Raw genomic sequence first — 72,089 nt, forward strand, 5'->3', positions numbered from 1 at the left:
GAAACACGCATTACAGACTGATAAAGGACTGCTAAGATATGCCGCATCTAAAGAACACATTTCATGTGAGAGTTTGTGGAGAGAGAGACAGATACGCAAGGAAACAAATAAGGAAATTAGTACTTTGGTGCAGATCAGCTGGCACAGAACCGTTATTACGTGTCAGCTGTCGTTGATATGATAGCTTTTTTAGCTGTCAGCCAACTCCCTCTCAGAGGCAGAGTTGGGTGTCGTTACTTTTATAAAATCATTCATAATCACACTGACAGACAAGAGTTTCCGCAGCAGGTTTATATGTAGGCTACGTAATCTGCGCGTCCACATCTCCACATGCAGTTCTGCATAAACATGGCTGAGTCAGCGATAACTTTCGAGGGGTGCAGGTATGCCCATTATTTTGAGTTCGTCTGAAGAATAGACAGAAATGTGACGGTGAGGTGCAAACTGTGTCCAGGCCAGAAGCTGTGAGTCACGCCCCTCAAGTGTGCATTCCAAGAGGTAGGAAGACTCTGCTGATTGCGTGAAGTGCAAAACGCTTCCCAGCCGAAAAACATTTTAAATAGCGCATTTCAAATCAGAATAACTGAGTGTGCATCCAGACTCGGTGAGGACACTATCGATACTGACTCAGCAATCACTGTAAGTTATATTCTTGTTTAAATAGACTTCTCTGTTTCATTTATTCTACTCTGTATAATTGTTCTGTAGTTATTGTAGCTAAAACGGCGATTTCTGAGAGATTTTAAAATCTCAGATCTGCTCAAGTCCAGCAGCTGTAACTCAGGTCTCAGTGAGTCACGCCCCTCAAGTGTGCATTCCAAGAGGTAGGAAGACTCTGCTGATTGCGTGAAGTGCAAAACGCTTCCCAGCCGAAAAACATTTTAAATAGCGCATTTCAAATCAGAATAACTGAGTGTGCATCCAGACTCGGTGAGGACACTATCGATACTGACTCAGCAATCACTGTAAGTTATATTCTTGTTTAAATAGACTTCTCTGTTTCATTTATTCTACTCTGTATAATTGTTCTGTAGTTATTGTAGCTAAAACGGCGATTTCTGAGAGATTTTAAAATCTCAGATCTGCTCAAGTCCAGCAGGTGTAACTCAGGTCTCAGTGAGTCACGCCCCTCAAGTGTGCATTCCAAGAGGTAGGAAGACTCTGCTGATTGCGTGAAGTGCAAAACGCTTCCCAGCCGAAAAACATTTTAAATAGCGCATTTCAAATCAGAATAACTGAGTGTGCATCCAGACTCGGTGAGGACACTATCGATACTGACTCAGCAATCACTGTAAGTTATATTCTTGTTTAAATAGACTTCTCTGTTTCATTTATTCTACTCTGTATAATTGTTCTGTAGTTATTGTAGCTAAAACGGCGATTTCTGAGAGATTTTAAAATCTCAGATCTGCTCAAGTCCAGCAGCTGTAACTCAGGTCTCAGTGAGTCACGCCCCTCAAGTGTGCATTCCAAGAGGTAGGAAGACTCTGCTGATTGCGTGAAGTGCAAAACGCTTCCCAGCCGAAAAACATTTTAAATAGCGCATTTCAAATCAGAATAACTGAGTGTGCATCCAGACTCGGTGAGGACACTATCGATACTGACTCAGCAATCACTGTAAGTTATATTCTTGTTTAAATAGACTTCTCTGTTTCATTTATTCTACTCTGTATAATTGTTCTGTAGTTATTGTAGCTAAAACGGCGATTTCTGAGAGATTTTAAAATCTCAGATCTGCTCAAGTCCAGCAGCTGTAACTCAGGTCTCAGTGAGTCACGCCCCTCAAGTGTGCATTCCAAGAGGTAGGAAGAGTCTGCTGTCGCCCATCAGCAGAAAATAGTTAACTAATTACAGCGGCGTGCCCCCAAAGCTGTGAGAACTGAGCAATCAGGTATCCATCTTAGGTTGCGTTTTCCTGGAGCGTCAGCTTCAGCGTCAGCCAGACGAAGACTGACAAAGACATTAAGAGTCCTGTGGGAGTCACGTGGGAGGCAAAGAGGAGGCAAATCCTACTCTGATTGCGCCAAGTATCGCTGGTGTTATTTAGTTTTATTCAATTCTCTTGGGTTCTCTAGCCCCTCATGCTATAATCATGTGTATTTTCTGCATTCCTGTTCATGTGTCTTCTCGCAATTATCACTGGCCCCGTGTTTCTCCTAATCGATTTCACCGGCCTGCTCTCGTCTATCCCACATGCTCCACTGAGATCCAACATCTCGTTTCAGGGGGCCTGTGGAACTGCCAGTCAGCTGTCCCTAAGGCTGACTTCATCTCTGGCTACGCTTCCCTGCAGTCTCTGGATTTCCTTGCTCTCACGGAGACCTGGATCACTCCATCCAACACATCCACCCCAGCAGCTCTCTCCACAGCATATTCCTTCTCCCATACACCCAGACCCTCTGGCAGAGGAGGTGGCACTGGTCTCCTGCTCTCTCCCAAATGGAGCTTTTCCCTCTTCAAGCTACCTAATTTCACTCCTTCTACCTTTGAATTCCATGCCGTAACAGTAACCCATCCTATACAATTAACCATTGTTGTTCTCTACCGTCCACCAGGCGCCTTGGGGGACTTCTTGGAGGAATTAGATAATCTCCTCTCACACATCCCTGAAACTGGCCCTCCCGCTGTACTTCTCGGAGATTTCAACCTCCAGACAGGGAAGATATCTGAACTAACATCTCTGTTAACCACCTTTGCTTTCTCACTGTCTCCATCCCCACCAACTCATAAAGCTGGCAATGTCCTTGATCTCATATTCTCAAGGAACTGCTCTACTTCTAACCTCTCTGTAAACCCGCTCCACACATCCGATCACTTCTTCATTTCATTCTCTCTACCCCTTTCCAAACATAACAACCTAATCTCTTCTAACTCTGCTCCTGTCCGCCGTAACCTCCGTTCCCTCTCCCCCTCTACCTTTGCCTCATCGGTGCTCTCAGCCCTCCCTTCCTCTGACTCGTTCCAACTCCTGCCTCCAAACGCTGCTGCAAAAACTCTCCTCTCTACTCTCTCATCCTCTCTGGACTCTCTCTGTCCTCTCACATCGCGGCCGGCTCGTCAGTCCCCTCCTGCTCCCTGGCTAAATGACGCACTGCGTGCTAATAGAACCATCCTTCGGGCAGCAGAGCGGAAATGGTGGAAATCCAAACACCATGACGACCTCCTAACCTATCAGGCTCTCCTCTCCTCTTTCTCTGCTTCCATCTCTCAGGCAAAAAGCACTTTCTTTCAAGATAAGATCCAATCTTCCTATTCCAATCCCCAAAAACTATTTTCTATCTTCTCCACCCTCTTTGACCCCCCCAAAGCACCTCCTCCCTCCTCCCTTCTGTCAAGCGACTTTGTTAACCACTTTGAAAAAAAGGTTGATGATATTCGCTCTTCTTTTTCTGACTCACCTTTACTCACCGCTGGGTCACCAGACCCTCCCTTCACCCACACACTGACCTCCTTCTCCCCTCTCTCTCCAAGTGAGGTTCTTACCCTCGTTACCTCTGCCCGTCCTACCACCTGTTCTCTGGACCCTATCCCCTCAAACCTCCTTCAGACTATCGCTCCTGATATTCTACCATTTCTCACCCATTTCATCAACACTTCTCTAACTTCTGGTCACTTTCCAAACAGTCTCAAGGAGGCAAGAGTAAACCCTCTCCTTAAGAAACCCACTCTCAATCCGTCTGATGTTATTAACTACAGGCCCGTCTCTCTCCTCCCGTTCCTGTCTAAAACACTTGAACGCGCTGTCTTTAAACAACTCTCCTGTTATCTCCATCAGAACAACCTTCTGGATCCGCACCAGTCTGGTTTCAAGGCAGGTCACTCAACAGAAACTGCTCTCCTTGCTGTCTCTGACGAACTGCACACTGCTAAAGCAGCCTCCCTCTCCTCTGTCATCATCCTTCTGGACCTGTCTGCTGCATTCGACACGGTGAACCATCGGATCCTCCTTCGCACTCTCCAAGAACTTGGAGTTTCAGGCACTGCACTTTCCCTCCTCACCTCATACCTCAACGACCGCACCTACAGGGTTACTTGGAGAGGGTCCGAGTCCGACCCTTGTCAATTAACTACAGGGGTCCCTCAGGGCTCGGTTCTTGGTCCCCTCCTCTTCTCCCTGTACACAAACTCGCTCGGGTCTGTCATTAGCCCGCATGGTTTTTCATACCACTGCTACGCTGACGACACCCAACTAATTCTGTCCTTTCCCCGCTCAGAGACCCAGGTCGTCGCACGCATCTCTGCTTGCCTAGCAGACATCTCTCGGTGGATGTCTGCTCATCACCTCAAGCTCAACCTTGACAAGACTGAACTGCTCTTCCTTCCGGGAAAAGATTGTCCCACTCTTGACCTAACAATCAACATCGGCACCTCTGTTGTTTCCCCGACTCAGACTGCAAGGAATCTGGGTGTGGTCCTAGATAACAAATTGTCCTTCACTGCAAACATCGCTGCTACAACCCGCTGCTGCAGATACACGCTTTACAACATCAGGAGGATACGTCCCCAGCTGACCCAGACATCAGCGCAGATTCTGGTCCAGGCTCTCGTCATCTCACGCTTAGACTACTGCAACTCCCTCCTGGCTGGTCTACCTGCATGTGCCATCCGACCTCTGCAGCTCATCCAGAATGCAGCGGCTCGTCTGGTCTTCAACCTTCCCAAATTCTCCCACACCACACCGCTCCTCCGCTCCCTTCACTGGCTTCCAGTAACTGCTAGAATCCACTTCAAGACACTGGTACTTGCGTACCATGCTGTGAATGGATCTGGCCCTTCCTACATCCAGGACATGGTTAAACCGTACACCCCAGCACGTGCACTCCGCTCTGCATCAGCCAAACAGCTCGCTGCACCCGCACTGCGAGGGGGACCCAAGTTCCCGTCAGCAAAAACACGTGGGTTTGCTATCCTGGCTCCAAAATGGTGGAATGAGCTCCCCATTGAAATCAGGACAGCAGATAGCTTACACATCTTCCGACGCAAACTGAAAACTCATCTCTTTGGACTCCACTTCGAGCGATAGAATTACTAACAAAGCACTTATATACTAATAAAGGGCTGGCTTTCTAAATGCCAGTTGAGTAGCACTTGAAATGTTTGGCTCTATGAAACCTGATGGACTTATATGATTCTGTTTTCTTAAAGGTTGTATCTTCCTGGTCGAATGCACTTATTGTAAGTCGCTTTGGATAAAAGCGTCAGCTAAATGCAATGTAATGTAATGTAATGTAATCCACTGCTGCAGGGACGTGCACAGATACAGGCTAATGCAGTGGCGGGCCGTGCATTTCACACCTAGGCCTTCAGTGATGTCCTACACAGTCCTACCTGAATTATTCCACCTCTTAATACCATCATTATGACGCCATGGCTCTAGAAACTATACATTTAGACAGAAACGCAGTATAACCGGGCGTTGCATCACCTTAACATAGTCAAGTACAACAGAGTTATATTAATATTTCCGAAGCATTTATAATCAATATATTGTAGTGCCGAGGATATGGAGTCAGAGGCGGTGCAAGGAAGGTGCAGAAATAGTAATTTATTAACAAGCTGCAAGGGACATGTTGTCGGGTCGCAGCCCGGGTCGACAAGAGAGAGAGCCAAGAGGGCACACACTATATATAGGTAACCCATAACATGTCCGTGTGGGAACAATAACCGCAACTGTAGTTCCTAGTTTGAATTGTGTCCCAGTGGTTAAATAGGTGGTCACCACACAAGCCCCCCCAGAATTCAAACAGGGCAAAATAAATCCTCGCGCCCGTGGAGGAAGCACCATAGGGGCCTACGAGGGTGTGGTCGCAGGTGAGGACCGGGCCATGAAACGGGCCACGAAAGGGGGCCGCAGGAGCGGGTAGGGGTCCTAACGAGGGCACCCCCACCGGGGGCGGGCCGCAGCAGGAGCTGAGGCGTCCCCGGAAAGCAGGAGAGCAACCCGGCCGCAGGCAGACGTGCCGCGGCAACGGGCATGAAGTCCTCAGCAGGCGCCGAGGCGTCCCCGGGAAGCAGGAGAGCAACCCGGCCGCAGGCAGACGTGCCACGGCGGCGGGCATGAAGTCCTCAGCAGGTGCTGAGGCGTCCCCGGGAAGCAGGAGAGCAACCCGGCCGCAGGCAGACGTGCCGCAGGCAGACGTGCCGCGGCGGCGGGCATGAAGTCCTCAGCAGGCGCTGAGGCGTCCCCGGGAAGCAGGAGAGCAACCCGGCCGCAGGCAGACGTGCCACGGCGGCGGGCATGAAGTCCTCAGCAGGCGCTGAGGCGTCCCCGGGAAGCAGGAGAGGAACCCGGCCGCAGGCAGACGTGCCGCGGCGGCGGGCATGAAATCCCCGGGAAGCAGGACAGGCCAGACAGGGTCCCGGAGCGTGCCACCCATGGGTCGATGGAGCATGGGCGACGTCCGGAACTGTTAAGGCGAGACGGGGTCCAGGAGTGCACCACCCAGGCATCGATGAAAACCTGAGTGGCGTCTGGAACCACCGTCGATGTGGTGAAAAAGGTGAGAGTGTCCACATGAGGTCAACCGGCTGGTCGAACCTCCTCTCCGGCACCAGAAAACTCAGAAGGGCCGATAGCCGTTAGCACTAGCCGTTAGCACTAGCCGTTAGCACTAGCCGTTAGCCGCTAGCTAGCAGCCTTGGGTAGCTGCTAGCCGTCGTTAGCCCCACGTGGTTAGCAGCCGGGATGTGCAGTCGCACGCCCCGAAGAACAAACCCACGAGGTAGCAATGGGGTTGCTGGTCGACCCAGCAGGTCGTGCATCGTCCCCCTGTTGTATAGAAAGCCGATGCGGGAACGGCGAGCAACGTCCCCAGCCTTCTGCGGAGCGCGCACCGAGCCTCAGTGCCGGTTGCAGCCATGGACGTCTCCAATCAAACCCCGGCATTTCGAGAAAGGAAAACGGGTTCCTTTTGCCGTGTTCGGCTCCGTCCAGGAAACTTCCCAAGACGTATCGGGGTCACCAGTGTAGTGCCGAGGATATGGAGTCAGAGGCGGTGCAAGGAAGGTGCAGAAATAGTAATTTATTAACAAGCTGCAAGGGACATGTTGTCGGGTCGCAGCCCGGGTCGACAAGAGAGAGAGCCAAGAGGGCACACACTATATATAGGTAACCCATAACATGTCCGTGTGGGAACAATAACCGCAAATGTAGTTCCTAGTTTGAATTGTGTCCCAGTGGTTAAATAGGTGGTCACCACAATATCCGCATTTACAATTAAGAGTGTTAAACTACCAGCTTTAAGATCGCTTGGATACGGTCAAAACTTAAAAATAAAAGGGGCTTTTAAGGCATTAGTCTACAAAGTTTTATTAAGTCCACCAAACCAAGTTTGTTCACTAAACAGCGCATTGTCGCACCCAAAGCAGTTTCATTTAAGAAACGTGACGATAAAGACACAAACTATTCACTGAAAATAAAAGAAAACAAACAAATAATTTGCATTTTTTCATGAGGATATATTTGCGACAGTGGTGAAAGTGTATTCCTAGCACTGAATGTCCACTTTGATAAAGGTTTAACCAAAACAATTCAACAAGTCTCCTTGAGTACTTTTACTGCACAGCTGAGCCAGTGCGCCACACACATCTCTATATCTCTTGCAGAAGCATCAAACATTTATTTTTTATATATTTGTCATTTTAATTACATATATATTAATTCGTTAATATTGATTTAATATTAACGACATAAAATGACAAAAATATATTAAAATAAAATAAAAAATAAAATGCTTTGTACTCACCAAAACAACTGATTATTTGAATACAAAATCCATCCTCCTTTCTTTCCTCAAGAAGACTTCAATGACTCTGTTGTACAGTTTATCTGTGCGTTTCAGTTCCACCAATAAGTCATTTTCTATAGACATGAAGGCTAATGATGAAAGCCTAGTCTGTCCAGTAGAATTTCTGGCATAAGTTTTAATTCGCTTTAAGGCCGAGAATGACCGCTCGACAGAAGCAGTGGACACAGGGATAGTCACTGCCACACATGCCAATGTGTAGAGCTGCCCCATGCTCTCACTCAGATTTTTCTGCTTAAGGAAATCAAGGAGATCAATGGGACTTTTCCCTTCAAAATCAGTCATGGCATACATTACAGTCAGTTCTGTTTTTAGCCGGGACAGATCGAACAGTGTTCCGTGACTCTGTGTTAATTTGGCTAAGGCTGTATGCGGGAAGGTCTGGTAGGTCTGAAAGTGCTGGGGGTCCAGGAGGGAGAGAAACATTAATTTTTCGTGGTCTTGAAACCTACTCCGTATCTGGCAAAGAATGTTGTCCAGAATATTGCTGTGGAGTTGTTGGTAGTATGCGCGAAGGTCTCCTTGTGCTGTACGTGGGCCTCTGCGTGCGCTCGGACCACTTGAGATGCGCGCTGTGTCCTCGTAGATCTGACGAAACTGGCACCTCTCTCGCTCAATTGTGTCACAAAACTCGTTCACCCTTGTCAGACAGAATTGTACATCCAATGTTTGTTTCTGTAGTATTCCAAAGAGCACATCTGAATGCTTAAAAATCCCATTGAATGTTTCAAGCAAAAAACAAAACTCAAAATCATCCAGACGTGCATTAAATCCATCAGCGCTAAGCATAGTATCCCCATCATACTCCTCATGATGTTCCAGTATGTGGTCAAACACCTCCTTTAGGGAAACTCTCTTCTCAAAGACTGCATTGACCAATCTCGATGTATATTGCCACCGCGTTGGTGCAACATTAGGAAGACGACGCTTGCAAATGTCATCCAGCAGTTGCGTGCGCTTAGGGGATCTGGAGAAAAATGCTGCAAGGCCATTGAGGCTGGCAAAAAAGACCTTGCATTCTTTAAGCTTTGAGGCCCCTTGAGTCAGTACTAAATTTAGTCGATGTGCATAGCAGTGAATGAATAAGGCCATAGGTGCCCTCTCCTTAACTTTAGCCTGCACCCCGTTTAGTCCAGATGCCATGACCGCTGCGCCATCATAACACTGTGCCACAACTTTATCCAGACTACATTCATATTCCTCCATGAAACGGAAAATAAGAGCGGCAATGTCATCAGCTCGCTTGCCGCTTGTAACATCTTCAAATCTGACAAACCGCTCCTTGACACCTGTGTCCGTCACATAACGCAGGACAAGTGCCAGTTGTGCTACATTACCCACGTCTGTCGTTTCGTCCACCATAACAGCGACAAAGGGTGCTTTTTTAATCTCCATTTTGATCTCTTCTCCCATCACAGCAATAGCATAAATCAGGTCGTTTTGTATTTTGCCTGACGTCCCAGTAAACACTTTGTTTGTGGACAGGTGGTAATGCAAGTCTGTGTTGTTCTCAGCAAGCAAAGAAAGAAGCTCCACGTAGTTTCCTCTGTTTCTGGACTTGGCGCTTTCATCGTGTCCCCTAAATGAAAGTTCCTGTTTACCCAAAAACAGGACACAATCAATCAGTCTTTTCAATATTTCCCTATTTTTGTTCACCCTTTCGTTGTGGAGCTCCGTTTCCCGGGGCACTTGTTCGTTGAGCTGTAGATCCACTCGGGTGTCCCCAAAGGTTTTCAAAAGCACCATTGCTTGTAAGTGCCCAGCCGTGCTTTGGTGTCTCGTTGCTGCCTTGGTTAGACAACTCAAGTTTGCAAATCCAGTGTGGCTCCAAACACCAAATCGATCAGTTGCAAATAGCAGGCATTCCCAGCAGTACAATTTGCAGTGCCTCTCGGAGGCTGTGAGCCAGGGGTACCGCTCGTAGTTAGTGATTTGAAAGTGGCGGACAAACCCTTTCCCCCGCTGTGATAGGCTCGCTAGCGTCGGGGTTGGCCGTTCTCTTCTCACGATGTCTAGCTTTTCTTGAAAAGTTCGTCTTGAAAATGGCGTTGTAATTATATCTGCGACCAAATCGATCTCTTCTCCTCCTTCAGCCATTGTGGGTTGAAAAAAAACAGCTTGTAGAAATCTACACAAATTAGCTCGTTCAAATTCAAGTTCAGTTTGCTAGCTCTACATAGCTCTGCCTCTCAATAGTGCGTATCCAATCAAAAGACGTGCACGTGCTAACGTCATCGTACGCCTGCTAGCTGGCCCGTTGTCGCCAACTCAAAATCTGATTGGTTAACGCCACAGTTTTGTTTCCGTTCACTTTAATCTACAGGCGCCCGCACTGTTGATTCTGAAGGCCTAAGGGCAGATTTCTTGGACCCTGGCAACACATTATGGCTGAAATATGATTGGATAAAAGCTCTAACATAAAGGCCAACCCTCCAAATCTCGTTCTGAGGCTGGAAGCAGCGCAACCAAGAGGAAAGCTATGAAATGAAGAGAATAGACTACAGGGAATAATTTAATACATATTTGTGGAAAAAATATATCAAAATTTAATTTATATTCTGATGATGTTTAGGCCAGCAGAGAAGGCCTTGCTGGCCCTGATGGCCCACCACTGGGCTAATGTTGCCCGGGCAACGGCCCGTTTGGCCTTTTTGGCTGACCTGCCCCTCTGGAGAGAGCGAAAGTTTCTTTTTCTTTTTTCTGTTGTGGCCGAATCAACATGATAAATCCACAATTAGTATTGTAGCGTCTCGCTGCTGGAAACACACTTTGTCAGCGCCGTCATCTGCCAGTGCGTTAAGAACACCTCAGTGTCGGATTTTGGAAACTTGATTTTGAGTTGTCTCATGGCAGTTAGGGTATAAGGGACAAACCAGGGGACTTTACTTCCTCTTGATACCGTCGGTTATTTACAAAAACAAAACACCCAAATATAGCCTACTTCTTGTTATTGTGCTTCTGTCTTTCTGTGTCTTTTCATCTGTAAACTCCATCAACGGGGCCGCTCGCTCTCTTTTCTTGATCGCTCTCTCACGGGTGAACACAGGGGCGGAGCTTCCTACAGGCAATATAGGCAGTTGCCCAGAGCGCCCCCCAGAGGGGGGCGCCAAAAATTGCAAAAAAAAAAAAAAAAAATTATTATTTTTTTTTTTTTTGCTTGGCGCAGTTTTGGCGCCCCCCCTCTATATCTGCAACCATTATTCTTACATAAAAAAAAAAATTCTAACATAAGGGAAAATGAGCCAAAAATCTAAAACGGTCGGTCGGTCTAAGAGCCTCGGCTTTAGGTGTTCACAGTCAGAACATGCTAGAGCGCTGTGCATTGATGGGTATCGGTCAAGTGTTTATAAAATTGAGCGTTGAGGAAAGAAAGACTAACGTTAGAGAACTATGAAGAGGCAAAAGCCATCTGGGGCGCAGTATAAAAACAGAAGAAAAGAAGAAGAAGAGAAACGTGCCAAGGTGAAAGGTATGCAATTTTGATTGTATTGTCAACATTAGCGAATGGATCATGTAATCTTGCTAGTTAGCCAAGCCAACGTTAGCTAGCCAGCGTTTGTTATTGCCATTCAGTCGAAACTGTCATAAGGCTATTTTCTTTGTGTCATGAAATAGAAATATTAGTAATAATAACAATGTTAGTTTTGGTGTAGCGAGCTAGCCAGTGTGGTGGAATGTTAGTTAGTTGGTAACGTTAGCTAACGTTAAGTTTACCTCAGAAAGCACATTGACTATCCGAGTCAAACATTTGCCAAATTCAACCCTGTCATAATGTGCGCTAACGTTAGCTAACTAGCTCAGTGGTTCTCAACTCCAGTCCTGTTGAATGTTTTCGTTCCAACCCAGAACTAACACACCTGATTCAACTGTTCTAATAAGATAGGCATAGCTCTTGATTAGTTGAATCAGACCTGTCAGGCTGTCCTAATGCTTACTAACTAAATAATAGCTACATTTAACAAATGGAAATTATTCAATGTTGATAATACACATTTTGTTATATCATTTTAGATTCACTTTTAAAATATCTGGGACCATCTGCTGCATCAGTTGACAAGGAACCGCCATGCACCTCAGCTGTGCCGGCTTCCTCAGGTGAGTGCAATGTGTCAATAGATGTTCCTGATGATAAATAATTGAATGTGAAATCCAGTCAATATATTTGCTCTTGTGTGTTCTTTCTATATTTATAGACCTAGAACCACATGAAGGAACGTCAGAACAGCAAGCTGCTCATCCTGATGAGATGACCACTGATTCCACCCTGCCACTGACCACTGTGTCTGTTTGTTCTGGTGAGTACAATATGTCAATAGATGTTCCTGATGTGATGATAAATAATTGAATGTAAAAATGACTGTCGTGCCATTTCTAATCCAGCCAATATATTTGCTCTTGTGTGTTCTCTATATATGTATAGGCCCAGAACCACTGCAAGGAACGTCAGAACAGCCTGCTGCATCTCATCCTGATTGCACCACAGATTCCACCCATACACTCTTCTCAGGTGTGTGCCTGATGAATGTAAAGATGTTTAGCTATAAACCTAATTGTCCTCATGCTTTCAAATAATTGCTTTCTGTTTTTATTTACATTTTACACACTGTCCCAACCTTTTTGGAATTGGGGTTGTGTGTGTGTGTGTGTGTGTGTGTGTGTGTGTGTGTGTGTGTGTGTGTGTGTGTGTGTGTGTGTGTGTGTGTGTGTGTGTGTGTGTGTGTGTGTGTGTGTGTGTGTGTGTGTGTGTGTGTGTGTGTGTGTGTGTGTGTGTGTGTGTGTGTGTGTGTGTGTGTGTGTGTGTGTGTGTGTGTGTGTGTGTGTGTGTGTGAAGATATTGTGAATATGAGGTGAGAAAATGTGCTTCACATGCCTTCCAGATGCAGCAAAGACAGACGATCCACTACCAACCGATCCTGCTGACTGCCCTTCACATCTCACAGACACAATGAGGACAGAGTTTGTTCGGAGAGGACCATATCAGATAACACCTGATTTCATTTTCCCAAGGAGAGATGATGGAAGAAGTTGCCACCACCAGTACTTCAGCAGGACCTTAGTAAATGGAGAAAGGATCAAAAGAAGTTGGGTGACATATTCAAAAAAGAAGAACAGTCTTTTTTGTTTTTGTTGTCAACTTTTATCTCCAAAACAAATTCATTTAACAAATGCAGGACTGTCGGATTGGAAAAATGCAAGTGCTGCTTTGACCAGCCATGAAAATAGTCCGGAACACCTGAACAATTTGGCGTCATGGAAAGAATTGGCAGTTCGATTAAAACAAGGTACAACAATAGACAAACAAGAGCAGGCCCTCCTTGAGGCAGAGAAGAGTCGGTGGAGAGCAGTGCTGACACGACTGGTTGCTATTGTACAGTCTCTGGCAGGGCGAAATATGGCATTGAGAGGAAAGACAGAAATACTCCACTCTCCTTCAAATGGAAACTTTTTGAAAGAGGTTGAGCTTTTGGCGCAGTTTGACCCAGTGATGAAAGACCACATCCACAAGATTAAAAGTCAAACATCCCACCACAGCTACTTGGGCAAAACCATTCAGAATGAGTTGATTGAATGCATCAGTGGAAAGATTATATCAACAATAGTGCAAGAAATAAAGAAATGCAAGTACTTTTCCCTCATTTTAGATTGCACCCCGGATGTTAGCCACACTGAACAGCTGTCAGTAGTCATCAGAATTGTGACACTGGAAGAAGACCCCCAGATTAAAGAGCACTTCATGGGATTCCTAGTAGCAGAGGAGTCCACTGGTGAAAGTTTGTCCGCCCTGATTTTGAAGAGGCTGGAGGAGTTGCAGATTGCCTTTGATGACTGCAGAGGACAGTCATATGACAACGGCGCAAATATGAGAGGGAAGAACAAGGGAGTACAGGCCAGGCTACTGCAGTTGAACCCAAGAGCTTTGTTTGTGCCTTGTGGGGCACATACACTCAATTTGGTCATTGCTGATGCTGCCAAAAGCTCCAAAGATGCCATATCATTTTTTGGCATTGTGCAGAAGCTATACTGCCTGTTTTCTGCCTCTACACAGAGATGGTCCATCCTCAAGAAACACGTCAACCTTTCACTCAAAATGTGGTCAGAAACCAGATGGGAGAGCAGAGTGAAAGCTGTGGAGCCTCTGCGATATGAAGCCGCAGCTGTGAGAGAGGCACTGCTTGAGGTGAGAAACCAGGCCAAAGACCCAATCATCAGGATTGAAGCCCAGTCTCTGGCAGAAGAAGTGGGGTCATTCCGCTTTTCACTGTGCACAGTGGTCTGGTATGACATGTTAAGTCAAATTCAGCAGGTGAGCAAAGTCCTGCAGTCCCAAACAATGCAAGTGGATGTAGCAGTAAGTCTACTGAAAAAGACTGAAAAAGCTCTCAAATCCTACAGAGCCACAGGCTTTGTGGCTTCACAAACATCAGCCAAGGACATGTGTGAAGACATGAATGTGGATGCAGTCCTTGTGCAAAAGCGGCTGAAGTCAACAAAGAGGCACTTCTCATATGAGTCTCCTGATGAGCCATTGAGGAATGCCTTGCAAAATCTGGAGGGAACGTTCTTTAACGTGGTGGTAGATGCTGCAGTGTCAGCACAAAAGGAGAGGTTTACCACTCTTGAACATGTGCAAGACAAGTTTGGCATTCTGTACAACTTCCCAGACCTGCCACACTAAGAGCTGATGAAGCAAGCAGAGGCACTTGCACACACCTTAAGCCATGGAGGGCAATCTGATTTGGATGGGAAGGAGCTGGCTCAGGAGTTGGAAAATGTACCTGACTTGCCATCAAAGAGCATGACAACTCTTGAGTTGTTGAAATTCATACACACAAAGCAGCTCACCGAAATATATCCCAACTTGTGTATTGCTCTGCGGATCAGTGCAACGCTACCAGTAACAGTAGCTTCAGCCGAGAGGAGTTTTTCCAAATTAAAACTCTTGAAAACATACCTGAGGTCCACCATGGCTCAAGAACGCCTCAGTGGTCTGGCTGTAATCAGTATTAACCATGAGGTTGGTGGTCAGATTTCATATGATGATGTGATTGATGACTTTGCAGCGAGGAAGGCCAGAAGGATTGCACTGTAAATGGAAACCAGTAGGAGCTAATATGTAGGCCAACCTTGTGTGATGATAGGGAGTGGAATGTAAATAGTTCTTGAGACAAAGTGAATTTGTAATTTTTATGTATTTGTTTGTTTATTTAGCATATTATATTTTGATTATTTGACATGTGTAACATATTTTACAATACATAATTTTCTTTTAAAGCAAATGTGCACGTTATTTTATTGTTTGTTATTGTTATTATTATTATTGTTTATTAGCTAAGTTGTTTGTTTTAATTCTTTAGTGTGCACTTTACATTTCTTCTTAATTTTCTTTGAAAGCACATTTGCACATTCTTTTATTGTTTGTTATTGACATTATTATTGTTTGTTAGCTAAGTTGTTTATTTGTTTTAATTCTTTAGTGTGCACTTTACATTTATTCTTAGCTCTTGTTCTTGCTTGTAATAAATAAAGCTGCAGTACTTTACTGTATAACTGTTAAGATGTTTTGATATTTGTTTTTGGGGGGGCGCAGTGGTGAAGCTCGCCTAGGGCACCAAATGTGCTAGGTCCGCCCCTGGGTGAACAGTTCAATATCCCGCTTCATTGTAGGATTTTTGTCATGTCTCTACCACTTTAGTTTGACCATCTCTGTTACTAAGTTATGGAATACTAAATAAATAAGTAATTAGCCTAGATACCTTACCGTTACTGCGCTCATAAAGAATGATAAGAATAATGCGTCTTGAACTGGTTTAATTAATTAGTGTCTTTACGTTTCACAGACTGTTAGCTTGTTGTGGTAGGCTGGTAGCCTATTTTATTAAAGAGCATATCAAAAGAAAGACTTGTCTTCCTTAATGCAATAGTAATTGGGGGTGCAAGTGGAGTCTCGCAGAGGCAAAACTGTGGCGCGCATACACGGTGCGCCACAGTCTGCGTGATCTGCCTGTAGGGAGGGGCGGGCCGGCCCTGCGAGTAAAGTAACGAGTTACTTTATGTAGAGAGTAACGAAGAAGTGTAATATATATATATATATATGTTTTAGTAACGACCCCATCTCTGCTCAGAGGTGACCACGATTCACTCCACAGCATGTCCGAGTCAGGCAGTGGGCTCTTCCTATCGCTGTTTGAGTATACGCTGCACAAAGATGCAGAGTTGGCCAAAATAATGTTCTAAGTTAGCTCGGCTGAGCAGAAGGCACCTGAAGTGCATAGACAAAGAAACCATGCCCAAGGCGGGCTAAGCAGTTCATCGTCTCCGTCTCTACTATTTATCTCAGAGTGCAACGATGAGGAAGCTGCCATCCTTAACCAGTGTGCCTTGCTCGTGATTCACCAGTGTTTGTGCTGCCACGCACACAATGTTTCAAAAGTGGTTTCTATGTTGCCCTTTATTTGTGTATTTATTTGCGATAAGTGTGCGTCTTTACGCAATGCTGTTGGCCTTGCTGTTTGATATATACACAAGTTATTGAGCCGTTTCCGCTCTACATCCTGAACTCCTCCCTTCGATGCAATGCACTTCCGTTTTGGCGGACTGGGTTTGTTTTGCTAGCTAGCTCCGTTGTGCCGACAAAGCACTGATATCGCAGAGACAAAGAGGATATAACAATTACAACATGAAGAAAAGTGGTTCGGGAACTACGTGTGCGGTAGTTGGTTGCAATCACTCGAGAAAGCACCTGAACGAGTGGTTAGATAGAGAGTGCTACGACCACAAACCAGCACCCAGCACCCAGCCATGTTGTTCATTAAATACAGATAAACACAACAAATACTGCATGCATTGTATTTTTTAATATTATATATGAATATTTTCATAGTGATGTAATTGTGTGGGCTGCTTTTATATTTTAATTTGTAATACCTGTTAGGATTAAACATGTGATCTTTCTTGTTGAAGCCATTTCTTTAGTTTCCTCTCAACAATTAATTCATTCAGTGTTATTTATGTACAGTATGAGCTTAATATGAATGATGAACTGTGTTAAAAGAAATTGTAGCACTCTAAGGAACATATGAAATGCAATAATGCAATAACAGTGCAATAATGAAATTAAATTACATCAAACTTTATTTTCACTCAAACAATACAGGCACATATGATATATTGCACAGCATAAAGAGATCATGTAAATTGTGCATTATGTAAACAACAGACAACTGTTGGCTCCTGTGGGCATGACCTAAATAAGGCAGTTTATTTTGGTTTTATGCTGGGCCACGTCGTCATGTTATCCTCCCAGTTTTGCACTGAATTCGGGTGGGGGAGAGTAACGCCATCTCCAGTCAAAGAAGTAGAATCGTGTTCCCAAGCTAGCATCACTGTTAGCATCGAAATCGCTGTGTTTACACCAGTGCCCGTCTGACTATTTACATCGGTTTACACCGACAGACGCTGTGCAAAAGACTTCCGGCGGAAATGAAGTGCATTTGTGTAGTGTCATGGCGCTACCCGTGTTTTGGCGCGTAAACTTGTCTATATTGTGCCGCAGGCCCGCAGCACATGACGGTTTTGTGTGCCCTCCCATGAAAATCATATGCCCTCCCTTTAGATTTGTTCTGGCGCCGGGTCTGTGTATCATAGATGCTGTTGTGACTAGCGAGGAGTGGTCCTGAACAACGAGTGATGGCAGTGCTCCGGAGCACCGTTCGAGACTTTTTTTAAACTTTCGATCATCGTCAGTAAGTAACGTACCAAAAGTAAAAGTAGTGAGTATCACTATTAATGTTGCAGCTAGTGAAATTGTGTGTGACATCCTAATATATTCTTGTATATTCTTCATTGTTAGGTATTGTGCCGCAGACATATGGACCTGCACTGCTTTCCACTTATTTTGGACTCTGTTTTGTTTTAGATTTTTTCACTTTAACCTGTTCTACACCGCACCACTGATACCGCAACCCAGTCTCACGGCATTTCGTGTTCACCAACACGATTTTTTATCTATTGATTCGTGTTCACCAACACGATTTTCCCCTTTTTTTCGTGTTGCACAGCACGATTTTAAAAGCAATGTATTTCTATAGGTAGTCTTTCCCCTTTTTTTTCGTGTTGCACAGCACGATTTTAAAAGCAATGTATTTCTGTTGGTAGTCTCACGGCATTACGTGTTATAGGAAGACCGGAAGCTGTGTGGTTCATAAAAACATGTTCTTACTCAATATCAAGCCACGATTATTGCTTTTATTTAAAATCGTATCATTTCGGACTTTTGTTGCTGTCTGTGAGGAAAATAAATGGGGCTCATTTTTCCTTCTAATTTGTTATTCTTTTCAAAATAACACACTTTTATTTAGTCAACAATAACACACAATTATCCTTGTTTTTATTATTTGTTTAATTCTATAATCTCGGGCTTTTTTGCCGTCCTTCAGGAACTGAATTTCAAAATAAAAATAACCGGAAACAGACGTAGGCCTATAAGGGACATTTCGAGCATCATCGAGTTTAGGATGGCCGAAGACACTACACTACCCATAATCCCCAGCTATCGTTTAGGACTACAGTCCCCGTGATTAAACTTCAAGTCGGGATTGGATGTTGGAGTGGCAGTGCGCCAAGGTTACGGAATCGAAACTGGATCGAACGCCGCCCCCCCCCAACAATTAGAAGTTGCCAGTATTAAACACCAATTATTAACCAATTAAAATGAACTAAAATTAAAATTAAACATCTGTCTGACACAGTTTAAACGCATTTCAAGTGGAAGAATTGTTTGTGTCTCCTCTTCGTGTCTCGGGAAGCTGGAAGCTGTATTATTTTCAAAAAATCAAAAAATATATTTTTTAACCATACTTTACACAACATTGAGTCAAACTTATCCTTGTTTTAATCCTTGTTTTATTTATGTTAAATTGTTGTTGTCGGTTAATTTTCCATTTTATTTATTTTGGTTTAAGATATTACTTTTTATTTATTATTATCATGTTAGATGTTTAATCTTTTCTGCATTTTATAAGGCAATATATACTTTTTAGTTTTTGTCCGTAAGCTACTTAGGTTATTAAAGAGTTATCGTGTCAAAATATAGGAAATGTATTAATATTTGATTGTATAATCGGTACAGGAAATTACATCATTCAGAGCAACACCTATTGGCCAAAGACGCTGCCACCGGCATTGCGATCCATCCTCTGACAAAGTAAGTTGGGTCACTAAAGTCTGATACATGTTTTGCTTAGATTTAATAATTGGGGCTTTTTTTTAAGCCTTTACTCGCATGGTTCATCATACATACTGAACTGTTCTAAGTCTGAGAAATGCTTTCGCCATAATCAGCAAAGCAACATTAATGTGAAATGATTCTTGCGGGCGGCTAGCTAGCTAGCTCACGTTCAACATAAGCTTAAACTAGTTTAGCTACATTTATATCAGCTCATAAGTGGTGTGTGAAAAATATTTGTCTTAATTACGGCTACATACGTCGGTGTTAAAGTGTGAGTTATAAGTTATCTTAATCGCTTTTGTTTTACACATGACAGTACTAACGCTGGCCGACATTTTAATATATGTTTGGGGGGGAGGGGCATAGTCCACGGCCATGTGCTTGTTACGCGTATGAAACAGGAAACACGTAAATGAACTCAGTCTGTCTAAAGTAGTTAAACCGTCACAATGTGCATTAAAAAAGCTAGTTTCACTACATAATTCACTTTTTCTGTTCTCTCCTGCAGCTCCCGTACCCACACCACAAACCCATACACTGATCTACACCATCATAAAACCAACGGCACTTTTAAGAGCCAAACTCAACCTATCTCCCTATCTAGCTCTCTTATATCTATCATCTATTTCTTTATTCACCCTTATATCTATGCTGTGTACTTCTCTACTTTCCTGTGTGTGTCAGTCTGTCTGTTTCTTTGTAATCCCGTGTTAATCATGCCAGGTGGGTGTACAAAAAAGACATGTCCCTTCTGTCAGAACATTTTATTTTGTGCACAGAAGATCTGTGGACATTGCTTTAAGGAGCTGCCAAAAAAGCCGCGCCTTGAGAAGGAGCTCAAGAGGTTTGATGAGAAGCGAGGGGGTTGGGTGTCAGGGCGGAAGAAGAACCACAACATTGCTTCCATCAAGGATGAAGCCATTGTCTTGGTATGTACACTTCAGGGCTCGAGCTTAAGGACGTCCCGTCGTCCCGGGGCCGAAAAAATAGGGTCGGGGAGGATAAAAAAAAAATCTGGGACGAATTTGGGACGAGAGTTAAAATTAAAATACCCTGCTAACTCTACTACGAACGGCGATGAAAATTAAACTGACTGCACGTTTTATGTAGCACAGTTATTACATTTCCTTGTCAACATAAACACACACGCACAAAGCATTTAGCAACCCGCGAAATACACACACACACACACACACACACACACACACACACACACACACACACACACACACACACACACACACACACACACACACACACACACACAGTACGTAGCTACAGCTGTGCCGCTGGCTGTCAGCCACCCGCACAGCTGGCTGTGATGCCTCGAGCTCAAACATACTCAGAACGTAGCAAGACCCGCGAATTCCTGGCCCGCGAATTCGCGGGTCTAGCTACATACTGAGTGTGTGTATTTCGTGGGTTGAATGATGTACAAGGACTGACAATGGTATCACGTGGAGGAATTCAGCAATTTTTTACCGTTACATCGAGAAAACGCACAGCAGAACCAGACCCTGGAGCACCGGCCTCTGACCTAAGGACAGCCACAGCTGTAACGGGGAATTCAACCCAAGTCAATGAGGTAAGCTTGCTCGTATTAATGTTAAAGTTACCAGTTAGCTAACTAACGTTAGACTGATGTATTGTTAACACTAGCTAACCAGTCAGCAGCCGTTTTACAGTCAGTGAGATGACGATAGCGTTACCTTAACTATGAGCAGTCAAAACTCTGCAACAGCTCAGATCATGTTACTAACTTTAACCACTTATGTATTGAATTACTCCTCTTCATCCCATATGGGATAATAAGGCTGAGTTGAGAACTCTCCATCGCATTTAGTGCTTAGCAATACACAAGTTATTGAGCCGTTTCCGACTGCGGTCAAGTGAGCCTACGCTACGTTTCTGTTGGTCAAGTGAGCCGTCCCAAAATTGAAAGTTCGCCCGTATTACGAGTTTTACGGTAAAAATGAAGTCGGCGAGTCTTTACTGGCGTGTAACATCTTCCGGTTTTCAGAATAAGACGAGTTTTTTTTTTACGGTATATATATTGTAGTGATCCCAGGAAATTTCGGAGACAGATGTATTCCCGCCATTGTTTATTAAAGACAACACACATCAACAGGGACACATGTGTCTCTCTCTTATGGACGTCCATGAACTAGCAAGCAGCAGACTGCGGTTACATAACTTCCGGTCTTAGACCGGAAGTCCGCTGCAATAAATTAAAATAGAACTGTCAGTATGATCAAATCCTAATTTTGAGACATTAGTTTACATGATCTTTGAACATTGAGCTAAAAAACAAATATTTCTTTCTCATATTATAAATCAGATTGTCTTGTAATCTAGGCGAAACACTGCTCAAATAGGACATTTTGGATAGCTTTTATTATGAAATTAAACATCAGATTGTTATGAAATTTCATGAGTAGCTCACTGAGGTGGTCTACTATAACACTGAATAAAAGAAGTTCTGTGGAAGCAAAGATTTTAGGAAAAATTGCAATTTGAAATCAGGATTAACACTGTTCAAATTCCACTTTTTACATAGCTTTTATTCTGAAATTCCACATCAGATTGACATGAAATTTCATGAGTAGCTATCTGAGGTGGTCTACTATCACACTGAATCGAAGAACTTCTGTGGAAGCAAAGATTTGTGGAAATATTGCAATTTGAAATCAGGAGGAACACTGTTCAAATTCCACATTTTACATAGCTTTTATTCTGAACTTCCAAATCAGATTGTTATGAAATTTTATGAGCAGCTATCTGAGGTGGTCTACTATCACACTGAATTGAAGAACTTCTGTGGAAGCAAAGATTTTTGGATATATTGCAATTTGAAATCAGGAGCAACACTGTTCAAATTCCACTTTTTGGATTGGTTTTATTCTGAAATTCCACATCAGATTGTTATGAAATTTTATGAGCAGCTATCTGAGGTGGTCTACTATCACACTGAATTGAAGAACTTCTGTGGAAGCAAAGATTTTAGGAAATATTGCAATTTGAAATCAGGAGGAACACTGTTCAAATTCCACTTTTTGGATTGGTTTTATTCTGAAATTCAACATCAGATTAACATGAATTTTTATAAGCAGCTATCTGAGGTGGTCTACTATCACACTGAATTGAAGAACTTCTGTGGAAGCAAAGATTTGTGGAAATATTGCAATTTGAAATCAGGAGGAGCACTGTTCAAATTCCACTTTTTGGATTGGTTTTATTCTGAAATTCCACATCAGATTGTTATGAAATTTCATGAGTAGCTATCTGAGGTGGTCTACTATCACACTGAATCGAAGAACTTCTGTGGAAGCAAAGATTTTAGGAAATATTGAAATTTGAAATCAGGAGCAACACTGTTCAAATTCCACATTTTACATAGCTTTTATTATGAAATTCCACATCAGATTGTTATGAAATTTTATGAGCAGCTATCTGAGGTGGTCTACTATCACACTGAATTGAAGAACTTCTGTGGAAGCAAAGATTTGAGGAAATATTGAAATTTGAAATCAGGAGCAACACTGTTCAAATTCCACTTTTTGGATTGGTTTTATTCTGAAATTCCACATCAGATTGACATGAAATTTTATGAGCAGCTATCTGAGGTGGTCTACTATCACACCGAATAGAAGAACTTCTGTGAAAGCAAAGATTTTAGGAAATATTGAAATTTGAAATCAGGAGGAACACTGTTCAAATTCCACATTTTACATAGCTTTTATTCTGAAATTCCACATCAGATTGTTATGAAATTTTATGAGCAGCTATCTGAGGTGGTCTACTATCACACTGAATCGAAGAACTTCTGTGGAAGCAAAGATTTGAGGAAATATTGAAATTTGAAATCAGGAGCAACACTGTTCAAATTCCACTTTTTGGATTGGTTTTATTCTGAAATTCCACATCAGATTGACATGAAATTTTATGAGCAGCTATCTGAGGTGGTCTACTATCACACCGAATAGAAGAACTTCTGTGAAAGCAAAGATTTTAGGAAATATTGAAATTTGAAATCAGGAGGAACACTGTTCAAATTCCACATTTTACATAGCTTTTATTCTGAAATTCCACATCAGATTGTTATGAAATTTTATGAGCAGCTATCTGAGGTGGTCTACTATCACACTGAATCGAAGAACTTCTGTGGAAGCAAAGATTTGAGGAAATATTGAAATTTGAAATCAGGAGCAACACTGTTCAAATTCCACTTTTTGGATTGGTTTTATTCTGAAATTCCACATCAGATTGACATGAAATTTTATGAGCAGCTATCTGAGGTGGTCTACTATCACACCGAATAGAAGAACTTCTGTGAAAGCAAAGATTTTAGGAAATATTGAAATTTGAAATCAGGAGGAACACTGTTCAAATTCCACATTTTACATAGCTTTTATTCTGAAATTCCACATCAGATTGTTATGAAATTTTATGAGCAGCTATCTGAGGTGGTCTACTATCACACTGAATCGAAGAACTTCTGTGGAAGCAAAGATTTGAGGAAATATTGAAATTTGAAATCAGGAGCAACACTGTTCAAATTCCACATTTTACATAGCTTTTATTCTGAAATTCCACATCAGATTGTTATGAAATGTTATGAGCAGCTATCTGAGGTGGTCTACTATCACACTGAATCGAAGAACTTCTGTGGAAGCAAAGATTTTAGGAAATATTGAAATTTGAAATCAGGAGCAACACTGTTCAAATTCCACATTTTACATAGCTTTTATTATGAATTTTTGTATTGTATTGATACCAAAATGTTTTTCTTTACTAAGGGATTACTTCAGAATGAGGAGTACCGTGTATGGCAATGCTGACTGGGGGAAAATCAGGTGGAAGGGAATCACCATGGACCATCCTGTCCAACGTGACCAGTGCAGCTGTGGAGTAATCGTGACATTGGTAATGACCGTGTGTGAGTGTGTGTGTGTGAGTGTGTGTGTGTGAGTGTGTGTGTGTGTGTGTGTGTGTGTGTGTGTGTGTGTGTGTGTGTGTGTGTGTGTGTGTGTGTGTGTGTGTGTGTGTGTGTGTGTGTGTGTGTGTGTGTGTGTGTGTGTGTGTGTGTGTGTGTGTGTGTGTGTGTGTGTGTGTGTGTGTGTGTGTGTGTGAGTTTATCTGGAAAAGACAATTTGTGCTACCCTTTGTGACAATTAGTGACAGAATTTCTGTCAATCTCAGAGTAGAGTGTATAATTTCCACAAGGTGACATGGTGTAAGGGAAAATATTCATCTTTTACTGTGTCCAAAATAACATTTGTGTTTATAACCTTTCACATCCGATTAAGGTAGCCAAATATATTATATATTTCCGAGTATATTCTTAAATCGGTGTCTTCATTCAATGTGCAAAGGAAAAATGTATGATAATGCTACAAACATGTATTTATATTACCATAAGCTTCAATTAAAAAGTTTTTTTTATTTAACATTAATTATGTGTAAGATGACAAAGATCATTCTGTATGTTTGTTTAGATGGCAAAGTCATTGATGGAGGCATATCCTGCATTGCCAGACATGACCTTCAAAACCACCAAGAAGGAGATGGCTCTTGCAAGGACACACTTGGCACAGTCATTGTTGAAGGGTTCAGGTTCGTAATCCATTTTAATATTTACTGTAGACATAATTCATTCCTTATCATGTTATTGTGAAATTTGATTTAATCCTACACATCCAAACAAACTGAAGCCTCTCAAAAGAAGCCCAAATAATACATCTTTTGTAGTCCAAGGTGTGACAGAATTTGTGTACAAATGCAAATTCATGTACCCCACACATTTCTCAGAATCATTAATACTTCTTATCAAACTTAAAAGTCAACTGGAGATGAAACATGATCCATATCATTTATAATCTGTTAATGCATGAAGTATTAATATTTTTATAATTTGCATATAATTTATAATCTGTTAAGGCATGAAGTAATAATATTTTTATAATTTGCGACAGTAAAGAATTTTGAATAGTGACAGTTACATTGATTTAGACTGTCAGGCTTTCAATGCGCCTGAGTGGATGATTATCAATCATCTTGTTGACAAGCTAAATGTGTTTTGATTGCAAGTCTGTTGTAACTGAACTGTGTTATGTGTACATAAGTAAATAATAACGTAAATGTATTTCATCTCAGTGTTTGATATGGACAATGACTGTGCGATGTGCGCTGCCCCAAAGCCCCCTGGATCTGGACCTCCGAATACCCTTTGGGTGAGTTTTCCTTTTAAATCAATGACTGCAGGATTTTTCGTTGTTGTTGTTCTTCAATTCTAATATAGACTGGTATAAACTAAATTAAAATATATTGAAGGTGTTAAAACCTAATTGAACCACGATCTTCATCTCCCCCCCGCCCCACGCTCTTTATTTCAATCAAATTACGGTACTTTTATGTAATCATATATGTTCAAGACACATCCAAGAAGCAATGTATGACTGATAAATCATTGACTTTGCTTATTTTATTTTACAGATACAGTGTGATACATGTGAGCGATGGTATCATGAAGAATGTCTGGCGACCGACGAAGACACACTTAAAAAAGCAAGGGCAGGCCATTGGGAATGTGTCCTTTGCATTTAAATTGAAAAACAGCTGCAAACAACACTTGACTCTCACTTTCACCGACACACTGAAGCTCACTTACTGTATGTGTACACAAAATATGGAATTTGAACAGTGTTCCTCCTGATTGGAAATTGTAATTTTTCCTAAAATGTCTGCTTCAACAGTACTTATGAAGCTCAGCGCAAGTTCAGGCAGGAAGACCTATCACTTCGTATTGCGCGTCATGGCAATACTCGCTCCCTTCACTAAAGGATAGGGAGCGCCACTCCCCACTCCTCAGCTAACCTATCACTTCCCTCCATTCACAAGCCTAATCATCGCACCTGTTAATCCCTCTATATATGCTCTCCCCTTTTCCATCAGCTGTCTTCCAGGTGTCAACGCGCAAGCAGCAGCAGGGCTTCGTCCCAGCTCCGGGTATTAATTCATCAGCTCCGCAGTCTTGCGGATTAAGCTACAGGGGGCGTTCCCCAGTTGGCTAGCGGTTCTAGCCGGCCACCCCGCAAACCCGGATGCGGAAGAAAAAGACAAGGATACTGAGCTCCACGGAAGTTCCTCCGGCTTAATGGAAATGGGCTACTTCAGGCAAACAATTGACACACGCCTTCAGTCTCTCGAGAGGGCATCACTGGCATCAGGGCCGCTCAAATGCGGCGCTTCCGGCCTTCACGCGGAACGGGCCCTCATCGCTTGCGAAGCTTCACCCACTTCCGGCTTCAACCACAACCCCTCTTGCAGGCAGGCAGGGCTCAAGCTACATCTCATCGAAGCTACTTCTCCTCCCGGCTCAGTAGCAGTACTGGTCTCTAAGTGCGTCTTAGGTGGCAAGCAAGTAGTGATGGCGAGATGAAGCCTTATGAAGCTTTGAAGCTTTCCAGCAATTGGTTCGCAAAGGGTTCATGTCATGAGGCTTCATCATGGGCTTCATTTGAACATAAACCCCTGTTGGTCAAAGCGTGTAAAACAGGCATATTGGAAATCTCAACAGTTGCGCTCTATCTCATACCGAGTTCCCAATGAGTAAAGCCTTAGAATAACTCTAAACAACGGACATAAAATCCTATTTTCATGTTAACAATATTGTTTTCATTCCAGTTGAACGAGTGTGATTGAAAAGCCTATAGGAGGCTGGTAAACATTGCAAAGAGGGATTCGTATTCCTTAATATTATTCATAAACTTAACCACGTTGTAGCCTGAGAAGGCTAAACCATATCAGGAATACATTTATTAACTGCATTATCTCATTTAGCTGTAGCTTCTATAAGCAAACCCTGCAGTCGTGGGTCGGCTGCTTTCCAGCGAGCCACAGCCCACACGCTGAATCTACCCAAAAAACACTGGATATATCTTATCTGCATTTATTCATTTATTTATTCATGTTTTATTCCTACATTTATTTATGCTTGTATCTATTTATACTTATGACATTTTCCGACCTCTATATAAGTGAGGGTCTGAGCTCTTTTAATTCCATCGTGTCACCAGCGGACCCGGGTACAGGAGGGGTAATATGGTTTTTGTTATACATCCATGGGCATTATGAGCGTTGTGGCTCAACGGTTCAAATGAATCGCTTCCCGAAGCAGTCACGTGGTATCGACAGGCAGCGAGGTTCGCTTGTCATCGATGACGTCACTGGCCCAAAATGGTACAAGCCTCGATACATGCTTCACAAAAAGATTGGGGATTACTCGACACACGCTCCGAAGCCTCGGCGCAGTACGTAACATCACTACTAGCAGGTTCAGCGCACAGCAGGCTCCCCTCCTTTCCCTGCGCCTCACCGCTAAACAGGTAAGAAAAGAGAAGAAAGAAAAGAGAGAAAGGAAAGAAGGAGAAAAGAAGAAGAAAGAGAAAAGCAAAAGAAGAGAAGAACGAAAGAGAAGAAGAAAAAGGAGAGAGGAAAAAAGAGAGAATATCGTTGCTTTAGTTTAGGGTTAAGGTGAGTTCCAGGCAGTGTCGGGTGTAACGCGTTACAGCATGGAGTTATGCAGTTCGGGTAACTACTACCCGTCACAATGCTCAGTAAGTACCGCAGTTTCAAGCTTCACACAGCCACGGATGCTGCCCATCCGTGGATTTTGGGGGTTTCTTTCAGGGAGAAAGAGATGTTCATGTAAGATGATAGAAGACAGTCTAATCACCCAACCAGCACATCAGCATCTACGTCTCACCGTGGCGTAATTAAACTGCTAATTAAGCTAGTCCCATACCAGGGCTCGATAGTAACGGTTGCCATTGGCAACCATTTGGAAACGTCAACCACTTCTTGGACTTTGGTTGCCATCAGTGGCAACCAGTTTTTAACATAAGAAATAAGGACAGCAAACGTGCACCCCAAAATAGATAAATGTTCAAATTCGTTTTTAAGAGTGATATTTAATGTTGTGACCAGTCGGAACCTGATACTTAAAATGCACGTGCATTGGCGTGATTACAGAGCCAGAAGCGATGCACGTTTACTCGCGTGCGCCGTGTGTTTGTTTTACAACAAAATGGCGAAGCAAAAATAAGTTGCTTGACTGTGATAAAAGTTCAGCCAACACCTCAACTTCTCCAATGAATGTTCAAAGTGATTCAACTGATGGAGCGTAAGGTAAAACCCGAACGAAAAACAAAGAGGAATGTTTTCTATTCACTTCCGGTAAAAGTTCCTTCAAAATAATAAGAGTCCCGATCTTATTACTACAAAATAAAAGTGCAAAACGAAACTTTACCATAGAAAATGGTTGCATTAAATTATAATCACTCTATAAAAAGGTAACACATTTTAAATATAGTAAGACATATTAAAGGTAATTTACAGCATCAATAATTAATATCAAATGTTTAACTATGAATGGTTTTCATTTATTTAACATTAGAAATGTATTAGTCTGGCCAATCCAAGACTTCATGCTGAAGGGCAATGGGTCTATGGTGGGGGTCAGCACAAAGGTCAAGAAAACCCACATTTGAAAGGGAGACAACGGATGATCAAGAAACTGGTGACTTGCTCAATTCATTTGTGAGGGATCTATGAAGACAGGACAACAGCAGCAATACTGGTATTTCGTATACCAGCAATCGAGGGTGGACAAGTTTACTACCACTTAGGTTCAAATAAGTGCGTTAATTACTTATTGTAAAGCATTCGAACATTCTCGTGTCACATGTTCATCATTAAGTGGATGTATAACTGTATAGCATCTTAATTATTTAAAATGTAAGGTATCAAAAAGGGCAACCGTATTTTCAGTTGGCAACCAAAAGCGGATGCCTGGTTGCCAGCCTGGCAACCACTTTTAAAAGTTAGTGCTGAGCCCTGCCTATATCATGGGTCATGTCTCAGCATTTAACTAAGCAAATATTATTTCATGCTGCTCATATTGCACTCATATATTTGGTTCATGCTCACATGGCTTATGTTAAGCAGGGTATGATATTCATGCATCATTGTACTCAAGCTAACAGCCGCATTACATTGTCTACATCTCCCTCTTCGCCGGGCATCGGCTCGTGCCGGCTATTCAAGATCTCTCCAGTTTACCTCTGGTAAACATGCATATAACTGGTGGTGGTGTCTTAAGAGCATTTCAGGGCTCGTTCAGGATAGGTGCAGCAAACCTGCCGCAATTAAGGTAATTGTTCCTCTTCCCTACAACAACCGCTTCTCATCCTACATTCGTCCGAACGCCAGTGCCGTGCTGGCTATGCAAAGGTCTCTCCAAACCTTCAAATTGGTACGTATGCATATAACTGGTGGTGGTTCTTAGCATGTCAGCACGTATATTCGCCCCGCGGCTCATGTTATCCTTGCATGTCTAACCCTGTACGTCCAGGTTGTAACCTTCGGGTCTGTATAAAATGTGTCCCTGCGAAGTCAGGTTGCCCCGTACGTCCGGGATGCCCTGTACGTCCAGGATGCCCCGTTCGTCCGGGATGCCCCGTACGTCCGGGAAGCCCTGTATGTCCAGGACGCCCTGTATGTCCAGGATGCCCCGTACGTCCGGGATGCCCCGTATGTCCGGGAAGCCCCGTATGTCCGGGACGCCCCGTATGTCCGGGATGCCCCGTACGTCCGGGATGCCCCGTACGTCCGGGAAGCCCTGTATGTCCAGGACGCCCTGTATGTCCAGGATGCCCTGTACGTCCAGGAAGCCCTGTACGTCCAGGGAGGATGCCTAAATCCCCACATGTATTAACCTCTCTTTTCATCCATAGATTTCCACTGCATCCCACAAGGTAAGATTTCATCACGTTCAGTACTTCATACCTTCACTTCTTTTGGGGGTTCATCGGAAACGGTTCTTCCCTTCCCGAATGACATCCTACAAAACCTGGGCCTAATCGCCAAACACCATTTCATTCACTTGTTATAAACTGTCATCATTATGTTCATTTATATAATGTGACCCGATAATAAACATGTATTCCATACATCACGTCTCCCCTGAGTGAAATGAAGCTCAGCGCAAGTTCAGGCAGGAAGACCTATCACTTCGTATTGCGCGTCATGGCAATACTCGCTCCCTTCACTAAAGGATAGGGAGCGCCACTCCCCACTCCTCAGCTAACCTATCACTTCCCTCCATTCACAAGCCTAATCATCGCACCTGTTAATCCCTCTATATATGCTCTCCCCTTTTCCATCAGCTGTCTTCCAGGTGTCAACGCGCAACCCTCCTCCACCCCTTCGCCTCCTGCTTCCAACTCAGGGCCAAGCTCAACCTTCTCCCTTCCAACCGGACCTAACCACTTATCACCACCACCAGTGTCTAGACCCGGGGGGGTTCATCGGAAACGGTTCTTCCCTTCCCGAATGACATCCTACAAAACCTGGGCCTAATCGCCAAACACCATTTCATTCACTTGTTATAAACTGTCATCATTATGTTCATTTATATAATGTGACCCGATAATAAACATGTATTCCATACATCACGTCTCCCCTGAGTGAACTGCTATTCTGTGTGATAATAGACCACCTCAGATAGCTGCTCATAAAATGTCATAACAATCTGATGTGGAATTTCAGAATAAAACCAATCCAAAATGTGGAATTTGAACAGTGTTGCTCCTGATTTCAAATTGCAACATTTCCTAAAATCTTTGCTTCCACAGAAGTTCTTCAATTCAGTGTGATAGTAGACCACCTCAGATAGCTGCTCATAAAATTTCATAACAATCTGATGTGGAATTTCATAATAAAAGCTATGTAAAATGTGGAATTTGAACAGTGTTGCTCCTGATTTCAAATTTCAATATTTCCTAAAATCTTTGCTTCCACAGAAGTTCTTCGATTCAGTGTGATAGTAGACCACCTCAGATAGCTGCTCATAACATTTCATAACAATCTGATGTGGAATTTCAGAATAAAAGCTATGTAAAATGTGGAATTTGAACAGTGTTGCTCCTGATTTCAAATTTCAATATTTCCTCAAATCTTTGCTTCCACAGAAGTTCTTCGATTCAGTGTGATAGTAGACCACCTCAGATAGCTGCTCATAAAATTTCATAACAATCTGATGTGGAATTTCAGAATAAAAGCTATGTAAAATGTGGAATTTGAACAGTGTTCCTCCTGATTTCAAATTTCAATATTTCCTAAAATCTTTGCTTTCACAGAAGTTCTTCTATTCGGTGTGATAGTAGACCACCTCAGATAGCTGCTCATAAAATTTCATGTCAATCTGATGTGGAATTTCAGAATAAAACCAATCCAAAAAGTGGAATTTGAACAGTGTTGCTCCTGATTTCAAATTTCAATATTTCCTCAAATCTTTGCTTCCACAGAAGTTCTTCGATTCAGTGTGATAGTAGACCACCTCAGATAGCTGCTCATAAAATTTCATAACAATCTGATGTGGAATTTCAGAATAAAAGCTATGTAAAATGTGGAATTTGAACAGTGTTCCTCCTGATTTCAAATTTCAATATTTCCTAAAATCTTTGCTTTCACAGAAGTTCTTCTATTCGGTGTGATAGTAGACCACCTCAGATAGCTGCTCATAAAATTTCATGTCAATCTGATGTGGAATTTCAGAATAAAACCAATCCAAAAAGTGGAATTTGAACAGTGTTGCTCCTGATTTCAAATTTCAATATTTCCTCAAATCTTTGCTTCCACAGAAGTTCTTCGATTCAGTGTGATAGTAGACCACCTCAGATAGCTGCTCATAAAATTTCATAACAATCTGATGTGGAATTTCAGAATAAAAGCTATGTAAAATGTGGAATTTGAACAGTGTTCCTCCTGATTTCAAATTTCAATATTTCCTAAAATCTTTGCTTTCACAGAAGTTCTTCTATTCGGTGTGATAGTAGACCACCTCAGATAGCTGCTCATAAAATTTCATGTCAATCTGATGTGGAATTTCAGAATAAAACCAATCCAAAAAGTGGAATTTGAACAGTGTTGCTCCTGATTTCAAATTTCAATATTTCCTCAAATCTTTGCTTCCACAGAAGTTCTTCGATTCAGTGTGATAGTAGACCACCTCAGATAGCTGCTCATAAAATTTCATAACAATCTGATGTGGAATTTCAGAATAAAAGCTATGTAAAATGTGGAATTTGAACAGTGTTCCTCCTGATTTCAAATTTCAATATTTCCTAAAATCTTTGCTTTCACAGAAGTTCTTCTATTCGGTGTGATAGTAGACCACCTCAGATAGCTGCTCATAAAATTTCATGTCAATCTGATGTGGAATTTCAGAATAAAACCAATCCAAAAAGTGGAATTTGAACAGTGTTGCTCCTGATTTCAAATTTCAATATTTCCTCAAATCTTTGCTTCCACAGAAGTTCTTCGATTCAGTGTGATAGTAGACCACCTCAGATAGCTGCTCATAAAATTTCATAACAATCTGATGTGGAATTTCAGAATAAAAGCTATGTAAAATGTGGAATTTGAACAGTGTTCCTCCTGATTTCAAATTTCAATATTTCCTAAAATCTTTGCTTTCACAGAAGTTCTTCTATTCGGTGTGATAGTAGACCACCTCAGATAGCTGCTCATAAAATTTCATGTCAATCTGATGTGGAATTTCAGAATAAAACCAATCCAAAAAGTGGAATTTGAACAGTGTTGCTCCTGATTTCAAATTTCAATATTTCCTCAAATCTTTGCTTCCACAGAAGTTCTTCGATTCAGTTTGATAGTAGACCACCTCAGATAGCTGCTCATAAAATTTCATAACAATCTGATGTGGAATTTCAGAATAAAAGCTATGTAAAATGTGGAATTTGAACAGTGTTCCTCCTGATTTCAAATTTCAATATTTCCTAAAATCTTTGCTTTCACAGAAGTTCTTCTATTCGGTGTGATAGTAGACCACCTCAGATAGCTGCTCATAAAATTTCATGTCAATCTGATGTGGAATTTCAGAATAAAACCAATCCAAAAAGTGGAATTTGAACAGTGTTGCTCCTGATTTCAAATTTCAATATTTCCTCAAATCTTTGCTTCCACAGAAGTTCTTTGATTCAGTGTGATAGTAGACCACCTCAGATAGCTGCTCATAAAATTTCATAACAATCTGATGTGGAATTTCAGAATAAAAGCTATGTAAAATGTGGAATTTGAACAGTGTTCCTCCTGATTTCAAATTTCAATATTTCCTAAAATCTTTGCTTTCACAGAAGTTCTTCTATTCGGTGTGATAGTAGACCACCTCAGATAGCTGCTCATAAAATTTCATGTCAATCTGATGTGGAATTTCAGAATAAAACCAATCCAAAAAGTGGAATTTGAACAGTGTTGCTCCTGATTTCAAATTTCAATATTTCCTCAAATCTTTGCTTCCACAGAAGTTCTTCGATTCAGTGTGATAGTAGACCACCTCAGATAGCTGCTCATAAAATTTCATAACAATCTGATGTGGAATTTCAGAATAAAAGCTATGTAAAATGTGGAATTTGAACAGTGTTCCTCCTGATTTCAAATTTCAATATTTCCTAAAATCTTTGCTTTCACAGAAGTTCTTCTATTCGGTGTGATAGTAGACCACCTCAGATAGCTGCTCATAAAATTTCATGTCAATCTGATGTGGAATTTCAGAATAAAACCAATCCAAAAAGTGGAATTTGAACAGTGTTGCTCCTGATTTCAAATTTCAATATTTCCTCAAATCTTTGCTTCCACAGAAGTTCTTTGATTCAGTGTGATAGTAGACCACCTCAGATAGCTGCTCATAAAATTTCATAACAATCTGATGTGGAATTTCAGAATAAAAGCTATGTAAAATGTGGAATTTGAACAGTGTTCCTCCTGATTTCAAATTTCAATATTTCCTAAAATCTTTGCTTTCACAGAAGTTCTTCTATTCGGTGTGATAGTAGACCACCTCAGATAGCTGCTCATAAAATTTCATGTCAATCTGATGTGGAATTTCAGAATAAAACCAATCCAAAAAGTGGAATTTGAACAGTGTTGCTCCTGATTTCAAATTTCAATATTTCCTCAAATCTTTGCTTCCACAGAAGTTCTTCGATTCAGTGTGATAGTAGACCACCTCAGATAGCTGCTCATAAAATTTCATAACAATCTGATGTGGAATTTCAGAATAAAAGCTATGTAAAATGTGGAATTTGAACAGTGTTCCTCCTGATTTCAAATTTCAATATTTCCTAAAATCTTTGCTTTCACAGAAGTTCTTCTATTCGGTGTGATAGTAGACCACCTCAGATAGCTGCTCATAAAATTTCATGTCAATCTGATGTGGAATTTCAGAATAAAACCAATCCAAAAAGTGGAATTTGAACAGTGTTGCTCCTGATTTCAAATTTCAATATTTCCTCAAATCTTTGCTTCCACAGAAGTTCTTCGATTCAGTGTGATAGTAGACCACCTCAGATAGCTGCTCATAAAATTTCATAACAATCTGATGTGGAATTTCAGAATAAAAGCTATGTAAAATGTGGAATTTGAACAGTGTTCCTCCTGATTTCAAATTTCAATATTTCCTAAAATCTTTGCTTTCACAGAAGTTCTTCTATTCGGTGTGATAGTAGACCACCTCAGATAGCTGCTCATAAAATTTCATGTCAATCTGATGTGGAATTTCAGAATAAAACCAATCCAAAAAGTGGAATTTGAACAGTGTTGCTCCTGATTTCAAATTTCAATATTTCCTCAAATCTTTGCTTCCACAGAAGTTCTTCAATTCAGTGTGATAGTAGACCACCTCAGATAGCTGCTCATAAAATTTCATAACAATCTGATGTGGAATTTCATAATAAAAGCTATGTAAAATGTGGAATTTGAACAGTGTTGCTCCTGATTTCAAATTTCAATATTTCCTAAAATCTTTGCTTCCACAGAAGTTCTTCGATTCAGTGTGATAGTAGACCACCTCAGATAGCTACTCATGAAATTTCATAACAATCTGATGTGGAATTTCAGAATAAAACCAATCCAAAAAGTGGAATTTGAACAGTGCTCCTCCTGATTTCAAATTGCAATATTTCCACAAATCTTTGCTTCCACAGAAGTTCTTCAATTCAGTGTGATAGTAGACCACCTCAGATAGCTGCTTATAAAAATTCATGTTAATCTGATGTTGAATTTCAGAATAAAACCAATCCAAAAAGTGGAATTTGAACAGTGTTCCTCCTGATTTCAAATTGCAATATTTCCTAAAATCTTTGCTTCCACAGAAGTTCTTCAATTCAGTGTGATAGTAGACCACCTCAGATAGCTGCTCATAAAATTTCATAACAATCTGATGTGGAATTTCAGAATAAAACCAATCCAAAAAGTGGAATTTGAACAGTGTTGCTCCTGATTTCAAATTGCAATATATCCAAAAATCTTTGCTTCCACAGAAGTTCTTCAATTCAGTGTGATAGTAGACCACCTCAGATAGCTGCTCATAAAATTTCATAACAATCTGATTTGGAAGTTCAGAATAAAAGCTATGTAAAATGTGGAATTTGAACAGTGTTCCTCCTGATTTCAAATTGCAATATTTCCACAAATCTTTGCTTCCACAGAAGTTCTTCGATTCAGTGTGATAGTAGACCACCTCAGATAGCTACTCATGAAATTTCATGTCAATCTGATGTGGAATTTCAGAATAAAAGCTATGTAAAAAGTGGAATTTGAACAGTGTTAATCCTGATTTCAAATTGCAATTTTTCCTAAAATCTTTGCTTCCACAGAACTTCTTTTATTCAGTGTTATAGTAGACCACCTCAGTGAGCTACTCATGAAATTTCATAACAATCTGATGTTTAATTTCATAATAAAAGCTATCCAAAATGTCCTATTTGAGCAGTGTTTCGCCTAGATTACAAGACAATCTGATTTATAATATGAGAAAGAAATATTTGTTTTTTAGCTCAATGTTCAAAGATCATGTAAACTAATGTCTCAAAATTAGGATTTGATCATACTGACAGTTCTATTTTAATTTATTGCAGCGGACTTCCGGTCTAAGACCGGAAGTTATGTAACCGCAGTCTGCTGCTTGCTAGTTCATGGACGTCCATAAGAGAGAGACACATGTGTCCCTGTTGATGTGTGTTGTCTTTAATAAACAATGGCGGGAATACATCTGTCTCCGAAATTTCCTGGGATCATTACAATATATATACCGTAAAAAAAAAACTCGTCTTATTCTGAAAACCGGAAGATGTTACACGCCAGTAAAGACTCGCCGACTTCATTTTTACCGTAAAACTCGTAATACGGGCGAACTTTCAATTTTGGGACGGCTCACTTGACCAACAGAAACGTAGCGTAGGCTCACTTGACCGCAGTCGTTTCCGCTCTACATCCTGAACTCCTCCCTTCGATGCAATGCACTTCCGTTTTGGCGGACTGGGTTTGTTTTGCTAGCTAGCTCCGTTGTGCCGACAAAGCACTGATATCGCAGAGACAAAGAGGATATAACAATTACAACATGAAGAAAAGTGGTTCGGGAACTACGTGTGCGGTAGTTGGTTGCAATCACTCGAGAAAGCACCTGAACGAGTGGTTAGATAGAGAGTGCTACGACCACAAACCAGCACCCAGCACCCAGCCATGTTGTTCATTAAATACAGATAAACACAACAAATACTGCATGCATTGTATTTTTTAATATTATATATTAATATTTTCATAGTGATGTAATTGTGTGGGCTGCTTTTATATTTTAATTTGTAATACCTGTTAGGATTAAACATGTGATCTTTCTTGTTGAAGCCATTTCTTTAGTTTCCTCTCAACAATTAATTAATTCAGTGTTATTTATGTACAGTATGAGCTTAATATGAATGATGAACTGTGTTAAAAGAAATTGTAGCACTCTAAGGAACATATGAAATGCAATAATGCAATAACAGTGCAATAATGAAATTAAATTACATCAAACTTTATTTTCACTCAAACAGTACAGGCACATATGATATATTGCACAGCATAAAGAGATCATGTAAATTGTGCATTATGTAAACAACAGACAACTGTTGGCTCCTGTGGGCATGACCTAAATAAGGCAGTTTATTTTGGTTTTAAAATGCTGAGATATTTACTGCAGAACTGTAACCTTCCCTCAACAAAATCGTCAACAATTTTCGGGAGCATGTGGGCAAAGTAGAATGTGCGCAGCCTTATGATATGCCTTCAGACTGTCCATTGCTTTTCCATCTATTGCCATGGATTGAACGAAGTAGGAGCACATTTTGCTGTACGTTATGCTGGGCCACGTCGTCATGTTATCCTCCCAGTTTTGCACTGAATTCGGGTGGGGGAGAGTAACGCCATCTCCAGTCAAAGAAGTAGAATCGTGTTCCCAAGCTAGCATCACTGTTAGCATCGAAATCGCTGTGTTTACACCAGTGCCCGTCTGACTGTTTACACCGGTTTACACCGACAGACGCTGTGCAAAAGACTTCCGGCGGAAATGAAGTGCATTTTGAAGGATTATTTGAATTATTTGAAGTATTAAAGTAACGGGGTATGACAGGAAAGTAAAATCTGGTATATTCATTTTGGTGTCACCTTATATATGTTCATGTGTGTTAAATTTGAAGGGACAAAGTATCCTTTCCTCCCCCAATATATTGAGGTGAATTCTGTGTGCTTAGAGAAGAGATGGGAGCATGGGACACCATATTTGGAGATAGTGCCAGACGCTGGAATGCTTCCCTCGTAAAAGAAGGATGGGTGTGTGTGACACAATCTTGTAGCAGATGTGTATGTGTTTTCATTGAAGTAAATATAAATGCTACAGGATTACTGGTCAACTATACCTCTGTTCTTATTCTTTCATGTGTGGGTACTAAATGGCTACAAACATTGTGGAGAAATTAGCTTAAACATCTTTTATTACTCTATATGAAATGGAAGCAGTTTTATGATAGGGACGAGAGAGCTGGGGGAGGGACGCATTCCAGGAGTTTCAGCATGTCAATTGTCAGGGGAATCGACTTGTTTTCAATAGAGGTGTGTGGTTAGTTACTTTGTGTTAATAATAGCAGTATGTGTAAAGGAAGCTGGAAATATACAATGTGAAACCTTTTATTTGAAGTAAAGATGTGAACAATAGCTCAAACAAATGGAAGGGCCATAGGTAAGCCTGTGAGAAGTTTGACTATTTGGAAAGCATCTCTAATACTGCTTAAGAGCATAGGTAATGTGTTCCTCGTTGTTATTGATATGAAAGTAATTAACATGTATTACGTATATTTAGCCAACTATAACAACTATATCTTAAAACATACTTTTAACTTGTGTGTGGCAGTCAGGAGGCGGGAAGATGGACTCGGACAAAGGGCCATAAAGGAGATGTGTGTGTGCTGGCTAAAAGCTGCTGTGTCGCACTGATTGGGTGCGACAGGCCATGTGTTGATCTCTGCCAATAAGATGACCTCTGGGGGAATGCACGTACACACCTCCTCCTGTGTTTTAGTATGAAAGACTGTGTTTTCCTTTGGTTCGCGCTCTTGTTTTTCACCAGCCGTTCCTGAGACCTATCTCACACGGGTGGTAGAACCTGAGCCCGGAGTACTCTGCAGAGTGCTTCGTGATTTCTTTGTATTTGTATCGTTACTGTATATCATTAAAGCAGGATTATTGTTTAACTTGTATTCTGGTGTTTCTTAATCCCTTTATTTTCCCGAACTCACCCAGCTTAGCAAACGACACGCGGAGACGAGGTTGGTTTGCAACATCCTCCAAATCTCCAACAAATGGTGAACCCGACGTTTCTGAGTGGGGTGTTTTCGGGGAAGAGACCACCAGCGGCAAGCGGACGGAATAGTCCAGGGCTAAGCATCTCGGCCTCTTCTGACAACTACAAACAGAGCTCTGTACAATAGGCTACCAGGTGAGCAAACACGATTTAATTCGAAACCTGTGATTTGACCATATTCCAAATTTTGGGGTTGTCAGATGAGGTTTACAGTGTTTTTTTTTGTAGTAACAGTGCAAATGCGTGTTTTAGTTGTTAAAACCGAATATTGAGTTTCGGCAGGCCAGAAGGGTATTAAAGTCCCTGGCTTGGAAGTGGAGGTATAAGAGTCCCCACAGTTAAAATCGGATATCAAGTTCCGACAGGCCAGAAGGGTATTAAAGTCCCTGGCTTGGAAGTGGTGGTATTGAGTCCCCACAGTTAGACTGTCTAAGAGTAGTCAGTTGGTTGTATTAAGTCTCCATATAAGACTGACCCAAAATAACGAATCCACAGCTCGACGGGGCTGGAGATGAGTTATTTGTTATAAGTGATCCAAAGGAGAGTAATGCAAACTTCAGAAAGTCATTCTGAAGTGACCGGGTCTCACTATATCCTTTGGTGTGTTGTGAATATTTACTGGTAACAAGGACAGTAAGTCAGATCAATAGATATGAAGTCTGTGAATATTTACTGGTAACAGAAACAGCCTAAGTCAGATGAATAGATACGAAGTCATAATGAAAGGAGAATTTCAACGGGAGGAGCGTGAGTTAAGAGCTTACGAGGACAGTGGGTTCAAGCAGAAAAATTGAATAAAAGGATAGCAGAAGTGTTAATTGTTGAAAGAAGCCCCCCTTTTCCAGAGGAGAGGCTGAGAGCTACAGCAGGGGAGAGATAAGGGGGTGTCAGTATTTGTCTGTGAGAGTTCCCCCACCCTTTTTCCTCTCGAGAGCAGCAGCAGCAGCCCGGAGTGTGTCTGCTTGCTTTTTCCCTAGTGATCTGAAGTTGGAGTGAAATACATAGAAAATGAACAGATCAAGGTGTGATTTGAAGTGGAAGATATATTGAAATAAATAAGAAACAATGATTTGCTGCTATTTAAATATAGTCTTTGAGAACTGATTGATACCGTTGCATTGCGTTGTGAATTTCATGGTATTTGTCATTAACAAAGGATTGTACTTAATTATATTCCAAGGGGAAAATTATATTAAATACAGGAACAAAAGAGTAGAAAGTAAAGAGAAGATTTTTGTGAGTTCGTCAGAGGGAATCTGTTAATGTTTAAGCATGACAGAGGTCCTGCACAAGGTTTTACTCCAGCCATCTCACACGGTTACACAAAGGGGTGATTTATGAGAAACTTGTGGTCAGGAGAAATGAGATGTTTTGGAGAGTAGACAGAGAGAGAGAGAAAAGTAAGGTTGTTGCTAAAATATAGAGAGTAAAAGTTATATAAAGTTAACTACTATTCGGGAGAATGTCATATTGTTGAATGAGTAACCTAAAATAAGTGAAGATGGTGAAATAGTTTGATTAAGGATACAACCGGTAACTACTGATTAAATACACAGTGATGGTGTACATGAACATTGAGAGTAGATTAAGTTGTTTTGTTCTTCATGCTTTTCACCAGAAGTCATTTGAATTGTTATTATTTTTAAGTCGTGTTGTTTTGTGTTATATTTCTAGACTATAATGTACCCACATGCATGTGGTTTCTTTGTCCCAGTTCATTTTAAAGTCAGCCGCCTCATGGCTAAATCTATTTGACCCCATGAGGTCAAGAGTCATTCTGTTAGACCACCATCTTGTGAAAGACAAATCATTGTTCTTTTGTCACATTTTGAATTAGAAAAGAGTTCATTTTGCTAGATCAATTTATCTATAAATGTTGTAGTGGGAGTTTTGTGTTTGCTAACATTTTTAGGAACGACAACACTAGGAGATGAGTAAACTCAAGAATCCGTGGAGTGTAAATACATTGACAAAAACACATTTTTATACTCTAACTTTTTGCACATCATAGACAAGGTATTTAGACAATATAAATAAATATTCACCAAAAGTAATAAGTAAAATGGAAAGTAGACATGGGCCTACACTTGAGTCAAAGTATATTGCTGTGATCTGATCAGTGTGCTCTGCAGGTTTACTATTGTTCTAAGTAACAGTGGGATTTAAAATATTGGAGAAAGTATGGAGATGTTCTTTCGTAGTGTGTGAAATATGTAATGCTTGAAACAGGTATTTCAATTTATGGAAGAAAATGGTTTCCTGAAAGACTCAGGTTGGGTAGATATGTAACAATGGATGAAACAATTTATAGAGGGAGTTTTTGTAATATCATTAGTAGACATTAATGGTGTTGTTTAGATGGCATTTAGCAACTAAGACATATAGTATGATTAGAAAGAGACAGAGTGGAAAGGGTTGGATTGATTCAATCTCAGTGTGCTAGATTTCTTATGGATAATGCGTCCCGGGACCTGGACTCCCCCTCTGAGTTAGAAAGGCTACGACCCCGTCCCTCCAAGCAGACAAAAGACCCAACCCAAAAGGAGGCTCCTCCTTCTCCATCAAACAGACAGAGAACCGGAGCTGAACCGTCTCCACCTGAGGCATCCAGAACCAAACCGCTTGCTGACATACAGAAATACTCTCATCAGTCCCTCAGACAGGGCATGAAGCTGAGCCACGAGATTTGGCACAGGAGCAGAGTGGGGGACATGAGAGCAGAATCCGCCCTCCATGAAGCAGCAGAGAGACTGTAAAGGGGAGATGGAATGCAAAGCAGTGCAAGAACAGTGGCATGATGTGGGCTGCAGATGTGACTGGGCCAAAGGCTGCCTAAAACAGTTACAGCGGATGGATTCAAGAGCTGATGGACTGAAGAGAAGACAGAATCAGAGGAGTTGGCATAGTCGATTTGAAGTGAGGAGGTCGGGGTCACGGCTTGAGACAACCAGGGGAGGAGAAAAGGAAAACGGGAATGAGTGAGTTTACACATAAACACACTTATTCACAAAACGCACATAAAAGACACCACATTTAAAGAACTTGAATTGACTTGATAAATAAGTAAAGATAAAAAGAGGTATTAACCATGAATTAATCGATTGGTAAATTCAAAATAGCAGTAAAGAGGAAACTATTAATGTCAAATGAGAAAATCATCCTAAAAACACACTGAGGGTTAAAGGGGGAGACATGAGGGAAATATGCACTACACTTTAAGCAGGGGGTGTTTTGGAGTAGCACAGTGTAGAACCATATTCTTCAATCTTTCCATCATATTAATAAATCATTCTTCAAGAGATTTTTATTCATGTGTGAATAAAGCAGTGATTTCATTTGTTACAATATTGATTTCACCATTGTGGCATAGTTATTACCATAGGAGGGCTTTAGGATGGAAACTGTTTTTAATCCTTGATAGAGTAAAGGGTGATGGTTGCATGTTCGGACACCCAAGGTTCCACTCACTGCTAAAGAGTTTAACATTGTTTTTAAGTAGACCAGAATTGAAGATGAATGAGTATAATGAGCTATGAAATGCAGAGCTACACAGATCCTAGTAATGTTTTGACTTAAGATAATAGTTATGTACACAAGTTTCTGAATTAGATTTCTTAGACATTTTAATACTACTTAGTTGTAAATAAATTGCAGTAGTAGTAGTACTATTATGAAGTGAGTTTTGTACCAAGTTGCAGGAAATGTGGGAAGCAGCCGTCCCGATGACAAGTTAGAGATATCTGACTTAAGGTGGTAATCGTGAATTGATAAATGATGGCGCTCCATATATGACTGATTTTTGTAGACAAAGGATACTGGCCTATGCTGAAATATCAAAGTCTCTGCAGAGCACGACACATGGCCAATGAAACTGAGACCAAATGACCTTTGACCCTGACTGACAGTGTGACTTGAGAAAAGCACTATCAATGACTGACTCTGGGGCTGACCAAACTTGACTTTACAACCTGACAGTGTGAGTGTGAATGAATTTCTGCATGTGATCAGTGTAACTGCATGATTCTAAAACAATAACTAACCGAGCATGTCTTTGGACTAATACATTATTTTGGAGCTCCATGGGAAACACAGGTTTCCTACAATTTCACACATTTGGAAAAATGCACATGTGACCCGTTTCTAATTCCCACAGGAGTTGGCGGTTTGCAAATGTAAAACTCAAACTAAAATCTAAAGATTCTGTTTCTTTTAGGACTGCCAGCTGGAAATGAACACTTATTTTCCCTGGAGTGTTTACTGTGAAAGATGATGGATATACTTTTGTGAATGATGTTTGGTATTTTCTTATAACCACTGGTTACCTGAAGGTTTTCTTCCCATACAGGATTTTATTACACATGTTTACATGTGTAAAAAGGGGGAGTGTGGGATATTTTCATTTAGGGACTGGAAGAAACCTGCCGCCCCAACTCAGATGTTCAATCTGACCATTGATGGACAGTTTTAGATTTAACCTGCTCCATATCTGGGGATAAGATAATGTTTGATTAATGTTGACATGTTTCTAATATTGATTGAGTTATAACAGGTAACACAGAGGCAGAATCAGTGGCCAAGGGGCTACTGAGAGAGGTAATTCCAGAATGAGAATGAGAAGGTGAACTGTGATAATGAAAACAATTTGGTAATATTTCAACAGGTATTAAAGTAACTGAGGTTTGAAATGTAGAAAGAACATATTACAGCTAAGTTAAAACATAGTAATGTAATGAGATAGAATTTAATTTAGACAACATCTTGTAACTAGCCTGGTAAAGAAGTAAAAGCCATAGACTGTTTAGATCATTATGGGGATGTACATTTAATTTAAAGTCATAATAGAAAGACATTTGATGACAGTATGTTGGATTTCTGTATTCATTTTTCAGCTTGATAATATCCAAGCAGTGACAGGTAGAAGCAGTCTCGCCTGGAAATTATTCACTTTGTCAGTATCATGATTTTAGTTGTTTTTAATCCATAACATTAGTTTGTTCCATTACCAGAGACATTAGCAGTTCATATTATATTTAGATTTTAAATGGGATCTCAAGGATTTCATTTATAATAACACAGATGCTGGTCAGGAATTCAGAGCTATTGAGATATGTTATTCAGTTCACCTGAAGATGTTGGGGTTTATTTTGTTGACACAGGCCAAGTATTAGAATTCTGAAGCGGCCTACCAACGGTGGGTCAAACACCTGAGGGCCCAGAAGCACTGAGCGTAGACTTGAGGGGTGGGTATCAGATTTCTCCACACAGGTTGCTGACGCCAAAAGGGGGACCCGAGGAGCAGGAGGCCGACACAGCGGAGTTCGTCAGGCCTACGTGACTCAACCCCAGGTTCTCCGGCCTCTACAGAGTGACCCAGAGGACATCTCATGCCGTCCGCCGAGGAGCAAAGGGGGACATCTGGTACTACTGGAGCCAGTGTGCGGCGAGGAACACTGCGGCTAGGACCTTGGAGGACATCAGGATGGACCTGGCTATCGTCAACGCGGACATCCCTACAGCAGATGACTTGGAAGCAGGCATCAGCGGACTGGAGGAGAAGGACCTCGCGGACATCCCTACAGCAGACGACTTGGAAGGAGGCGTCAGCGGGCTGGGGGACTTCTCGAGGCAGCAGAGGAGTCTACTTCTCTCTGATCAGATTCATCAGTTCCACCTTTGAAGGAAAGGCCGCATCTCCCCCTCCCTATCAGCTGCCCTTGTTGGCGTATTCCGCTGAGGGGGGGGGGGGCCCTGATGATTCAACAACACGCAAGGATGCTGCTGTCTGGCACTCAGGCTCTCACTCTGATAGTTTCTTCACTGTCATTGGAGGTTGTTTTCTGTTCTCAAAGGTTTAATGAAGGGGGACAGACACAGTATCAAAGAATGACAGTAGTTTGTTTCAAATGTCTTATGTGTGTTGGTCTCGTTAATGCGAGACCAAAAAGGGGGAATTGAAGGATTATTTGAATTATTTGAAGTATTAAAGTAACGGGGTATGACAGGAAAGTAAAATCTGGTATATTCATTTTGGTGTCACCTTATATATGTTCATGTGTGTTAAATTTGAAGGGACAAAGTATCCTTTCCTCCCCCAATATATTGAGGTGAATTCTGTGTGCTTAGAGAAGAGATGGGAGCATGGGACACCATATTTGGAGATAGTGCCAGACGCTGGAATGCTTCCCTCGTAAAAGAAGGATGGGTGTGTGTGACACAATCTTGTAGCAGATGTGTATGTGTTTTCATTGAAGTAAATATAAATGCTACAGGATTACTGGTCAACTATACCTCTGTTCTTATTCTTTCATGTGTGGGTACTAAATGGCTACAAACATTGTGGAGAAATTAGCTTAAACATCTTTTATTACTCTATATGAAATGGAAGCAGTTTTATGATAGGGACGAGAGAGCTGGGGGAGGGACGCATTCCAGGAGTTTCAGCATGTCAATTGTCAGGGGAATCGACTTGTTTTCAATAGAGGTGTGTGGTTAGTTACTTTGTGTTAATAATAGCAGTATGTGTAAAGGAAGCTGGAAATATACAATGTGAAACCTTTTATTTGAAGTAAAGATGTGAACAATAGCTCAAACAAATGGAAGGGCCATAGGTAAGCCTGTGAGAAGTTTGACTATTTGGAAAGCATCTCTAATACTGCTTAAGAGCATAGGTAATGTGTTCCTCGTTGTTATTGATATGAAAGTAATTAACATGTATTACGTATATTTAGCCAACTATAACAACTATATCTTAAAACATACTTTTAACTTGTGTGTGGCAGTCAGGAGGCGGGAAGATGGACTCGGACAAAGGGCCATAAAGGAGATGTGTGTGTGCTGGCTAAAAGCTGCTGTGTCGCACTGATTGGGTGCGACAGGCCATGTGTTGATCTCTGCCAATAAGATGACCTCTGGGGGAATGCACGTACACACCTCCTCCTGTGTTTTAGTATGAAAGACTGTGTTTTCCTTTGGTTCGCGCTCTTGTTTTTCACCAGCCGTTCCTGAGACCTGTCTCACACGTGGGGTAGAACCTGAGCCCGGAGTACTCTGCAGAGTGCTTCGTGATTTCTTTGTATTTTGTATCGTTACTGTATATCATTAAAAGCAGGATTATTGTTTAACTTGTATTCTGGTGTTTCTTAATCCCTCCCTTCTCCCGAATTCACCCAGCTTGTCAAACGACACGCGGAGACGAGGTTGGTTTGCAACATCCTCAAAATCTCCAACAATTTGTGTAGGGTTATGGCGCTACCCGTGGTTTGGCGCGTAAACTTGTCTATATGCTGCGCCTCTCCCCATGTACTAGGGATGGGTAGTGTGCGAGGGGGCGCCCCCTCCCCCCCCACACACACACACACACACACACACACGCACGCACGCACGCACGCACGCACACACACACACACACACACACACACACACACACACAATACTAATTAAAAAAAATGTTTTTATGAAAGAAAAAAAAACAGCATGTATTTTCTGTAAATCCATGTGAGTATAATGTAGGCTACACACTCTATTGTTCAACTTTTATATTTCTATTTGCAGGTAGCCTCAAATGCCTCAAGCTCAAGCAAATATGAGGCAAAAAGAAAACGCAAATGGTTGCCGGAGTGGAAGAAAACCTTTCCATTTGCTGAATTTGATGCAGAGACAGGCATGATGTTCTGCAAAAGCTGTCGTGCTTTTCCCAGTCTTGCGAAAGGGAACAACCTTTTCGTTGGTGTGGGTGGTGGCAAAATCCGGATAAAAACACTCCAAGAACACAGCAAAACGACATCACATTCTGACTGCGAAGGCACTCAGGCTGCGAAAGTAAACCCAAGCGGAACACCCATGGCTTGTGTCTAACAAAAGATGTCAGAGAATGTCAGAGAATGTCAGAGAAAAGATGACAAAGCTATTTAATATAGCTTACTTTGTGGCAAAAGAAGAAACCCCCTTCACCATGTTTCCAAGCCTAGTTGACTTGCATCACAAAAATGGTCTGGACCTTGGTGACACTTACAAGAACGACAATGCCTGTCACACCTTTGTCCAGGCCATAGGTCAATCTATGAAGGATGACCTGGTGGAGAAACTAAAAAACACACACTTCTTCTCTGTCATGTCCGATTCCAGTGTTGACCGCTCCGTGAAAGATCAGGAGATGGTCTACTTGACATATGTGGAAGATGGCAAATCTGTCAATCAATTTGTGGACATCGTTTCATTGGAGCATGCCCACAGCCAAGGCATCCTTGACGGAATACTTGTTGGTTTGAGGAATGTGGGCCTGACTGAGCAAGACTTGAAATCCCGCATGGTTGGCTTCGGCTGTGATTGTGCATCTTTGATGATGGGAGTTCACAATGGAGTGGCAGCGAAGCTGAAACAAATGTGTCCTTCAATTGTACCAATCTGGTGTGTGGCTCACAGAATGGAGCTGTCAGCGCTTGACAGCATCAAATCAGTGCCTCTGCTGGCTGAATTAAAGGAGACACTGAATGGTGTCTACAAGCACTACTCCCAATCTGCAAAAGCTTCCCGTGAGCTCCATCCACTTGGGAAAGTTATGGGCATAAATGTGGTCAAACCAGGTAACATTGATGGGACAAGATGGCTTCCACATATGTCCAGGGCCCTTGAAGGTTTGGTGAAAAACTTCAAAGTTACCCTGGTTCACTTTGAGAATCATGCTAGTGATCCGAATGACATGGAGGCTAGTGCCTTAATGAAAGGGAGAGCACGTGCCATTCATCGGTCCCTGACACAATACAAGATGGTGATGTTAATTCACTTGGTGTTGGACATTCTTTAGGAGATGAAGCAGCTCAGCCTGCTGTTTCAGAGGGATGGACTGACCTCGCAGATGGTCTCTGATGGACTACAAACGACAACATTGTCACTTGTAGCCATGCAAGTCAGTAACATTTTTTTGGATTAATTGTTGAACATTACGATTGAATATATAGGAATTGGTAAAACTGGTATTTATATAATCCCTAAATATGAAAAACTGTAAAGATATTTTGTCATTTGTGATTATATTATTGAAAAACTGTGGAAGTATTTTGTGCTGTTATTATATAATAAGAAATATTATAAATGTCAATAATGTACGCCTGGAAGTCTAGACATTATCAACATCATCACAGTAAATATTCCATATATTATACACATTTCAAATATGTATTATTATATTCACAATATAACATACTTTAAAACGTTTTCATTTTATGGATTACAATGAGTAAAATGTTTTTTCTTTTTATTACAAACCTAGACAGACCCAGTCCCAAGGCTCCAGAAGGTACTGGATGAGGTTGCATCTGAAAACACCTGGCAGAATGTCCAGCTCAACAGGAGGGAAACGGACAATTCCACCTTCAACTCACTAAAGCTCCGCCTCATTGACGACCTGTGCAGGTTTCTGTCAGCACGCTTTGAGAATCTGGAGACAGGGATTCTGAAGGCAACCTCCACCCTCTTTGATCTGTCTAACTGGCCTTAAGACACAGCTGAACTGGTGACATTTGGCAATGCAGAGCTCATGGAATTTATGGAGCATTTCCAATCCATCCTTGCAGAATGCGGGGACTTTACTTCTGGAGATGAGGCTAAGAGAGAGTGGCTTGACCTGAAAGTCCTCGTACAGCGTCACTACAGGCACATTGAACTCCAGGTGCTGTGGCAGAGGCTACTTACGGGTGCTATTGGAAGGGAAGACCAGTTTAAGCAAATTAAGGTCATAGTGGAGATCACACAAGTGCTCCCCATGAGTTCATCTTGCTGCGAGCGTGGATTCTCCAGCATGAAGAGAATTAAGTCAGACTGGAGGTCTTGCTTGTCTAACGAGATGCTTAGCTTCCTCCTGCACATCTCAGTTGATGGCCCTCCTGCACAGCAATTCAATGCAGAGAAAGCGGTCACCAAGTGGTGGAGTAGTGGCTGAAGGACCAGAAGGCCCCAGTTCCAAGACTAATTAATATGTCAAGGTCTCCTGACTGTGTTACAGTCATCCTGGTTACTGATTACTCTGGGTCCTGTCTTCAGGACAGAGTGTTGGATTTTTTTTAATTGGATGGGACTTGATAGGATTACATTTGGAGTAACTTTCTTGTTTGTGTGTTTTTAAAATACATTATTTGTTTATGTGGTTATCTGATTTACTCAAATAAAAAGTTTGATGAATTATCATCTAATGATTTGTATGTTGTATTTATGTTAAAGGTAACTTTGAATGATTTTAACTAATGATAATGTAGAAAAACTAATATTTTAAATTCGGGATGGTCCACATTAATTTCGGGACAGCTTAGATTGTATTTCGGGACGGTTCCGGGAGGATGGTGAAAAAAGTTAGTCGAGAGCCCTGGTACACTTTTTACTGTATGTTAAGGCCCGGACACACCAAGCTGACACCAAAGAACTGACACAGACGGACCCTGACTGTTTGCCAATATATTGGGCCAGGATCAAGTTGAATGTTGTTTTTATATACATTTATTTCTTAATGATGTTTGTATCTTATTAACCAATATACACTTTGATATCAACTTCAAATATAGATATTATTGCAAAGGTATTATTTAATATTCTCTTTTCTTTCAATTTTACACTATTTTAATTTAACTATACATTTAAATAAACAGAGCACTTCCTTCACTTCCATGTTGTGTTCCATTCTTGCTTATGTACACACTTTTAGACCTTAAAGGTAGGGTATGTAAGTTTGACAAACCGGCTCGAGATCGCTAAAATTTGAAAATAAGCAACCGGAGAAAATCTGCCACTTCCTTACAGAGCCCCTCCTCCAACACACACGAACGCGCACATGACCAATGAGGGCACGAGATAAGTTTGTGCACAGATGGAAGGCTGACAGGCAGGTAGGCGATCCAGTTACTTTAGCCGGGCCGGCTCAGATGATTGGTCGTACTTTTTACAGTATTACGGCTTCCACAGATGAAATTTTTTTATGGATTTTTTGTCAAAGCACTTAAGATATTCATTGCTATCGGGATGTTAAGAGCATTCCATGGAATATAACAAAAAGTGTATCTCGAGACGGTTTTTCAAACTTACCTACCCCACCTTTAATAAGACTACATAATTGTATGTTACTACTCTATATTACTCTTACGACTGCAGCCACAACATACGTAGAACGTTTTACATCGTAGCACGCAATTTCAATTTCAACAGTGTCAAGCTATGCTTGGTTTGTGTTACATTTTTAATTATGCAATAGTCATTGTAAGTGTTAACTGTTAATTGTTGGGTGGTCACACATTTGTATCTTATTGTACTTTAACTTTAAGATTATCAGCGTTTGAACTGGGACTCAGGATACTGATTTATTTGTATTTTGTGTTTGTCTATAAAATATGTTCTGCTTCTACTGTGTAACCCTTCCTGGTAAATACATGATTCTGCAAAAGCTTAACTCAGCATCTAGGTTTATGAATGGCATACAACTAGATGCTGTCATCAGTAATGTTATAGTTGTAGTTATATAGTTGTTGTTGTTGATGTTTCCTTTCCATTTCTTTAAACAGTAAATATATTATTTTGTCATTATAGCTTGAGAAACTCCATGCCATTGGCTTTAAACCAGTGCTGCTTCTTGGCAAGGAGACCAGGAAGAAGGGCGTCAAATGTGAAATCCTAACCCCTCGCTGCACACTGACCGCCTATGCCCAGGATTGCCTTGACAAGATAGGCACTTTTTATGAGTACCTTTGTGAAGGTGAGATGCTTGCACTATATCTTCACAGTTCACAGTATTGTGTACACAAAATGTTTGTATCAATGGAGAGCTTAACATTTCCTTATAACCAACACAGTTATATGGAATGAGTTTGGATCCACTCATTTAATAAAGTCAGTTAAGTTAACAACAACTTACAGCGACTGTTTTCAATCCATCCAAATCTTGTGGGACAACAACTTGATCCAGTATTTATCCTTTGATACAGCCAGAAAGCAGTCATTCGAGCCATTTATTTGGGTTTGGCAAACTATATTTTTGTGAGACAACTAACACACATCCTTTCTACCAGTTAACTGTCACTATCTTTAGCTGCAAAGTATTACAAAAGTTGAAAGTAATTGCAAAATATTTAGGAATATGGACAACGTTTGACTGTTTATTATTTTAGCAAACTACATACAATAAATACATTTTTAAACACTGAGTATGTAGCCTAATGAGACATGGCTTACTCTGCAGAGGGGACTTGTGGACATTTAACTGTTATTTATCAGGAAATAGTTAGGCAAGTTTATGTGAATTTGAAAAACCATTTTGGGGTATTGTCCTACCACTTGCGCATTCATTGTATACAAATTGAAAGTTGTAAAGTTGTTAATGTCAAGGTAGTTAGGTTTGATGACTGAAATGTATGTTTAGGCTTGAGCCATTAAGCAATTTCCTTTTAGCAAACCGTTCCTAAACGGTTTCCTTTATCAACGCCCAAAAGGGAGAAATATTTTGAGGTTAATGGTAAGAGCACAATACATGAAGACGATCCCAGTTGACCACATATTCAGTTTGGCAGTTCTGTATTAAGGTCATGTTTCTCGAGTTGTAAACAAAAGCAGTTATCCAGTGCATCCAGAGGTCCCTTTAAATTACATTTATGTTTTTATCCAAAGCGACTTGCTACTTATTTGATTGCACTTATGCAAAACACGTTTGCGTCAGTCTCATAAATTCTGAACAAAATGTGTGGATGTAAATAATGTAAGGGAACATACATGCACACGTATATGTTGTCTACCGACAAATTGACATGTCACATCACATGGAATGTAGACACAAATCGGAAGAATAATATTGCAAAAACAAAACCATAAATGGTTGACTGGATAAATACCACTATTTCTCTGCTATTAACTTTGACTGCACACAGTCCTATGACATGACGAGTATATTTTTGACCCTGCCTGGAAACATACCTTAAGCACGCTGTATTTCTTATTTCTAGATATATGAGTTAACCTCTTTGTCTTAAGCAAGCCAAGACCAACATTTGTTTAACTTACACAGGTTGGACACAGGACTCCACTGGCCAGGGGGTTGCGGAAGATCCTGAGGAAGAGACAGTCACGCTGAATCTCACACCCTGTGACCCATCTGAACCAGAAAACAACTGGCAGGAGGCAGGAACCACAGAGAGCCAGGTGCCAGAGACAAGCACCGTGCAGGTGGAGGTGCTGAAGACCCCCCCCGTGAAGCAGTGCACCATCATAGAGGTGGGGCAGGAGGAGCAGCCCCAGCGGGATGATGTGAGACAGGCTACCACCACGGAGGGGCCAGGTAATAAAATAGATAGATAGAATCGGAGGGATGAAACCCTCTTTAATGGTCACACACGCAGAGCACACAGCACACACAGTGACATTTGTTCTCTGAGATTTGCAGCTTTTATATTTATAAAAGTCAAGAGTGTTTTCCGATATTTTCCTAAAACATTATTGTAGGTAACTTGTTGACAAGTCATGCTTCTACAATATCTCAAAACACCTAATTGCACTTCTTGCATTTTTGGGAATAATGATTGTTCCAATAGGTAAATAATAATAACAACAATAGCTTAATCTAAATAACAATTTCACCTACAACTTCATAAATATGAAAGGAAAATGGGATACTTGGGTATGTGTATATCCTTAGGTACTCGGATATAAATAAATATTAAACGTTTAGAAAAATAGAGTCTTTCATTCCTGAACAGACATGTGGTTACTATATGGTTATACCTTTTTCACACAAACATGCAAAGCAACAGCTGGCTTACTTTACATTTGATAAATCACAAAATAAAACTCCTATGTGATTTGGTTTACACACAGAAAGGGTCTTAAATTGTAGCATTGGGCAGTAGGTCGATTACATCAAAATGATTTGGCTCATGTCCATATATTGTACGAGAGGTTGATATCATTAATATTGTGGTCTACCTAAAGCAATCCCTGACCATAGGGGTAAACTTTGAAGCAACTCATGCAACAACGTCATGCAGCATATTTAAACTTTATACTCAAGAACTGCATTCAGATACGACACTGTCCCATAATGAAAATACGGGCAATAAACGTAGGTTTTTTAATCAAAGTTAAATTCATTTAACGTTACAGCACAACATGTTAATATTTATCAAACTATTCCTTACACATAAAGTATGGAGTCAATTATATAGGCAAGACAACAAAACACCTAGACTTCATAGATCAACCTCAATTAAATCGCAATAACAAAAAAATATCTGTACCTAACACCTATTGCATCATGTGGTGCTGCATTTGTGGGATGTATTTTGAAACTTGAGTTTAAGCTTAACTTGGTGTACTGTATGTATATAGTAATATTTCTTCTTCAACCCACAGCTGTCAGGACAGGGTCCGTGAGGGACACAGTACTTGGTCCTAGACGCAAAAAGAAAAAGTCAGGTATATTAACAGTATTAAGTATTTTGACTGAATATAAACATTTGCATGAGTCGAATTGATTGGTATTCTAATAAATCTATCGACATGTACTTTAGCAAAGTGCATGTAAACGCAGTGATTGATGCTTCTTCAGTGAGTTAACAATGCTATATTGTGACTAATAACTATAACTGATACATTATCCAAAAATCCAAAGGGCTTTAATTGTCTAATTAGACTAAAATACATACAGTCATAGTTGATAAGGTGATGATGAGAATGCTAGGCAGTAAAGGAAGCAGCAGTGCAGTATTTTCTTTGGTCATGTCAGGCTCAGCAGTGGTATGGCCATTCAAACAAGCATCCCATGTTAGGACTGAGAGCAGCTTGGTTCCATTTCAATGATGTATACAGTAACTTTTGACCAGTGATAACAGTGTGGTCACTTTTCATCGTGCAAGTCTGGTTGCTACTTAAGTGTTCATAGTTGTATTTATTTTATTTCTAATATGACTAATACTGTATGTGGAACCTGCTTTGATGTTCACAGATTGCTCCTACCACACTCGCCTAGAAACTTTCCCCATCAGGAGTGTAATAAAAGAAAGAATGAGAAAGGTTAGACGGGAATAAAAGTAATGCATAGGGTGTGCTTTATGATTTACAAACTTCCAACACAATTGTTTGCTAAATAGCTAATATGCGTTTGGTCTTTCCGAAATTAGAGATTTGTTTTCTTCTCTTGATAGGGAAAAGCAGAAATGTTGGTGGAGTGGGAGCCCTGTCCAGTATGGTATATATCTTCCAGTTACTTGGCTTCATGTCATCTGATGTAGTCCCATGTTGGAGAACAAACACATGATATTTAACAAATGCAAAACATCCAAATCTACCACCAGTCCTCTTATATATTTCACTGCTGTAATTCTGAAGCAGCTGAAGTAGTGTAGGAACAAATGATTGTTTAACTTCATTGTTGTTAATGTATGTGTTTTAGTTTGTTTTTATTGTTTGTTAGAACATTTGTTTTAATTTCTATGTTCACTTTTTCTAAATGGTAAATGAAACATTTACTTATATAAATTGAGTTATAAGATGTTTGCTTCACACATGGTTTATGCTTTTCGGAAAGACGAAACCAGTAACTGTAACTAACATTATTCCATTCTGTTTTCAGTGGCAAGGAGTGGGCTCATTCCTGGCAGCCGAAGAATTCTCCGGGATAATGCATAAAAATAAAAACTGTTATTTGAACACCAGTTTTGTTTTTGCACGTTTGTTGTCTTGTTTATATGCTCCATTTGAGTCATATTTAATATGTTTCTATTAGAAATAAGATGAAAACCTCCACCAAAATGCATTTGACTTTTTAGGAAATTACAGTTGAAATACTACATGATTTCATTGTCAGTGATAGGAACACCATAACCTATTTTAAGCATATTCATGTGTGAAATCTGGTACTTTGCCATCCACTGCCTTATCTAATTTGGTTAACTTCCGAAGTATAACGCTTTGGAGGTAGGCTTGCATATAAAGCGTCTTTGGGTTTCAGAAAAGCGCTCTAAAAATAAAATGTATTATTATTATATCATTTAATTATAGGCCTAATTACAATGATCCTGATCTGGATCACTGGTTTTGCTACTACATTTGAAAGCTTTTGGGGACAAATGCTCGAGATATTAAAATGGTAGTGATTACTTTGAATTTTCTTTTTCGCTTATTGAAAACCACAACTCGAGTATCAGGATGGTCTTTATCTGGAAAGTTATCCATATCTCATCACCACGTTGTCACGGCGACCCTTTGTCACGTCACAGATACGGTACCCAAACTCAGATCGCCACCCAAACGATGCTGTTGCTAAGGAGGCAAAAGTGCAAATTTGTATTTTATATTTTTTTAAACACAGGGTTTGGTTTCGGATCGCGCCCGATTGACGGATTTCTGAAAGGGAATGGAGCCTATAGGGCCGTAAATGCAAGACAAGTCGAACGAGTCCACGCACACATGCCGGAAGAACTACAAATATGTCAGCTAATGGGAATCTAATGGGAATTGTAGTTTGTAGCACTGCTCTCATATCATTTCAATGGGCTAACTTTCTATTCTTCTGTGTTTTTGTATGTTTTGAGCTGAGGTGCCAACTTAACATACAATGTTGATGAAATGAATGAAATTTGGTGATGATTCATGGTTTTTGTGTTAATGTAATAGCAGTTAAAACAGGACCGGTCAAATTTGACAGCGAACACCAAAGTAAGGGGGGGAAACGAATACAATAGGAGGGTTTTAATGTAACCATTGCTTATGACATTGATGATATTTTAAATCAAAAAACATATTCCCTAAAATGTTGAAGCTCTGGATGCCATACAAATGAATGTTATCAAACGCATTTCAATGGTGAAACTATCCAAACATATTGCATATGACAACATTTTCCACTATGATGAAAGGCGTGTAAGCCAAAAAAACCTTATTCTGGTTCCATCATGGGTAACCCCACCCATCCTCTCCACCTGCTGCTGGACAGACAGATAACCCCCCCACCTGGACAGACAGGAGCTCCTTCTCCAACAGACTGCTGCAGCTCCGCTGTCACAGGAACCGATACAGGAAAACATTCCTGCCCACTGCAATAACTCTGTACACAACACGTTCTCACTCCCAACCGGTCACATGTTGACGGACGGTCAACTCCTTTCAGTATCAATACTAATTCGGCTGACTTTTATATTTGATCCAATCGGTATATTGGTATATTTACACCATAACGGTGCACAGCTGATAGAAAGGGACACCTAGTGGTTAAAGCACGTTATTGAAATTTATTATTTTTATTATTAGATATTAATAGGAGACACAGACAGACAAACTAATAAGGCTTTATTTAAACATTAAAGAATACTTTAGATTAAGGTCTTATTTTGAATAAGAAAAAAGCTTTGGGGGTATAAATATTAAGCCTGACAAAGTACTAATATATTGCTTTCCTGCAATGTTAACTACTGTATGTTTAAGCACTTATTTTAACTGATATTATACATATGTATTATACTCTTATAAGATGTATGTAGATAGAATAAGAAATGTGCAGAATATGACAGTTTAATGGTGGAGGTATACACACATATTGATAGATGTCTTGTGATGCACTGTTGAGGAACCTGCGACCCAAGTTGTTCATCTCCAACCTTGTCAGGTATTGAACATTCAATAAATAAAGAACACAGAATCATTAAATATAAAACACAGAATTTGTGTGATTATACTAAATGATTTACAAATAAACACCACTGCATATTTACAACTGTTACACATGCTGATGTAACGCAAATGTTTCCAACTTGGGATCAATAAAGTATATCTTATCTTAAGATGATCGATGGCTACTGCCATATTTGCAAAATTTGCCTCTGAACCTTGACAAGTGCATGTTTCAGGCTTATCAATTTACAACAGGAGGGGTCGCAGACATAAGACGAGCTGTTAAATAAAGCTCTTCTGACCTTAGCTGGCATGTGGGTATATATACCCACATGCCAGCTAAGGTCAGAAGAGCTTTATTAATTATATTATATAATATATACATATATATATTATTTATATTATATTATATATATTATATTTGTATTCATTATTTATTATTTATTATTTATTAATGCTGCCCATAATGGGCAGCATTAATATATATATTAATGCTGCCCATTATGGGCACAAGCAATTTTCCCCCATTTATTAATTATATGTTTTAAATGTGAGTGTTTCCTATCCCCTAAACCTCCAGGGATGTACACAGGCAACTTCTTATTATGGGAAATATGAAAAAGTCTTTTAAAACTACAATTCCCAGCAGAGACGTGCCATAGAACATGTTGCAAAACACACAATAGTGTGTACTTACTACACAGTTACTACCAGTGGCGGCCGGTCCATAGGGGCGCTAGGGGCGCCGCCCCACCTCTTCCAACATAAAATTAAAAATAAAATTAAAATTAAAAAAATTAAAAAATATATATTTTTTATTTTTATTTTTAATAAAAAAGGTAAATATTATATAATTTGTATCAGTAGAATGTATAATCTACAATAAAATCTCGTTTAAAATTGTGTTACGATGTCTAAAGTTACTGATAAGTCACATGTTTCCTGCCTGCCTGACCTTGCCCATGTATCAACATCATTACCCTCTCTCGCCTAGGCGCTAAGAAATCAGCCTTCATCCAGTGCAGCAGCAGCCACTAGCAGCTGACTGTTGCGAAACATAATTTCAGCCAATCAGCGTCGTCAAATCTGATTTTGACCGGGCGCCAATGTCAGCGCCTGGTCCAATCTGTGAGTAGTTTGGACAGTGACTCGTATCCGGGTGACGCACTGGAGCAGAGGATGGCTTCGTGTGCAGGTGGAGTCTCCGGACCTCTGTCCCCACCCAATTCAGTTCAAGAGCTAATCTCCAATCCTTTCGAAAGGAGAAGTTTGGGAGATAAACAGTTGCTAAAAGATCTTGGACCGGACCAACCCGATTTGAATATATCGCAGCAAGCTCGTGAAAAAAACAAAACCTATCAACGAGGCTTCTCACGTAGCTGGTACACCAGAAAGGAATGGCTAACTGGATGCAAACAGGTGAATGCTGTCTTTTGTTTCCCATGCTTGCTCTTCAAACAGCCGGGGACAGATACGATGTGCCCGTGGACTGTGACGGGGGTGAACGATATGAAGCATTTGTCCGAAAAAATTAAAAAGCACAAGTGCACGAAGTTACATATGACAAGTACCTTCAAGCTAGCTATGCAAGGCAAAGCTAACATAGCCGCGCAGCTAGATCAAGTGTACAAGATCTCATTGAAAAAACACAATGAAAAAGTGGACAAGAATAGGCACGTCTTGTCTAAAATAATTGATTGTGTGGCATTTTGTGGGGGCTTTGACCTAGCTTTGCGTGGCCACGACGAGACTGACACATCCAACAACCCCGGCGTTTTTCGGGGTTTAGTTAATCTTCTGGCCTCGTTAGATAGCGTGTTGGAGGAGCACCTTAAAACGGCTACCTTTTTCAAAGGCACCTCAAAGACGATGCAAAATGAACTTTTGGACTGCATGTTATCAGTTTGTAAAGACTACATTCTGGTGGAAGTAAAACATGCCAGTTATTTATCTATTCAGGCGGATGAGACAACTGACATTTCCACCCACTGCCAGTTAGTGCTTGTGCTACGCTACATTGACCCGCATAACAACGTTCCAGGAGCGTTTTTTTGAGTTCATCCCTCTTCAGAATGCAAATGCTGACACAGTTGCCACCGCGCTGATGGAGAGGCTGGGCACTATCCTCCCCGATGGACAACAGGGCAAACTAATCGCCCAAGCCTATGACGGTGCAGCGGTGATGAGGGGAGCTAAAGGTGGAGTTCAGCGGAAAGTGAAGGATGTGTATAGTAGTGCGCACTACATCCACTGTTATGCTCATCAGCTGAACCTCATTATGCAGCAGGCAACATCCCACATCCCCAAGATAAGAACATTTTTTTCAGACCTTGGTGGATTTGCTGCATTTTTTTCCAGGTAATTTAAGCGAACTGCGATCCTGGATGAAGTGGTGGCACACAGACTTCCTGGCACTTCCACAACAAGATGGAACTTTCACAGTCGTGCTGTTAACACTGTCTATGAGCACAAGGAGAACATCCTGAGGTGTTTCCAGACAATCAGAGACTCAGGTGACTTTGATCCCATAACAGTGAGAGAAGCCGGGGGCTTTGTGAGACTGATGGAAGATGAAGGTTTTAGCTTTTTCCTGACATTGTTCCACAAGATCATGCCACATATAGACATGCTGTTTAGCCAACTGCAGAAGAGGAACATCGACTCTGTCTACATCACAGGACTCATCAAGAGGTTCTTCAGCCGCATACAAACAATCAGGTAAATCATTATTTACAATGGCTGAGATGTGCTTATAATAGGAAATCTGTGAAACCTAAATGTGATTTAGCTGAACACAATAGACCAACTCATACATACTTACTGGAAATGTATATATTATATAACGTTTATAAGGTGTATCTCTGACTACTATTTCAAATAGTCAAACCTAATTTGTAAATTCTTGCCAGAATGAGTAATTGTACATGGTTACTTGTGGTTTGGATCAGGGACTCCATTCCTTCTGGTGAAAACAGTGGATCTGTGCAGCAGCTGCCCACAAAGAGGAGGGGACTTGGACATGAAGAGCAACAGCTGTTGGCTAGAGAGGTAAGCAGTAATAGGAACGTGTTCTATGACCAAAAGCTCCTTTCATAATATATAGGTAATTTCATATCACAATAATGATAAATTTCATAAGAAAGCCCATTTTCTGTAAATTCAATAAATAGCTAGGCTAGTTAAAATATCCAAATGGAAAGGCCTATTGCTTATTACATTCTGAATTGTATACACTTAACAAGGCCTAAACTGCAAAAAGTGTCCCACAGTCTCTACATTTCAAATGGGATCAAGACAGATCAGAAAAGGTTTAGGCCTCCAGAAGCAACCACAGTAGACAGAAAGGGCCCAACAATGAATGAATGAAGTGTAAACATAGTCATTAAATGTATATATTGTAGTGACTTAATTTTAAACAGTAATATTGTTCTGTTGACGCTCAGATAGATGTCCTGTTATTCTGATTCAGTTCCATTCACAAGAAAGCTCTTTGTTTGTTACACATCTTATGAGGGGACACTAATGATATTATGAGTGATAGATGTGAAAAGGTGATTCTGTTATTTATTATGTCTTGATTTTTTCATTGTGCATTATTTCATAGGCATGTGATACCATACTGAGTCACGCAAAGGAGAGATTTTCCTTCACCAAACACCTCATCAGCTCCACCCTCCTGCAAGGAGACATGTTCCAGCAGCACAGCCGAACATTCCCTGAAGCAGCGCTGGAAACAACTGTGAAAGCCTACCCTCGACTGGACAAGGCAAAGCTCAAGACGGAACTGTCCCTCGTCTATGAAAATGACCAGTTCAGGGCTTGCAGTGGTGCTGTTACTCTGCTCCAGTTCTTTATTGACAACAATCTCCAGGAGACATTCACAGAGACTGTCAGTCTTCTGAAGATTCTGGTAAACACACCCATGGCTACGGCTGAAGCAGAGAGGTGCTTTTCCACTCTGAAAAGAATAAAGACTTTCTTGAGGAACAGCATGACACAGGATCGCCTGAATGCTCTGGCTATGCTGTCAATTGAGAAAAAACTCATTATGAGCATTCCTGACTTCAACAGCAGAGTCATTGAGAGGTTTGCCACTCAGAAGGAGAGAAGGGCAAAATTCCTCTACAAATAAAGACACACACACACACACACACACACACACACACTCGCAGCAAACACAAATGGCCGACCCTTAAACCAATGCGTTTCATTAGAGAGACAATTAAACGGCCGCAGAATGTTGTGAAGTTACTTTTGGATACCTAAGATGTTTTGTTCAACCACAAAGTCCAGGAACATTAGGACTGTTTGGAAACCTGTTGCGTTCGACTCATTTTCCCCAGAGGAAGTCGTTTCTTGTTTCCTTTTGTTTTTGTCTTTTTTCTGCCTGTTGCACATTTGTTATTCAAAGGAGTAAAAAAGGTGCTATAGGCCAATAAGCTGGATATCACTTTATATGTAGAGACGAGGTTTCCCATGGTTGTGTTAGAAGTTTATTAATAAGTGGGCATTTATCACAGAAGTGATTGTTCTGTCTCCACCTTTGTTGCATTGTCTGTGATGTATTTTCCAACGGTTATAGCTCCTCCTGTCCTGTCCCAGCAACACTACACGGTTTGCAGCTCCACCACATTTTTGGTTTATCTTGGTTTATCTTTTGTCGCTTAAAATCTGCTTCCCATCGGACTAAAACCTCCATGTAATCTGAAGACAGATACTTGAAGTTATTTAAACCTTTCTTGCTCTAGCCTTGCCAGTTACATTGTACAAATATATTATCATTATGCTAACTGGTTGTTCGTGTTAGACGATGTAGCTTTTTAATTTCTGAGTTATTGCTATATGTAAATAAGCCTGTTTGTAAATAATAATCAGAGAAACAAAGAAAAAACACAATGTATGACATGCCTTGGTTAATGTGTTTTTTCTTTTTGTATAAATCTTATACAAATGTTAAGCTCTACTTTTTTTTTTTAATTGCATTTATTCACAGTTCAGTTTGAAATGCTGTAGTGATTGTATTCAACCACTTACATATTTATAATTAATGCTACTGAAAAGATGCTATTAATGACCAGAAACACATTTTCAAAAGTTTTTATATCCCACATGCAGTTCACTGTAAAGCCACTTGGTGGAGGTGTTGGGTCAAACATGAACAGTTTTAAGAAAGAAAAAAACAAAGACCAGTTCTGAGAATACAAATTCCTAGTACAGTGGTAGATGTTCAGGTTGATAAATAATATTTTCCACAAAAAAAGTAATATATTACACTACTTCGTTACTCTAGTCTCTACATAAAGCTTCGCACTGGAACGCACCGCAAAGACTTCAGCCGAGCACGTACGAACTGCGCATGCGTGAGTGGCAATAACTCTCCTTACCAGCAGGCGGCGGTAGTGTGTATTCGTCATTCAAAACAGGCAACAACCCGAAAACTTCTCTGTTTTCCGGTTGTTTTCTATTTGTTTATATCTGTGTGTGTTAGCTTCACCTTAGCATGTGTCCTTTGCAGGTGTGTTGAGGTTTGATTATGCCTGATTTTAGTGAGTAAGGAAGTAACGCGTGTCGGGGCAATGTTAGTAACTGTAGTGTGGTTACTGAATTATAAAAGTAGCACGTTACACTACTCCGTTACCGAAAAAAAAAATTGTACTCACTATGTCAACAGCCCCACCAAAGACATATTTTCCACCAGCCGCCACTGGTTACTACATTTGTAGTTCTGGGGACGGGGTGGGGGAGGGGGTGGACCCGTTCAAATCCAATTTTGGACAGTCTGCCGTGGTTCCATCCCATTTCAAAGTGCTGTTCGACGCTCGGCGTAACCCTCGGCGCACACTCAAACATCCAATCAGAGCTTGAGGACTATCACGGGGTTTGTCCATGGATGGGTTTGTCAAGCGAAGCGGAGAGAATACTTACTTCCGGGTGTAAAATTCTCTAAAGCAAATGAGCTGCTCCGACCCTCGGTCCTGACGGACTCCAACTTGTGTTTATTAATCAAACAAATAAATACACACAAGGATACTTATGTGTTGTTGAGTAAATAACAGTGTGTGGTTTAGAAAAGAATACAAAAGTAGAAGGAAAAAACGATGAAACAATACAGATTTCAGTATTCTGAGCCCCTACTCTCCCATAACTGACGGCAACAAAAGTCCTACATTATTCAATTAAAATAAAGAAGTCAAAACAATAAGTGTGGCTTGATATTGAGTAAGAAAAAGGTTGATAAACGCTGTAAGAATGGATCTGCGGAGAGCATTTTGCCGCGATCCCAACGTGTCTATTACCAACGTTCAGGGAGCTCTATGCAAGTTGGTGACGGGGAGGGGCCCTGACCGTCCGTCAACATGTGACGGGTTGGGAGTGAGAACGTGTTGCTGTACAACAAATCACCTCTGGCTGGAAGAGAACTCTCTGCTCCATAGTTTCTCTCTTCACTGTACATTTGACATATTCAGTGTAATATTTAATATTCCATCCGTCACATTGTTATGTAAATATAATACCTTGCATATCTTGTTATTGCTCATTTGTAAATTCAACATGTATATTTTCTTCTTTATTTCTTGTCTTTTTATTTGTATTGTATAATGCCATGTGTTTTAATGCTGCTGCAACGCAAAGATTTCCCAAATTGGGATCAATAAAGTTATATCTTATCTTAAACCAACAACCAGTGTTCCGGATGAGGATCATCTCTTTACAAAAATATTCAAGTGCTATCCCATATTGTTACTTCTAAATGAATTTATTTCCAAACGCATTATAATGCAGTGTAATGTAAACAACAAAAAGTACCACAGACGTATATGCTTAATTTATATTTATTCATCAACCCACCACATCAATAACATTGTTTTTAAAACAATAAAATGGTCCTCTCTGGCAATGGTTTACTTATGTGTTTCACCACAATACAAGTAAAAGGCCACCATAAGGGTGTATGTTTTGACTCTAGAGCGTTGGGGTTAGTCTAACATGAAAAGCATGGACAACAGAACATAAAATCAAGTTATGCAAACGGTTATAACATACAGTATTAAGAAATCATACAACACAACCCTTTTTTTATGATTTAACTATGAATATTAAACTTGTACATTTTATGTGTAAATCAAATATAACAATTTATAACAATGTATTATTTGGTTTTGAGAACAACAATGAGGGGATTCACCAAATAAACTATTTGTTGTTTATCTCAATGTTCCTAATTATACATCCTAAAAGACTGTGCATTGTACATGTTGATTGAAGTACTTCAATCATCAGGTTAATAGCTGGAGACCAAAAAGGAAATATAACTGACAAAGCAATTAAAGCAAGTAACGCAAAAGAAACAAAAATGAACAATTAGAGGAAAGCTGTTATTGGCCTGCGGTGTAACAGGTGCAGTCATATAAAGTTAATGACAGGTAAATCCTATAAGAGATCGAAAATAATAATGCATAGGCATCCCGTTCTGGGAAAAAAGGGAAAGACCTCCTGCTCTTGGACAATGATGTGCTCACCAAGTTGTATGGTAACCAGCAAGATATACTTGGAGATTTAGGAATTTACATTCTAGTGTTTCAAAAAGGATCAAAAGTGAATGGTTCATTGCTCAGGATGCATTCCAGGGACGCTGAGCATTTTCTTCAATACAATTTAAGTTGTGTACAAGTGAAATGTTTGGCCTGATGCTGCGGCATAGGGAAAAGTCATATGGTCAACATATTCAAGGGTGATCTTCCATTGAGGAGTATGAATACAATCTCTAAATATAAAGTCAGTAAAGTATTTACATTTCTGATAGCACATCAAGTCTTGGCGGATATTCGTGCTTGAGAGCAGCAGCAATCTGGGGAAATACAGAGAAACAAAAAAGAGGGGCAGATCAGAAACCAAATTTGAGGTTTTTGAATACACAATGTATGTTTAGCATTAATGAATACAAAAGTAACAGCAACATGTCTAGGTTGAGGCTAAATCAACAAAGATACTGTACATTCATTCATAAGTAAATTACCTAAATTATGTTTCCTTCTTCATCTTCACTGGTGTCTGGACTGCTTAGGCCTCTTTGACTTTCCTCTTCATGTTGAAGGAAACAAGCATCAGGACCTAAAGCAGTCTTGTACTGCTACAGTACCACCTGCAACCTCTCCAACGCCTCAGCATGCTTCCTTCTTAGGGTGCACCCAAGTCCTCCATTCCCCTTGTCTACATCTGAAAATACACAAAATATTGTTATATGGACATACTATAAAGTAAGATTGCTTCACGAGGCCAGAGCACTACAATGGAGTATATTCTCTCCCATGTACATATAAAGATGATTGTCACTGTCAAGGGACCTCATTATGTAAAATGGCCGGGTCGAATGGGCAAAGGCCATTATACTCCATCCAATTTCTGTGACCAAGGATGATTTGGGCTGACTTTTTTTCCTTTAAAACTCATACTTTACAAGGTAGGTTAAGTTTTGCTTTCAACTTACCTTCCTCAGCCACCTTATTTTTTAGAGCAACTGCCATGTTCTGCAACCATGTGCAATGCTGCGCCATCTCCCACAATAGGATGCCTTTCTCCTCTTGCAGTCTCCGTGTAAGCATGACTTGATCAAGTATCTTTTTCTTGGCTGTAAAGTCAGCTAAAATCCAATCACAGTTATGTATATACATGAATCACATTTTCATTATAGCATAACAATATGTTTAAAACTCCAAACATGTACTTTCAAAAAATCAAATGAATACACAATAAGAAAACTTAAGATATACCCTTAAACTAAGTGAACGTTCTAACACTCTACATGATATGTGCATAACTCAGCAAGGTATACCTTCATATAACAGAACTTCAAATTAATTATTATGAAATATCTGAAAACTGACCCATGCCATGAACTTCCCACGGCCACAGCGCGGACATGATGCTCCCTCCAGAGAGGGAATGCTCCACCGCAGCAACATCTATGCCTCTGGCAGAGTCGTGTACCAGCTGGTTGTACTTCAGTACCTCCTGATTAAGGCGCTTTTTGTCGTCTGCAAGCTTCCTTCGAAGTCGATGGCGGGTCTGAAAAAGACATGAAGTATTGGGATAGGGATATGTGACAAACTATATTTGCAAGTGCAAAACATATATATAATTCAGTAGGTTGAATCTGCAACCTAAAACATTATATTGTTATACCATTCTGTCGGTAAAGGGATTGCTTCCGCTGCCTCACACTTAGGTAAAGCCCCTCAATGCTTTGCTGCAGTTTGAAGGATGTCTTCAGAAGTACCCGATGTTTCTGATGTTCCTGTGGAAATAATATTGGCATTAAAATGTACTGTTACACAACACGTAACGGTTTTGAGAAACAAAGTTGTGCAACATATTTAACACCTTTTAACACAAATTGATGGTACAACTATGGAAACTGGAACATATCAGAGATAAACATGGACACATAGTTGGCTTGCTAGTGCTTGAAGATTATGTCCCTGTCTACTGAAATCCAGTGAGGGTCCCATTACGTGGCATGAAAAATCAGCCTTATTGCCTTAAAATTGGCTGCTCTTTAGAATCAAATCTGTAAATTCAAACAGTCATGGACAATGATATGTAGCTGGTGTTATCTCGTCGTGCTTACCAGATGCCCATTCCTTCACGTCGGAAATCCACATCGACACCATGTCATCTGAGACACAATGTAGCTCCGTCTTGAGTTCCTCAAGACTTGCAGTCTCTTCCAGGAGCCTCTTACTAGTCTGATAAACAGTAGACGATGGACATTTATCAAAATTAAAACTTGCTATGATTAACAACAAGCCATGTGGAAATGACAAAGGACACAACAACACCTTTAATAGGAGGCTCACCTTCACATATCTTGTGGAAAGTGCCTGATGAAGGGAGTCACCTTTTTTCCTGTTCCATCCCATTGCATGCACTGTGAGCATGTCCAGTCGTGCTTTTGAAAGCAATAATGAGGTTATGATGTGTCATCTAAAAAAGTATGCAATAATAGGGCAAAACCTTCCACTCACCTGCTTTGGACATGTATTTTGTTGTCAGGGCACAACGGGACAGGTAGCTGTTGACCTGCTCCACCTCTTCCCCAGCGGTCATCCCTGCTCCCTCCTGGTTCTTCCCACTCCATATAATCTGATGGTAAAAGGTTGCTGGAATTGTTGTGCAAAGAGGCTACATACTACTATACTAAACAGTATAACTTAAATATTTACTACTTCAGTATTATAAATATAAAAAATATAAATGTACGTGATACAAAAATATTTCACATACCTCGCATTTGGTAGCATGGGCTCGAGCATGCATTACACTGAGTAATGCCTTCATGGTGGTCAGCTCCTGGAGAGCAGGAAGGACACTTGCAGCTTTCTCCATGTACGGCCAGTACTTGCAAGCCACATCCATGGCGAAGAACTTGGCTTTGGCTGGCATGAGTTCCTTTTGAAGATACAGGAGGTAGGCGAATATCTCCCCCCTGTACATATTTAAGGCCTTCAAAAGAAACCCATGGCGACATACAGCCACCTCCATCCTTTCTTCATCTAGCTTCGAAGCCCTCCTTGACGTCTCCCTCGCTGCTGTCCACTGGGAGTCCCCACTTGTGCCTCTTCCCTGGGTCTAAGACACACATTACATCATGACAAATCAGTTAAAAGCAATGGAATCACGATCTACACCATTTGTTCTAATTATCTGATTTCGGAGTAGATGGTAAGGAGAAGTAGCTGAATTTGAAGAAAGTCAGGGTCGGATATACATGGCTATTTTTGTGATATACCTATAAGGTAAAATGGCGAATAAAAACTTGCATTTTTCAGTGATCTCTGTATTTTGTCGACAAATGCAGCCACCGCGCTGTCTTCTGCTACAAAGAGCCCATTAAAAAAGGCGCTGCCATCAGAACTGAGGAAAAAAAGATTACCAAATATATCCATGAAATATAAACAGTAATCAAAAAAGTAAAATAACAAGATTGTAAAAACAGCACCTTCCACTTCGCCAAAAGCGATACAGCTTCCTGTTTCCATCGGCAGAAACAGCCAACATCTCCGGCGTGCAGGCAGGGCAGATGAAAGGAGCACCACAGCAGAGCTGGTCTTCCTCATACGAGGCATAGGAGAACTCCAGAAAGCTGCGCTGCAGTGCATCTCCGTTGACAGGTCCAGACTGGAAGATAATTACATATATTGCTGTGATTTTGTCTATTTACGGAAATGTTATAATGTATAATATGGTAAAGAATATTTACACTTACTCTTCCTCCACACTTTGTGCGATGCTCCAGCAGCTTTGCAAAGGCCTGTCTGGAGAATCCCGGAGAGATGACCTTGAGCTCTTCAAAGGAGCTCAGGAGGTCCAAGGTGTAAAGTGTGGAAATACTGACCGAAGCTGGCCAGTATCCACTCTTAAGGAGGACTTTCAAGTCGGGGGTCCACTGCTGCCGGCAAATTTGACAGACATATAGTGGCAGATGCAAGTCATAACGCCCTTGGAACAAGTAAATAAACATAATTAAGACACATTTTACAACAGTTCCATCTACAAATAGTCAAAGATGAACAGATATTACATGAAGGTTTTACTCCAAGTGGAAGCACAATGCCTCAGCCCACAACAGTAAACATATAACAACAATTCAATAGAAATCTAAATATATATATATATATATATATATATATATATTTGTTTACCATTGATGGTAATTAAAATCACTGGTTTGGCTGGTACCACAGTGAAGTTTGTGCCTTTACAGGAGCAGTTGGGTGCCTTCACAGTTGGCAATATGCAAGCTGTCAAAAAAAAAAGAAAAGCACTAATTACCATTATCTGCTGCCGAAGAGACATGTGAACCTCAAAAAGCAAGTTTGAGAGAGCATACCTTGGTCATGGGTGTCATATCCACTTTCCACTCTAACAACACACGTTGTTGGACTAATTGGTTTAAAAAAAACATTCATTAAACTGTCCCTGTTGTGGAGTGTCTGGTTCTTGTGATGAAGTACATCACAGTCTCCACAGAACCACTCCTCGGGGAGACACTCACTACACCTTGGGAGGAAATACAAAATTATTCTAATATCCTAGAATTACTTTCATTTTCATGTGGGTTTTCTGTAGGTAACCAGTTTTCTAACATCCCAAAAGTCATGCATGTTAGCTGAAATAGCAGGGCACTGAGCATTAATACTGAAAAATTACAATTAGGTAAAGTAATTTAAATAAAGGTAAATGTTATCTCACCTAATAACAGCCGGCTCGTGGCAGAGGCCACACAGGGGATGACCAACAGCCTCTTTTTCTAGAAGGCATTGTAGGTGGTGTGGTCTCGCTTCTTTCCAGCGCTCTGAGGCTTTCTGCTGCCGAAAAGACCAGGATGAGGCAGAGCTTTTTTGAGGCTCAGGAGGAGGACATGAGGAAAGAATCTCAGAGAGTCTCTCCATATTCTTTTCTGTGAACAGAATGGGAAACTTTAACTGTAAATGACTATATTTAAGATGAACACGAAAAATGAAGGATCATTTCTTTGCTCAGTATGGAACTGGCCAATTTCTTTACTGAATTACATTCCTCGTTCGAGTCCTGAACTTTCAGTTGTGTATAAGGTTATTTTCTCTCACTAACACAATTTATTTAAAAATTGATTTTAGTTTTAAACTTAAAGCCATTTTTGTGATTTACCAAATTCGTGTTATGCTGAAGGTTCAGTACGCATAACCTCTGGAAGACTGGAAGCCCTCAGTCGGGGGGGATGTGACTGTAAAACATCACACAGAGGGTTAACAACAGATAACTGATGATTTGTATTATCTACCTATTGTTTAAAAGCTTGTGAAATTAAATAAAGCATAGTTCTTATGACACCACAGTGGGAATGTCTCCGACTGTAGTGTCACTATGCGTTTATATATTGGAATTATTGGAGACCCTCAACAAGCAATTACTTTGTTTTAATTCGATTTTCCAACCATTTACTTAGTAAATTCATAAAAATGTAAAATATGGGATTTCAACCTGTAGCTGAGCCTTGGCGTCGCCCTCCACGCCTCCCTCTCGGCTTGCCACGTCCTACACAGCCCCTTTTAGGGGACTGTAAAGTGTCTCCTACAGAGCGTGCCCGTTTCCTCTCCTCAGCTGCTTTCTGTGACCAAGTAACAACTCATGTAAGGTTGATGTTGCTGATAAACTGATACCATATGACAGTGGACAAATACAAGTAAATTCATTCACTTGAAGAACATTTTTGCTTCAAGTTTTTCCTACCATATACAACTAATGAAGTAAAACAAGTTGAACAAGCTTTATTTAGTAAGCCTCTGCCCCCCATGTTGTAATGATGAACCGTTTTGCAAAGGCCCTATACATTGATCCAAAATCCAGTTACTCTTGGCCTGTTCAGCATTTTTTGGATAACAGAAGTAGTAATATTCATCCCGCTTTCGTCTCATTAGTATGCATAAAAAGTGACAGGTCACACCTCCCCCCATTATGCAAATGAGCTAAGTCCCGCCTCCCCTTTGATCGAGGTGTGAGATCTCAAGTAGGTGTGATATCCCAAGTAGGTGTGAGATCCGTCGATAGGAGGGGGGTGATGTGTATTCACAGGTGTGAAAAGCCCCCACTGTTGCGCCTTATGGTGTATAATAAAATAAAAAAAATAAAAAAAATAAAAAAATGCTGTTTCAATCACATATGCATAAAAACTGACAGGTGGGCCCGCGTGCGTGCGTGCGTGCGTGCGTGCGTGCGTGTGTGTGTGTGTGTGTGTGTGTGTATGTGACGGTCTCCCCTAACCCCTGCTGTGGACCGGGGCTACATCAAATCTTATTTTAGCCCCTAAAGAAAAGCCCACCATAAACATACAAATTTAAAATAGTATTGATGTATGTTACCACTTTCCTTCTTCATCAGACAGTGGGGTGACTGTGTGAGCCTGGCCCTGCCCCCTCCTCCCCCTTCCTGCCATCTTATCACTAGACAGAGGGGGGATGTAATTTAAAAACACTTACCTTACACTTGTATTTGTTCTTTCTAAAACATAGTGTCTGTAAAGGTGGGGGAGACTGGACTTCCGGTTTACACATGAGGCGATAAGCAGCTAAGAAGAGGAGCTCCCGGCCAAATAAGTTCAAAAAGGAAGAAAACCCCAATAAATGTGATTCGAAGTTGGAAGAATAGGTCATGAGCAAATTAGTAAATAAGAAAGGAATGGAGAAAAAGACGAAAGCCGAAAAACAGCCCGGAGAGATGCAGGTCCAGATGGAACACAGTCAGCCGCTAACGGCTAACGCTAAAGCTAGCAACGACGAGCAACCTAGCTGGGTGTCGGCGCTGCAGACTAGCTTAGATGCCATGCGGGATAAACTCGAGAAAGCCCAGCACAACATGGATGCTAAACTGGATCAAATTGGCAGCCGGATGGAAGAAAATCGAAGAGGAGTACGTGAAGAAATGGGACAACTGAGAGAATATATGGACAAACACGGAGAACATATGAAGCAAGGGCTTGATAGCTTCAGAGAGGAAACAAATAGAAAATTTGAGACCGCCGAGGCGGAGATGCGGGCCCAAAAGAAGGATATGGAGATCCTTGAAGAGCGTACGGCTGGGGTCGAGGAGTGGAGTACCGACGTCCAGGACATTATTACGGCCTCTCTTGAACAACAAACCAAGCTCCAAGATAAGCTGTCCGACATAGAAGGGAGGTCGAGAAGAAATAATATACGAATCTGGGGGTTGAAGGAGGGAATACAGGGAGACTCGGTCTCCGAGTACGTCGACAGGTTAATTCACAAGGAGCTGGGAATGTCGGAGGATATTAAGTTGGAGATTCAAACGGCGCACAGGGCACCTGCTTCAAAACCACAACCAGACAAACCCCCAAGAGCCATTGGGAGATCAGCCACAGGAGAGATCTCCGCCACTAGGGGGGGCCCTCTCACTAGGAGAGGCCTTACCTTCCACCCACCAGCGGGGGAAAGGGGGATATTTTTAAAAACCCCGAAAACCTTGGAAGACCAAGTTCTGATGTTTAATTTGTATTTGTTTAGCTTAGCGGTTGCTGCTACTATATATATTGTGTTTTGTGACATGGAGGGAACGAAAAGATGCTTTGAAGGGAAATATAATGCAACGTAGGGGAATCAAAATGGTGTCGTTAAATGTCAATGGTTTGAACAATCCGATTAAAAGGGGGAAAGTATTAACCAAATTTAGAAAGGAGGAGATGCAGGTTATCTTATTGCAAGAAACTCACCTATCAGTACAAGAACATGAAAAACTGAAAAGGTATGGATATAACAACACATTTTATAGTTCATTTAAGCAAGGTAGGAGAGGGGTGGCTACACTAATTGGGAACTCAGTAAAATTTGAAATAAACAAAGAAATATATGACAGAGAGGGGAGGTATGTGGTGATCAAGGGGAAAATGGAAGGACAAATGGTTACACTAATTAATGTTTACGCCCCACCGGACAGCGATAAGACTTTTTTTAAGGAATTGTTTGATATCATAGCTGTGGAAATCGAAGGAATCCTGATTTGCGGGGGGGACTTCAATGTGGTACTAAACTATGATTTGGATACAACAAGTACAAGGAAGGCTAGGACGCACATTGAACATGAACATACAACATGAGGGAACTAGGAATCACAGATATATGGA

At 40.8% G+C, this 72,089-nt stretch overlaps 3 protein-coding genes and 1 long non-coding RNA gene across 7 annotated transcripts; 3 read left to right on the top strand and 1 right to left on the bottom strand.

The window, feature by feature from the left end:
• Nucleotides 1-10,972: 10,972 nt before the first annotated feature.
• On the top strand, nt 10,973-15,083 carry LOC307041976 (zinc finger MYM-type protein 1-like). Of its 3 annotated transcripts, none has more exons than XM_079685595.1 (4): nt 10,973-11,900; nt 11,999-12,100; nt 12,226-12,312; nt 12,637-15,083. In XM_079685595.1, the coding sequence occupies exon 4, from the start codon at nt 12,661-12,663 to the stop codon at nt 14,479-14,481; it is 1,821 nt and encodes a 606-aa protein (XP_079541721.1). In that variant the 5' UTR covers nt 10,973-11,900; nt 11,999-12,100; nt 12,226-12,312; nt 12,637-12,660; the 3' UTR covers nt 14,482-15,083. The 3 variants fall into 3 exon arrangements, with proteins under 3 accessions (XP_079541721.1, XP_079541720.1, XP_079541719.1); XM_079685594.1 differs by having other exon boundaries at nt 12,683-15,083; XM_079685593.1 differs by lacking the exons at nt 10,973-11,900; nt 11,999-12,100 and having other exon boundaries at nt 12,108-12,312; nt 12,683-15,083.
• A 5,324-nt stretch (nt 15,084-20,407) lies between these two features.
• On the top strand, nt 20,408-54,459 carry LOC307039292 (uncharacterized protein). Its single transcript, XM_079681193.1, has 7 exons — nt 20,408-20,617; nt 50,351-50,516; nt 51,819-52,088; nt 53,159-53,221; nt 53,751-53,818; nt 53,950-53,993; nt 54,378-54,459. The coding sequence occupies exons 1-7, from the start codon at nt 20,480-20,482 to the stop codon at nt 54,424-54,426; spliced, it is 798 nt and encodes a 265-aa protein (XP_079537319.1). The 5' UTR covers nt 20,408-20,479; the 3' UTR covers nt 54,427-54,459.
• Nucleotides 23,876-30,540, top strand: LOC307039293. The gene is made up of 3 exons (XR_013808196.1): nt 23,876-23,955; nt 24,528-24,645; nt 25,186-30,540. It is a non-coding gene; the product is annotated as an uncharacterized lncRNA (long non-coding RNA).
• An 11,137-nt stretch (nt 54,460-65,596) lies between the features above and the next one.
• Nucleotides 65,597-66,951, bottom strand: LOC307041600 (uncharacterized protein). 2 transcript variants are annotated; one of them, XM_079685063.1, is made up of 5 exons: nt 66,698-66,951; nt 66,439-66,556; nt 66,271-66,341; nt 66,042-66,159; nt 65,597-65,708 (listed from the first exon to the last, which is right to left on the bottom strand). In XM_079685063.1, exons 1-5 carry the CDS (start codon nt 66,905-66,907, stop codon nt 65,650-65,652), a joined length of 576 nt encoding a protein of 191 aa, XP_079541189.1. In that variant the 5' UTR covers nt 66,908-66,951; the 3' UTR covers nt 65,597-65,649. The 2 variants fall into 2 exon arrangements, with proteins under 2 accessions (XP_079541189.1, XP_079541188.1); XM_079685062.1 differs by having other exon boundaries at nt 65,635-65,708; nt 66,271-66,362.
• Nucleotides 66,952-72,089: the final 5,138 nt, after the last annotated feature.

The sequence above is a fragment of the Notothenia rossii genome, assembly GCF_949606895.1.
Source record: "Notothenia rossii genome assembly, chromosome: 5".
Lineage (NCBI taxonomy): Eukaryota > Metazoa > Chordata > Actinopteri > Perciformes > Nototheniidae > Notothenia > Notothenia rossii.

Coding starts and splice junctions, on each gene's coding strand:
- LOC307041976 (XM_079685593.1), top strand. CDS start 12,159: ATGACTGTCGTGCCATTTCTAATCCAGCCAATATATTTGCTCTTGTGT. Junction 12,313..12,682: donor CACCCATACACTCTTCTCAG/GTGTGTGCCTGA, acceptor CATGCCTTCCAG/ATGCAGCAAAGACAGACGAT.
- LOC307039292 (XM_079681193.1), top strand. CDS start 20,480: ATGGTATCACGTGGAGGAATTCAGCAATTTTTTACCGTTACATCGAGA. Junction 50,517..51,818: donor TTATGAGTACCTTTGTGAAG/GTGAGATGCTTG, acceptor TAACTTACACAG/GTTGGACACAGGACTCCACT. Junction 52,089..53,158: donor TACCACCACGGAGGGGCCAG/GTAATAAAATAG, acceptor TTCAACCCACAG/CTGTCAGGACAGGGTCCGTG.
- LOC307041600 (XM_079685062.1), bottom strand. CDS start 66,907: ATGTACAGGGGGGAGATATTCGCCTACCTCCTGTATCTTCAAAAGGAA. Junction 66,363..66,438: donor AAAATACATGTCCAAAGCAG/GTGAGTGGAAGG, acceptor TGCTTTCAAAAG/CACGACTGGACATGCTCACA. Junction 66,160..66,270: donor TTTCCACAAGATATGTGAAG/GTGAGCCTCCTA, acceptor ACTGTTTATCAG/ACTAGTAAGAGGCTCCTGGA.